The sequence below is a fragment of the Corvus kubaryi genome, unplaced genomic scaffold, assembly GCF_017639235.1.
Source record: "Corvus kubaryi isolate FWS band 111438036 unplaced genomic scaffold, C.kubaryi_AGA036_p1.0 66, whole genome shotgun sequence".
NCBI lineage: Eukaryota > Metazoa > Chordata > Aves > Passeriformes > Corvidae > Corvus > Corvus kubaryi.
In genome coordinates this window covers 1511839-1582712 of record NW_024582054.1, presented here as the reverse complement: position 1 = coordinate 1582712, position 70874 = coordinate 1511839, and the positions used below count along the sequence as shown (strand labels likewise).

The following is a 70874-nucleotide window of genomic DNA, read 5'->3' as shown; positions in this document are numbered from 1 at the left end:
GGCAGGGACGGACGCAAATCCCGGGTGGCAGGCGAGATGTATCCAGATGGGAGAACCCCACGGACGCCCAGGCAGGCAGGGCGAGCAGGGCTACAGCGTAGCGAAAGCTCGAAGCAGCAGCGGGGCAGGGCAGCCACAGCTCGGTCTCCAGCAGGGCAGGGAAAGCGGCTTTTGGGGTCCCGGCGTTGCTTCCAGCAGAAAGAAAGAACGGCCAAAAAGAAAGAAGCAGCAGCTCCTTTCTCTGCAGCTTCTCTCTCCGGACGCTCAGAGCGAACTGACCCCACACCCAGGTGTAGACAAAGGAGTAGCCAGGCCCGCCCCACTCCCCTTTTTGTCTTTCTTAAGTACAGCTATTTGTCCCCTAGCAACATGCATATGGGAGAAAATTCCTTTAACAGGAAAAAAAACTAAGACTAAACTAAAACCCCAACACCCTCTGACTACTGAATAAATTTCACAGTCTCTCGATATCATCTATTTATGGTGTCCCACTTACAGTCATGAACTTCCATTTGTTTCCTGTCTCTTGAGTACCAAAAAGGACACCAATTGGGTAACACTTTCTCTGCTTCAGATTGAAATGTTAAAAGAAGTATGGCAGTCTAAGAACCTTTCTGAGTTATCATCCTGTTCTAACATTTTATGAATACTTATGTGTTTCTCCTGTCTTCTAGGAGATAGACCTGGGATGCTGTGCAGTTTCAAGATATCCACTGCCTGGTCCTGTGCTTGGTGCCTCAATCCCCAAGCAGACAACTGCTTTAGCACAGGTGATCTATCTGCAAGGCTAGCAACCCTGTCTGTCTCAGTGGGAAAGACTTGCATTCATCTCCCAGCTGCTACTCAAATTACAGCTAAACCAACATCATCTGTCTTCCTTAGGCCTGACACGACGAGTTCTTGTGACCAATGTAGTGACAGGGCATCGGCAGACATTTGGAACCAGTAGTGATGTACTGGCACAGCAGTTTGCCACGCAGGTACAGAGAACCATACGCCACCGTATTGTCAGAGCACTGCCTCATTGGTGGGCTCTTTGTTCTGTTTGGGGCAGGACTCCGCATGCTGTACATGAGGTTGTGATGACAGCTGCTGTTGGATGGGTGTTCTACGGCAGAGCTGATGTGGTCTGATGCTTGCACACAATTGAACAGCAACAAAAAGATTAACTGATTTCAATCTGTGCCAACAGGGGCGAGTTTTGTTAATATTACAGAGGTTAAAAGACAAGGAAGTACAAAGAGCACAGTAATAGCATGTAAAATTGTTTTGGTTTTGGCAAATAACGTAATTTTCATAACACTCAGTGTATTGCCTCCACCAAGATGGAGAAAATCCCTATAAAATACTAATGGACTTGTTCACAAAGAACTAGAATGGTGAAATAGGAATTCCAGTTTCTGTTTCGCCATTATGTTAGACTGAGTTCCTGCTTACCTAGCCAAACTTTCCCAGCTAAATAGTTGAGGTTTGAATGGAACTCATGAGTTGGCTGAAAAATGTTGCAGTGTGTAATTAAAATTCTATTTCTTAATGCATGTGTTAAAATAATTTGACAACTACACCATAGAGCTCAAAAGCACGATACAGACTCTGTCTGTGTAAGTTGTAAGATCCTTGCAGATGTTACACAATGCGCTTCTTTCTCTGGGATTCTCCCAGACCCCAGTGCTGTACAATGGCTGCCGTTCGGGTGAGATTTTCAGCATTGATGTGCGCCAACGTAACCGAAAGGGGCAGAGCTGGAAAGCAACTCGTCTCTTCCACGGCTCAGCAGTTACATCTATTCACCTTATGGAGGCTGAACATTATCTTATGGCAGCAGATATGGCTGGAAAGGTATGGTTTTGTTGTGTTAGGATATTCTGTTCCTTTTAGTATCTGGGCATTTACAGGTACTTATCCCACTCCCAAGGGCAGATGCCTGCTCTTAGTATGTAGTACAGAACTGGGTGGCAGTTCCATTTATGGGTCTTCTTCCAGAGCCAGTTATTTTTCACAGAATGGTTTGGGTTGGAAGGAAACTTAAAGGTGGTTCCAGCTCCCCTGCCATGGGCAGGGACACCTTCCACTAGAACAGCTTGCTCAAAGCTTCAGCCACCCTGGCCTTGAACACTTTCAAGGATGGAGCATCCACAACTTCTCTGGGCAACCTGTTCTAGTCACTCACCACCTTCACATTGAAGAGCTTTCTAATATTTAATTTGAATCTACGCTTCTCAGTTTAAAGCCATTCCCCCTTGTCCTATCACTACATACCCTTAAACATTGACCCTCTCCAGCTCTCTTGTAGCCTCTTTAAGGTACTGGAAGGCTGCTTCTGGAGGCTGAATTCTCTCAGCCTGTCTCCATAGGAGAGATCCTCTTACTCTCTGACCATCTTCTTGGCCCTCCTCTGGATGTGCTCTCTGCTTTAATACAGCCTCTCTCAAACAATTCCTTCAACTTGCAGATAAAACTGTGGGACCTGAGAACAGCAAAGTGTGTGAAACAGTACAAAGGTCACCACAATGAATATGCTCTTCTCCCTTTGCATGTAAATGAGGAGGAAGGACTTCTTATAGCAGGTGGGTTGACTTTTCCCCCCTCTACTTGTAGAGTGTATGGTAGTGATTTTCTTATGCCTGAGGGGTGTTTCTTAGATACAGCTGTTAGAAGCTGTAAAGCTGTTAATTCTTTAAAATTCAGAAGAAATTTAGCCTTAGACATACTGTAATATACTATGAAAATGAAGAAATTATGTTATGGATGCACAGCTACTGTAATCACTTCCATGAGGCACTTAACAGCTTTATCTGCTGTGTCCTGCAAAAGTTGCATTATCCTTTCCACAATATGTCTCAAGAGTAGAGCAGAAAACACTTGATTTTGAAATTGAAGGAAACAACACGTAAACAGGAGATTTGGTAATAACTTTATATAGAGACTGTGTATATGTTTAGTTGGTGCTTAAGTGGATAATGTGGTGATGGACTGAAGCACTGGCATGTGGGCCTGACTCCTTATAAACTGTCTATACCACTCAGGTTCATTTTGAATACTCCCAGGTACACTCAGCTTTTTGTATTGTTGTATTTGGGGTGGGGAGAGGAAAAGTAGCAACAGATGAAGCAAAATCCTTGTAGTGTAGCCAGGCTTCATAAAGTTACTGTAAAGACAGTGACCTCCTTTCCTTGGATTTGTCAGTAAGTGATGGAATAGTAAGAAGAACTTTTAATTTGACTGAATTTTTCTCCCCTTTTCTTTAGCTTAGGAGCTTGATAAAGAGAAAAGCACTCTTAAGTACTGATTTATCATACTTTTAATTACCTAATAGGAAAGGCACATTTTTCCCACTTTTGTATTATTCAGTGTAAAATTTTGGTTTCGTAAAGTATGGATAAGCACTTTGCCTCTTGTGGGTGTAGAAATAGTCGAGTTGTTTTCCCCATAGACCTTCTGCGGTGATAATCTTGCAGAACCATGTAAAATCCTTTTTGTGTAATGTTGAATTTTGCTGTCCTTTCCTTCCAGTTGGTCAGGATTGCTACACCAGAATTTGGAGTCTCCAAGATGCTCATCTGCTTAGAACCATCCCTTCTCCCCACCCATCATCCAAAGATGCCATTCCTAGTGTGGTGTTTTCTTCAAGACTTGGGGGCAGCCGAGGAGTTCCTGGTTTACTCATGGCTGTCAAACAGGATCTCTACCACTTCTCCTATAACTGACATTTTATTCTCCTCAGACGTGGTGTACAAAGCTGCCAAGCAAAATGTGACTTCAGAATCTTTACACCAGTCACCCAGCTGTTGAGTCATTATGTGCTGCTGTTGCATCTGTTCTGCCCATCTAATTGTGAACCTCCTTCAGCAGTTCAGCAAATCTTGCTGTATACATCTCAGAGTGCTTGTAAATAAAAGCTGAACACTGATGAACTGTAGGCAAGATTCAGCCTCTCTGAAACCTAGCTGTAAGCCCGTCAAGCTGGTAACTCTGTTGTGCTAGCTGAATTTGCTGTCAGAAGGCTGCTCTAACTTAATCCTAGTTTGGTCACATGACCTCTTAGCTGTGGTCACATCTGCCTCAAGAAGTAGGCTGGCCCAGCAGAGTGAAGCAGCTGCTGTTGAGACGCTGAACACTGTAAGTGTTCTGGGGCTTTGTTTGGAGTAGCTTTGGTTGGGGTTCCTGCTTCAACTGCCACTGCTTCATGCTCCATGGTGGAAGCAGTTCAAGGAACAGCCGCTTTCCTCACCCACAGTCAGTCCTTTTTGCTGGCTCATACTAAACTTTGTCCCTTTCAGATGATGGTAGTGTGCAACTGCCCTTCCACCATCCCCTGTAAAAAGCAACAGACATGGAGCAAAGCCCTTTTTCTGGTCCAGTAGGGAAGCTGAATGCCCCTGTTAGTTTATCATAGTGTTTCCAAACCAAGTCCACACCCCTAACATGGAGTTTGGTTAGCAGTCTGGAAGGGCAGGCTTGCTCATGCAGCTGTAGCAGGACACAAGCCCAGTTGTACAGACCACATCTTTGGGATTTGGGATCACCTGTGCAAAGTCACACCTTCTGCATACAGAGGTACAATTGGGCCCTCACCTTCACAGTTGTAGTACCAGCTCACAGTAACTGGATGATACCGCATCTGTATTTGAGAACAGTTACTATCCCATGGAGCCTCTTCACCTCCTGCCTGGTAACCAGTCTGGGTTGGGCAAGACCATCCTGCTCTCAGTTATCTGTAGGAAGCACTGACTAGATCAGGAACCTATGAGAGGGTAAAGGCCCATGAACTAGGATGGGCTTTACAGGAAAGACACACTGCACTCAAGTCTTCCAAAATTCTTACTAAAGCAGTGCCAGAACCATCTTTTCATCCCGGCATCTGCTTGGAGCATTCACGTGTAGTTGTGAGATCAGAGATGCCACTTCCCCTGGGGTCCTGCTAGCTCAGTGGCTGAGTGTCCAAATGGGTTCTAATGACAGCCATGCTGCACAGCACGTTAGGAGGGCTCAGTGAGATGGCCCTGTCAGAGAACAAGGCTGGGATTCCACATTCTGAGTGCCTTGTGCCAGTGGCATGGGCTGCACGTGCACACAGAGATGAGTGCTGCTGCTGTCTGCAGGTGTGGCCTTTCTCAGTTCCTAGGGCAGCACTCTAACCTGGGCCTGTGTCTTCTCTGGAATGGGCTGCCACCCTAGAAAGTCCCTTCCTTCCAAGTCCCACACTAAGCAATCCTCTTTCTGCCTTCAGAGTAAACTACCACCAGCACCCTCTAGGCATTGTCACAAAGGTTTCTAGCTATCTTGTTTCTTAACAGACATCATTACTCTTTTGCACCTAAAGCTTTTGGCCAGAGCAACCTATTTATGGGGGGATTGTACCCTGCCACCTTCATCCTGATGGGCCATCAGCTTTGTTTAACCTCACTGCACACTGCATGTGCAGGGAAAGCTCTTACTTTTTACTCCTCTTTATCAGGAGTATTTGTAGTTTAAAAAGTGGATTAGTAAAACTGTTCAACCAGTCACAAAATGTTTTTCCCAGAGGAGGAGAGAGTGAGCTGCAGCATGAGCACAGCGCTGTTAACAGGGATGAAGCACTCAGGGTTGTGGCATGAGCTCCCCAAGAGTTCATTGAAGACTTGGTGGTTCAGCCAATTCATCCCTTTGCATCCCTGCTACTGGCCTGAGCTCACTGAACAGACTTCATGAGGGTGTCTCTGGTTTCCAAAAGGAAGCCTCAGAAGTGCCCTGCAGTGCAAGGCACTGTGCAGGGAGATCCCCTCCACAAGCCCCATGAAAACCTGAACATAGCCTGTAGGCTTTTGTTTCTTTCCATTGCATTCCCTTTCCATTTTTCAAGTGACTTTGGATAAGAGGGAATTATTCAAATACAGGCACCTGGAAGGGTAGGCCCTGGTAAAAACCCTCTCTGATCTGCAGGGCTCCACACTCATTTCTCCTGTTGTCTCACAAGGTTCAGGCCTAAGCACTGTGCTGTTCCAAGAGACTGTGTTCTCAGGAGCTCTTCTTGCTCACCAACACTCCAGTGTTATGTGTGGTGACCTCCTAACCTTTCTTTGTATTTCATTTACCCATTAATCTATAGAGAAGACAATAGAGAAGGAAAATGCTCCTCATGGGGGCAATGTCACAACTTTACAGTGTCAATATATTCTGTAAGAAACAGCTGCTGCAAGGGTAATCAAGATGAACCCCAGCAAATACTCAAAACAGTTTCTTCCTTCTCTGAGTATACATTCAAAACCCCCAAATCTTTCTTCTATCCCATTAACAGCCAACTTCTGTTTCCCCATGGGCAGACTGAGCTGTTAATTCCTTACAACTATGGTTCCACTCATACCTCTGGCTTTAGTGTTCCTCTGCAGAGCCTTCTTTCTCACACAAAACAGAGTGGATGCTGCTCACAGCATACTCTGTGCTGCCCCTTCTTTCCACAGGACAGTGTTTGTGAGACCAGGGGATCTCCTGCTCTCCTAAATGGTAAGTCTTGCAGGCCGTTCCCATTGCCTCTACTACCCTTTGATAACAAAGGGACCTAATTCCCGATTGCTTTGCTTTTCAATTTGAGAAAATACTCCACAATTTGTCTTGATTGGTTATGTTGATTTTTGACATTTTCTGTTGCATCCACAATGATAAATGCACACAGCACAACTTTCAAAAGCATTTGCATTGCCTTAGTCAATAATGCATCTGTTCAGAAAACAGAAGTGTAGTTTACCCCATCTCACTGCAAAGTCCTAACATTACATCTGATAATCAACTCAGTTGCAACATACTTTATATTGATCTTCTTGCTAGTAAACATGTGTGGTTCAAACATTTTCAGGTAGCAACCTACAAAGATCATGAATTCCCTTAAAGCAGAATTAATTCCAAAATTTAAATCAGTTTAGACTCTTCAGTGCTTTTAACTCCAGTAATTCCCATTCTGCAAGAACAGACTGTGCAACAATTATGTCCCAGTTACCGTGGGAAACACAAACTAAGAATTGTGGCAGAAAGGCATCTTACATAACTGAAGATAGTTTCTTCTCTTTGTTCCTTTTAGGCAAAACTCATAAAACAAAAGAAAATAATTTCCTTTCTGTTGTTTCCAAGAACCCAATGCATACACATGCGCCTGCAAACCCATTCACCCAACTAGTGCTTTTGCTGCCAACACTTAAAATTAAGCCTGCAAAAGCTCTAAAAAAGGAGAGGGGGAAGCAGGGCAAGAAGAGAGGCAATTTGGCTTCAGTGACAAATAGCAAGCAGTTTACAGGCAGCAGCTAAAGTATATTAAATTATCTCTTTCATTATGCAGCAACAGCAGGACCCTAAGGCAGTTAAAGAGGAACTGCAACACTCTTCCAGTCTGCTACAGTATCAAAACACAGTATTTGTTTCAGCTTCTCAGCAAGCACTAAACTAGTGGGAAACTTGAGAAAGGCCAGCCCTGTGTTCCAAGATAGGTTGCAGCATCCCTCACCCAGCAGACACCATTTCCTTGGTCCTTTTGGTTCCCTGGAGCATGGCACAGCACAGCCCACCCAGCTTTCCTCACTGGCCAAACTGCCAGTGCCTCCCATCAACACCACTCTCTCATAAGAGTCTGAGAGTCTCAGTCACAGCCTTGCTCTGTCCCGTGTCCCCTGCTGCTATCGATCATCTCTCAACCCTGATTAATAAAGCTCTTTACACATAAACCCCTTTAGGTCACAAAAGGTTCTTAGACATAACAGGTAGAAAAACTTCAATTTTAACTTGACATTTCTAAAGCAGGGAGGAGAATTGCTTCTGGGTCTTTTGTGGTGGTGTTGGTCATGTTTGTCTGTTGGTCCCAATTTACTGCAGTACATGGATTCATGGTCTATTCTCCTCTATCATCCTGATGAATAGTGAAACTAAGAGGTTAAAAAAAATCAACTTACTAGTCACAAATTCACACTGGCATTTTTGCATTTTTGAGTTTAAGAGGGACCTATTCTAACAGGACTAGAAAATTAAGTATTTGGTGTGAGAAAGGGAGAATTCAAACCCAATTATGTACATAGTCTCAAGGTATCCCCTTACAGAAGCTGCTTTCAGAAAAGTTATAATCTAGCAGTGGAAAATTCAGCTTTGGTCCCCAAAGCTTCAGTCACTGGTGGCTGCTTGCACACACTATATATACTACATATACTGTGAGCTGAATCCAGCAGTCAACACCAACCCAAAGTACTTTCTAGACAGGGATTCTGCAGTAAGGGCCTGGGGGTTGAGAGATGCTTGACCCAACTGTTTAAAGCACTTTCCAAATCAGTTTAATGTTTCAAAAATGGAAGCCAAGGCACAAAATTGATAAACCTTTTTGGGTAATGTCTGAAAATATAATCAAGATCACCTGCCTTTTCTTGTTGAAACAACTTCTTTCCTATCTGCAGTTCTGTTGATACCACGGTGGTTGTGAAGCACTCTGATGCCTTCCTGACAAGTCATCATCTGCACATCACCATCATACATACGCTATTGCTTCTCTCCAGTGCTGCTGAAAAACTGCCTTTTAAGCAGAAACAGAAAGATTTAACCAGCTTTTCAAAATGTTAGAAATCACTGTGCTTCAGAATCTCCAGGCATTCTTGAAATTAGAATTTCTGTAATCCCACAATTACACCATCTCCTACATAAGGACTTTCACATATATATATAAATCACTGGTATGATTTTTTTCTGCTTGAGTTATATCCAACAAAAAGAAAGTTAAAAAGCTGAACGCATTTTAATTTTGGCTTGAGATAACTAGCTGCCATTCTACTTTAGCTTTGTTTTTGTCACGTTATACTGTTGATTTTGAAAGCCCTCATAGCAAACTTTTATTCATTTTGGCATTGACATGATTTCATTGTTGATGTACCTGCACTACAAACAAATACATTTTATGACACAATATATGTGCTGTGACTGACAGAATATATATGTCAGCATTGCTTTGCCATGAAAGAGTGCCCAGCTAAAGTAGGGGATGGGGATGAGACCTGGATGACAAAAAGCAGACAGTTCTATCACTTGTCCAAATCACTCTCTGTTCTCAAATTATTGGCAAGCAAAGACATATTTGTTGGTGCCAAATTATATTACAGCCATCAGTGATAATTAAATGCAAGGACAATGCCACAATATGTGGCATTACAGTGACTGACAATGTCAGTTGACAAATGAAAATGATGAGAGGCTGCCAAAATTGAATTATATTAGTATTTAAACCTATTTGGGCTGGTTATGCTGAAAGCAAAAATATGGAGAACAAAGTCTGTATAACCAGGTGGGAAAAGCCAGAGTCCTGCAATGTTAAAGCCCAGGCTCCCAAAGCAACAGGGGCATTTGTGAATGTCTCAGCACAGTCACAGCAGACACCTGGCATAAATGCAAGGCTGATCTAACTTAATGATGGTGTTTATTTCCACAAATGAACTCTTGTTGATAGCAACAGCTAGCAAAGATTGTCTTGTTTTCCAGAACACAACCAAAGGTCCAATTCCTAAAGGGACACAGATAGGAACATACAGGATAACTTGGCCAACTTCAGCCTGTGCAACTTCCCCTGCAAGGCACTGGGCAGGAGAATGAATGAACAGGAAAACCATTGCAGGGGGTGGAAGTGCAGGAGGGCAGGGAATGAAGGACAAAGCAGTTTTTCTTGTGCAAGTAACTCCACCTTAGAGGCTGCTCCTACCCTGACAATAGCTACACGTTGCAGCCATGCTGTTCCGCCATCTGTCCCCTGGCTGCAAGTCCCAGGTATACATTTCAGCCAAGAATGGCCTACAGGGTTTGGATAGGGAGTCTAAGTAAAAGTGTCCCCATCTATAAAAAGCTCACATATATCTGCTTCACAGAATGACAGGGAAACCCACATCACCTATGTGAAGATGAATCTTCATGTTGAATTGGCATATATACCCACAATGGAAATAAATCCATCAGAACAGAGCAATCAACAAGTCTAGGCTTGTTTTGTGGTGCTTTGGGTAAGGAATTAAGTTTTTCATGGGGGCACACATCTTTGCACATTGGTCAGTTCATACGGTTCTTATTTTACTCAATGTTTTCCATAGCATTTCCTAATGAGAAGAGGTGCAGATGCTGCTCGATCTGTCAATAATCAATCTGACATAATTTTTCTGGCAAGAGATTTGCATCAAACAGTCAACTTGAATCTAACTCAGAACATGCTTTTATCGTGTCACATCTCAGACCAACTGAATTCATTATCCTATCAAGTGTGGCAATTTTAACTGCTAAGATATTAACATTACAGTAAACTTCAGTTGACCCAAGGGACACATTAGCATCTTGACCAACTGCAACTTCATGGTAATTTCTCTTCAGTGGAACACACATAGTGATGATTTCCTAGAAATTTCCTGAAAAACAGTCTCCTTCTCTCTTTGCCCTTGTCAATACAGAAGACTTTTTCACACAGGAGCTGTATTAGTGTTGGACCTGTCTCATACTGCCATTATGAAACTCACAGTTTGTGCTTTTGCATAGCTCCAGCAATGCTGCTGTTAACTTTTGACAGGTTTTCCAAAAACTCACTCTTGTTAGGTGCTACCCATAACACAAAGCATCTCTCCTAATAGTTCATGAATAGAACTCTCACAGGTTTCTACTGACAGTCCCACCCCAAGCACAACATGCTCCCATGTTGCTTTAGGGTTTTTTTTCCCCAGGATTTCCATTTCTTTCATTTAAATTTTCCGTAGAACTTTCTGTCCACAGACATCCTTTAGGGCTCTTTTGTTTATTGAATCCTAATGCATTAACACTGAATAGCATTGGACTCTGCCAACATCTATTCCCTATAAGTAGCTAAGCCATTTAACAACCCTATTCTATTCTGTTGTACTCACAGCACCAAATAGTATCAGAAAAAATAAAAGCTATTAAAAATAAAAGCTATTCTGTACAGGAAACAGCAGGGAACTTAAGCCTTAGATCTTTTTTTTTTTCATTTTGAAAAACAAAGAACCCAAATACACCTCTCAGCATTCTCCAGAAGGGGTAACACCAAGTCTGCTGCAGTTTAAGCACCACATAAGACTTTGCTCTGTAGAGAAACATCATAGAAGATTCAGCTCCAGGATAATCAATCAAGAATGGACTCTGATACTGACAGGTTGCTAAGTTACTAAGACCACATATATATTAAAAATGTTTAGACAACATTTTCTTTTTGATTGAGTAGTAGCTCTTGCTTTGACAAGAAAAAAAAAAATCAGACAAGTTGAAACAGATGCCAAAGATTTTATACAAGGAATGTCATGGCTGCTTTCTCTTTGTGCATTAACATGGTAGTAAAGCTACATGCATAAACAGCACACAAGGCACAGCCTACAAACCAAGAACACACTGCTCACCCATTAAAAAAATAAAGAATACTTTGAAGCACAGAATTATGCCAGATGTACAGAATGTCTTTTAAGAGAGGATTTCTACCTACTCATGCCCTTACTTGGACAACTGTCAGTTTATGGCAGGCTTTTGCTTACAAAAACATAAGACCATCCGCAGTAAACTTGGCCAGTACCAAAGGTGTCCTGGCTCATCTTCTAAGTCTACTTCCTTGTGTAGACTGGATGTAGCTGTGAAGGGACAATCACTTTGTGAGCATGTTCTTTCAGAGACAAAGTGAGAACCGCTTGTTACAAGGAAAGTCAGTACGCTTGTTCAGAAGATAAAGTTCTTTATAGCAGTTAATTTAATAATACAGTCTTAAAACAGGGTGTTGGGCACTCATCTACACAAGAGCACATTTAATAAGCTGGGAAAAAATACCACAGTTCCAGGACACTGCATTAAACTCCAGCCACCCCAAGAGGAGGCAACTCTCATGTGGTGAAAGAATTCTTGTCTATGTAAGCCAAGAAGGGAGAATTTTAGGCAGTTTAATCCACAATGGTCTCTTACTTCTTTTAAGTGGAACCACAAATCCACAGTACATGACAATATAAGTTAGGTTAAGTGGTGCTTTTCATAATAAAATCAGTGAATTCATTGCAGTGCTTTCATAAAAGGATGAAGTCCACTGAGTGCCAGTTGCTAGGAGCAAAGAAGAAAGGTTCCCATTTTCCAGGTTGATTTGTAAGTTCATATTATTAGAAGAAAGTAAGTCAAATCTGTGCAGTTTCTATGCAACCATATCTGAGAACACAGAGGCTTCAGAGACTACAGGATCACTTAAAAAGTGGGGGAAAAGGAAAGTCATCACAACCCAAACAACTCAAACTTCGTATTTCAGAGTTGCCTACAAAACTTGTTCTTTTGTTCTGCTCTGGACAAAACTTTTAACTGTAATGATCTTGCAGAGAAACTTGAAGAAAACCTGAGTACATGAAAATATTGTCAGGGAGAGCAAGACCCTGCTACCTTTTGATCTGGTATTGAAGTTGAAATGGCAAAATCAGAATGCTTTGCCTCGTGCCATAGGATTTGCTTTACCTTTCAGAGCTCTACCGGTCTCTGCCAGGGAGTCTGTGTTAACTTGATACCTCTTGCACTGCAAGACCATTGCTCATATCACAGTTCAAACAAACTTGCTAATTAAACTAGGTTTAATCTTCCATGGCCAGAAGGGCAGCACCTCCAGATGTAGAGTTGGTTGAATTACCAGGTGTAATTCACATATCAACATTGGAGATTCCTGGCAGCACAGAGTCCAAACCTTCCTCACAGGACATCACGATCAGCAAGACATTCCAAAAGAAGAATTAGAAGGCCATAATTCTGATCCAATACAGTAAGGAACAACACCATCCATCATTTGAACTAGGAATACTCAAAGCTTCATTATTCAACCATATTCTTAATATACTAAATTATACATAGTTGAGATATATATTTTTTTTTTTTTTTTTTTTACTGGAATAAAATACACGGGATTTTGGTTTGCTCATTTACAAGGGAGCTCCCTCCCTTTCCCAGTTAATTTGAAATTAAAACCTAGAGGCTGAATGTAAGCTCATTCCCAGTGTTCCAAGATGGATATAACATGAGAGGAGGCCAGAAACTGGAAACATGCACTCTGGCTGCAACAGGTTAGAAGGTGAAAGGGAGACCAGATATTTTCATTTGTAACCCTGAGAACATAAGGAATTGCGAAGATCTGGAGAGCAGCCTGGGGTTAAAGGTCACCAGGCTTTTTATTGCAGTTAAAGCAAACTCGGACTGGGTGATCCCATCCACGAGAGGGAACCGCTCTGCGGTCGTGTGAGCACTCATCACAGAATCCCTGGCCACAGGCCCGACAGTGGTGTTTGGAAAGTTTGATACTGAATTCCTTCCGGCAATTGTGGCAGTGCAGGATTTCATGATCTGGTACCCAGTACGCAGGTCGGGCAGCATCTTTTACCAGACCTAAGGAGGAAGTGAAGTGGGGGGATGAGAAAGAGGGAGAACAAAATAATCCATGAACGTGAGCATGTCAGGAATGTTCTCCAGTGGAGGCACTCACACATTGCAAGTCATACCACTGCCATTAAGGGAGAGCTGACCTACTGACAGAATCCAAAGCAACGAGTAGCCATTTAGGGCATTCTACCATTCTCCCACATTCTGCCTCTTTTCAAAGGTAAACTCTTTAATAGTGGCATCTTGCCTTACTCAGACTCTTCTAGAGGTTAAGACACTTGCTTTTCCCTACCTTTAGTTTCAGCTGTGGCCAAAAAAACTACCAAGTCACCAAACCAAATAATCAGAAATCCATGTACTGTCTGAACTGAGAAAGGGATTTATTCTGCCTTTCATTGAGTTGGAGAGAAACACCCGCACAGGTGATGGCCAGACATGCTGTAGGCAATGTGCGCAATGAGTAGGAAGTCACGTCCAACAACAGAAAATTCAAATGTGAAATGTTTGCTGACATACCTGAACTGCCACCCAGCACATGAAAGAGCAGCAGAGGTTCCCTGTACTAAGCTCACCCTTAAAGATCACACTACTGAGTACCTCCCCATCATTACCAACCTGGACAGCTTCAAATTCTCAGCCCTCCCCTCAGAAGTACCAAGTGCCAGCAGTATCCATGAATACACTTAAAAGGCACTCAGCATCTCTGGAAGAAAACCAAACCTGATAAAATGCTTTCTTAATTTGGCCAATCTTTATGGAACTCCAAATGGCAGGTCACTGCAGTGAATGCATCAGGAGAGCGTGAATTACTCACAGCTTGGTGCAGTTTTGCATAATAGGGTGAAAAGAGAAAGTGTGATCTGCAAAAACAACATGCTGAAAACCAAGAAGAAACATCAAGCAGAAGAGGTCCAGAGGGCTGTAGAACTCTCAACCAACAGTAGTATCATAGCAGAGGTGCCAGCCTGTGACACAAACTCTTGAAGTTTAGTAACAAGTTTTGCTCTTTGAAAACAAAAATGCGTTTAGACAAAAAAAATCCATCAGAAGAGAACAGAACTCACCTAAGGGAATGTCCATGGCTGTCACCACCGCTCCAAGTGTGTTTTGCACAGCTTCCCCCACCTTCCTGGCAATAAGTGTCCCCCCTTCCTCATCTGAAGGCAGCTCAGCCACATCTGCATGACACAAGAGTGAAGGGGTCAACACCTAAGTCCACCACCATTTCAGCCTGTAACTGAAAGTTTCAGTTAATTTACATTAACAAAACCAGCAGCAAACCCAAAAGGCAGGTTGGAATCTCTCCTCAGCCTTTATGTCCCCCATCCACAATCTCGGATTGCAGGGTGTTCATTTTATCAATAATTGACAAAATATATAGTCTGCTGTAACATAAGCATCCCTTCTCTGATGTTAGCACCAGACCATCAGCAGTTGCTAGGAAAACAAAATAAAGATACAATTAGAAAATAATTTTGTCAGCAGGTCAGGTATCTAGTAGGGTCATCTTTCCAAAAGGTATTGAGCTCTTCAGCTTCCTTACCAAAATTTTATGGAAGCCCAGCATGTCTACACCCATTGGGAATGGTTGTGATCCAGAAATCAGGGACAAAGACTTCAGGCTATTTCCCAGGGATAGTTCTGTCACAATCAACTCAAGATTACCTAACTGGATGCCCCTGTTGTCATAGCAGTTATCACACACGCGCACTGGTGCTGGTCCCCAGCCTCGCTCAGGCACTGGACGGGTCTTGGAAGAACAGCCATCACAGAAGCCCTCTCCACAGGCCCGGCAGTGATGCTTTGTGTCGTTATCTTTGAAAGGTGTGTTGCACTTCTTACAGCTCTAATCAGAACAACACAGAAAGAAGAACTGTTAGTTTGATCTTCCTTAAGTGAAAAATAGAGAGCAGAAGCCCAGCGTGGCAAGTCTCAGACTGAAATTGTGAAAAATGCAGTTACACACAAGACTTGGGTGCTATCAGCCCCACAACTTTACCCCAGGGAAGTGATTCAGAATGGTAGGTGTACAGTGGTTAAGCCAATATATTGCTATGATTCCTTCGTTCACAATCACAAACACAGGCACATCACACAGGACTGAATGATGGACATTTGACCTTTGTGTGGGGTAAGAATTCAGAAGGCAGTTTTCATTGAAGAAGAATCTGTTTCCGGCAAGACACAAGGAATCCTTTCCTAGTTGAACTAACTGTTTGGGCCAGCTTTTTGTATCTGGTATGAAACCAGAGTTTAATCTCTGCACCCATAAAAATAGTACTATCAACTGCAGTAGCCATATTTAAGATGTTGGTTCTTTGCTTTAAAAAACAAGTTCATGCAAGCCAAGATTTTCTCTGATATTGCAGGGAGAGTAGCTCACAAAGAGCAGGGAGAAACAGTCTCTTTATCAGGGCTGGGCCAAGTCTCTGTTCATACTTTCTCTGGCTAAGTCAAGAATGGGAAGAGGAGAAAGCACTTCAGTTTTCTCAAAGTTGTAGGAGTTGGGATTGCTGCAGTAAAAGAAGAAGCATTTGGAATCTGCAAAGTACTGTATTACTTAAAGAGTAAGGAAAAGGGGTTTTCGTTTTGCAAAGCCTTTCTCTGTAGCAGCTGCTATTTACCAGAATCTGAGAGTTGGGTCTCCAGTAAGATGGGGCAATCTGGTCTGTCAACCAGGAGGTCACAGCTTTTGTGGGTCCTAGGCTAAGTTCAGATACTGATTGAGCCATGAAATTCATGCCATCCAACAAACGCTGGGCTGCATTGTTGTTGTCTTTCAGGAATCCATCAGTCTGGAATGAAACAGATATTAATTTGAGAATAAAAAGAGGGAAACCACCTTTTTTTTTTTAAAGATGCAGATGGCTCTGCAACCCATTGCTCCTGTTAAACTGAAGGGCAAGCAGGAGAAAAAGATTCACCAGCCCTGCTTTGAAAGACAGAAGTAGGTTGGCAACTTAGCCATTTCAAGATAGCCAAAAGATGTCTGAAGGCCCTTGCAAAGGCTCTTTCGAACAGCAGGGACCAGCTTAATGAAAGGCAATCTATTTTCTCCATCAAAGTCCAGAACAACCAAATTAGCATGTGCATGGCTGCACACATACACAAGGACTATCCAGCAAGCAGACTTACCCCTGGCCAGACATGCTCAATTTCTGTCCTCACTACAGTGTTCACAGGATCTTGGTTGCCAAACCAGTACTGCCGGCTGCGATACACCACCCCGCAGTTGGGGCACTCGATCACGTACCTGCACAAGAGGAGGACAGGTTACCTCTCTGGCAAGTCCCAAGCACCAGGCAGTGCAGAGACCACAGAGAGCAGAGAGATCTCAGCTGCAGTACTCACCCTGACCAGGCATACTTGGCAAGGCCCAGCCAAGGGGAATCTGTGGAAGCAGAGGTTTTTGGCACCACGCTGACCTCCATCCCTCGTTCATAACAGGCCTACAACATAAAGACTCAATGTAGTGGGTTGAACCCACATTCTTGGGAATCCAAATCTACATCTGGCTGCTGTTTGTCCACGTAAAGCATATAATTAGCATACAGAGGTCCACAGCAAAGGAGCACTCATCAGAACTCATTTAAAAACAAAGCAAAATCAAACCCACTATCAATGATGGACATCAGGGAAGTATTTCTACATCAATAAAGACCATGATGGTAGCCAAAAATCTTCCTGTCTCCTGCAGACATCCTTCAGAAACATTGGCTAATACCAAGCACTGGGCATAAGCAAGTAAGAACAGTAACCATGTCAAATATATAAAAGGTCAGCATTACCCAGGTTAAGAGCATCAAGCTTCACAATTTAGCTAGAAAATGACACATAGCACACAGAGGTGATGAACTTTCCAAGCAAACATACAAGTCAAATAAGGATCAATTTTTCTTGTCAAGGCTATGAGCACCTCTGACATTAAAAAAAAAAAAAAAAAGGATTAAAACAGGCACATGCCTGTCATTTACTGGGTCATCCTTTCCTTTATCATTCTTCAGACCTTGTCCTTGTATCGCTACTCACCTTGCAAGTGTAGACTCTGTTATCATACTGGTGAGAATATCTGCATCGACTTTTGGATTCATGAGGGACTCCTTCCTTTGCATGGTTCATGCTCTTCTTACAGCCACACCTGAGTATTCAAGAGCAAACCATGAGTTGCTGCTGTTAGACACAGGACAGATGTCAGCAAGATTTCATTTTTACTGCTATCTTGTATTTTTATAGATGTTGGCCCTCAAACCATCTTCACAACTGTACATATGGCAATGACATAATTTATTATTGAAAGGCAGGCTCTTCAGAAGGAACTGTAGCAACTGTTTCACATACAAAGCAGCACCACACAACAGTTCACTGCAGAAAATGCTCGGCATCAGAAAAGAAGCATAACCAGCTAAAACATCATGCTGCTATACAGCTCCCAGATTCAGAGCACTGACTGCCATCTACTGCCCTTCCAGGCTCAATCTTTGGGCTCTTTCCAGAGAGCTACCAGCCAAGATCTAATCAAATATGGAACTCCACTTAGACCTACTCACTGAATACAGCCCCACTCCAAGATGTATGCTTTAGGACTGTTTATACTGTTTAGGCAATAAATATGTCAAGAGAAAAACACGGTAGGAAACGTCAGGGGATTTATTTAGACACTCCTTTCTTCCTGCCCTGCTTGCATTTGGGAAAATATATGGGCAGCACAGGTTTGTAGCCATGCACAAAAACAGAGTGGGCAAAAACCATGCATCCAGCTGGGATGTGGCAATAGTGGTTGTCCAATTCACATAAGAGTTGGATTTCAAGCTAATTCTTCCTGGAAGTACTAGCTGAGGATAGCTGATATCAGGTGTCAAGATGTCACAGAAACTTTACGTTCTGTGGCTGCAGGTTGAGGCAGCACTATCCCCTAAAAGGATGGAGAAGCATTTCTCATCTACTTACCCACAGCTGAGGCACACAGAGGAGCATGTGAAATATTCATCTGGAAAGAAAGAGCTGTGAGCCATCTGGTCATCGGGGATCTCCCCACTGAACCGGTCACTTAGAGCCTATGAAACAAAAAAGAATGAACTGGAAAGGAATTAAGGGCAATGAAGATATTTTGCAAGAAAAAGCATGAGTTCCTCTACTGGAGGGAGAGGCAGAGAGAGTACACAGCTAACAAATAGTGTCTTACTAGCCTGGAAACCAAAACAAGGATTGGAAACCAACCAAGAAGGCAATCTTGCACTTGTATGGAAGTGACCTGAACACTTGTAAGATACTCTTTTTCTCTGCTTTCCTGTCCTCCTGTCCCTACTTTGAAGTTTGTAGTAGAAATGGGTGGTAGAAGATTGCACCTGGATCACTGTGGATCCAATCCCTGCTCAAAATAGCAGGGTTCTTGCTAAAAGGGCTTTGCATTCTGAAAACCTCTGAAAAGAAACTCAGAGGATCATTTCTCATAGTTCATGAGAACACATTTTTTTGCCCCTTGGCTCAGAAAGTGCTGCCCTGAGCTTTCCTCCAGCCACTAGAACAACTGCTCTTCTCTGGTGAAATGGCAAAACTGAGACAAAGGGATTTGTACCCTTTCCTAGGAACATCCATTCTCAGATTAAATCAGTCCTTAGCCTTGGCACATTTAACTTTTTACGTTCTTTCAGGTGTTATGCTAAGGGAGAAAAAAAAAAGCACTGGAACAAAGCAAATGATTACAGCTTTTCTTGATGGAGATCTCTGAAGGCATGAGATCTAGCTGAAACTCTTCCTACAGCTGAGGTTAATATAGTGGCTGCCTGCCTTTCTCTTCCTCCCTCTCCCCTCGAAGGGTTGGGGTGGGTGGAGTGGGTGCATCTGTGCTGTTTAACAAGGGTTGACTGCACATACACACAGACATGTGTATACCTCTTTCAACACAGCTTCCCTCAGATAAGTCCTCTAAACATTTTATTTCACATAATTTCAAAGAAATTTGCTTTACATTCTCCTGAAAGCTTGACTGATACTGGCCAATGAATTCAAAAGTTAGAGGAAGTGGAGATCTCTAGCAAGTCTTGTGTCCTCAGCAAGTGAAGCAAAAGAAGTTAGTAGTGAAATTTGTAGTTAGTAGTGATCTGAACACAGCAAACACTCTACTGGACATGAATTTAAGTACACCAGCAGCTATATCTGAAACCAGGTTACTTGATTATTGCAATAAAGTCCTAGAAATTAAACTAAAATTAATGATTCCAACTGGTTTTCCTCTTGCTGCCTGTCTGCTCCCTAATGCAAAGAATTGTGTACAGTACATGTCAACCTGACACTTCCCTCTGTGCTTCAGCTACCACTAATGCAGAGCAGCCAGAATTATCTGTTCCAACAGCTGTGACTAACACCAGAAAAGACTGCTAACACTACCTTCTTCTGCAGATATGCCCCAGCTCTGCCTGCCCCTCCCCAGTGACAGCTGTGCTCTTTGGGCCAAAGAAAATATGTTGTTAATCAGGTAGTGGTATGTGGAAGCTTGTAGGAAGGACTGCAAATTTAAAGACCCAAAAATCCCTCTGACATCCTAGCAAAGTGAACCATCTGAGAAAATCACTCACTCTGAAGTAATACATCATTTGGCTTGATCCCATCCCTAGCTACAGCACAATTCCTTCCTCCTTTTTGCCTCCTAGCCCTTGGGTTACACTGTGCAGTGCTAGGTCTTGCCAGCTATTAACTCCCTTCAAGTCTCTTGCATTTTCTCCTCTTGTGCTGAGGCCATCTTTAGGAATTTTATAAAAAACACCTTCTAAGGTCTCTCTTTGTAAATCACTGTCATTAAGTGCTTGTCACTCACAGCATCAGTTACTTTTTTCTTCCCAGCTCAGTTTTGTGATTTTGCTCAGTTTGGCTCTTTAACTTTTCTTGACCTTCCACGGTCTTTACCAAAGTGTTTGTTTTAAAGTAAAAAAAACCACCCAGCCTCCCCAGCTGTTAAGACAAAATTATCACTTTCATGGAAGACCTGCATACAAGTCTGCATCACTGGCTCAGGTGCTCTGCCGTTATGAGCTGCAGCTGAGTTACTAGCAACAGTGGTACAAATAAAGACTGTGACAAACTCTTCTGCACTTACTTTCAGTGCTTTGTAGATAACTCCGGGCTGTCTAGGTGACCGAGTAGTATTGTTCTCCAGCTGCTGCTCCACAGCTCGCCTAAGCCCAGAGAAATCTGTTGGAGGATTGTATGTCCTTGTTCCCTTGTAGTGAATTGAGCTGAAAGCCTCAGGAAAACAGCTTAGCTTCCGAAACCGATCCTGAATGAGCTTCTCAGGAACCTCCGAAGGATGATCTATATATAAGAGTATCAGCAAGTTCATAAACAACTGATTGTTTAAAACAGGACTTTATTGCATAGTACTTTCATATGCAATATAGTTCTAGTTTTCTTAATTAAGTCTTCTAATACATCTGGAATGCAGTTATCATTATATTTTAAGACAAGGAAAAGAAACAAACTTTCCAAAAGCAGCCTCTCTTTTGTGATAAACACCTTTAAATTCTAAGACCAAGTTTCTCAGGTAAAACCAGGCACATCTAGATTTCGAAACACAGATATCCAGATTAAGGAGCAAATTAGGACATAATACAAGGAAACACAATATCAGCACATTTGTTAGTTCTTCTCACCAGACCATAACTTGGTATAGCTATTCCTAGCACCTGATAACTGGAGGGCATGAACCTTACATGGGCTGCCTGTTCTCCATGCCAGCCCTGTAGCAAGGAAGACCAAGCCTTTATCAACAACTTCTACATGGCAAAGCACTTCAGAACTGGCCACATCAGGTCAGACTCCACAGCGCCAACCACATTCTCCTGCCTGCTTCCAAATACCTGCTGTACATTTCAGAATAAGGCAGGCCCCATCTTCCCTGTCCTAAAACTACATAAACACACTTATCTCAACTATCCATTGAGACAGATGGTTACAGCTTTCTGCATATCCATATGCTAAGAGGTTTCTTTCCTATTCCTATTGTGATGAGAAGTGACCATAAAAATATATTTTTTTTATGACCCTGACTTTGCATACAGGTGCAAAGTGTCCTCATGAGTCACTAAAGGCTGAACTGATGAAACAGTGTATGTCAACAACTTTATGAAAGGCTGAATTGCTAATCAGCAAATTGGCATATAAGAAAAGGAACTGCCTTACAGGTAAGGTAAAGGGTATAAAGAAGTTACTCTGATAATAACCAGAAAGAACGTCAAGTTCTTCTACTGGTTTAAAACCTCACTGTTTAGAGAAGCCAAAATGAGAATGTGGGCCAGCAGGACTGCTGAGGTATTTATTACACAAGAGATGACTCCTAGATGCTCACAAACAGCAGGACTGAGCCTCAGCCACTGCAGGCCAATTCATTACGGCTCTTCCTTATCAAAACACCAGATCAAATCAAGAAAGGTTTCACCACGCCTTTTGAAATACACAAAAAATGAGAAGAAACTGTACAGTCAAAATAAAAACAATTCTCTTCCATAAGACAGTGTATTTCACTCAGATATACAAATAAAATACACCATTTAAATATGAATAATCCAATATCACATAAGCTAAGTTAAAACTACTGTGAAGAACACTGAAAGTGGTGGGAATAATAGTCTGCAAGTCTGCTCCTTTGGTCTTATCAGATACTTGCACAGAGAAACGTAGCATCAAATCAAGTCATCAGCTCCGTGCCACCACAACCTCAGTCCCAACCTCACATAAGCCTCAGAATGATTTTGGTTCACAGAATTTAAAAAAGTAGAGTGACGTTCATCAACGTCATAATTCTTGCTCCTCCTAGCTTCTACACAGAATTTTATCTTGGTTTTTTTTGTAACAGCATTCTACATATCCCTGCCAAAATCCCAGGGTATGTCAGTTGTGTTGGGTTTGCATGGCCAGGTTTTGGCAGTGGGGGAGCTACAGGGGTGATTTCCGTGCGATGTTGCTGGAAGCTTCCCCCATGTCTGGCAGAGCCAATGACAGCCAGCTCCAGGATGGATGTGCCACTGGTCAAGGCTGAGCCCATCAGGAATGATAGTAATGCCTCTGTGATAATATATTTAAGAAGGTAAAAAAAAAAATGATGTTCAGATGTAATTGTTGCCAGAGAAAAGTGGGTGTGAGAATACGTGAGAGGAACACCAAGGTCTGTGGAGAAGGAGGAGGAGGAGGAGTTGTTCCAGGTGCTGGAGCTGAGGTTCCCCGGTAGACCATGGTGAAGTGAAGCAGGCTGTCCCCCTGCAGCCCATGGAGGAGCCCACACCAGAACAGATGGATGTCTGAAACAGGGCTGAGAACCCGTAGGAAGCCTGTGCTAGAGCAGCTTCCTGGTAGGGACCTGCGGACCCACAAAGAGAAGGCTTCCTAGTAGGACTTGTGACCCCATAGGGGACCCATGCTGGAGCAGGCTGTGCCTGAAGGGCTGCACCCCATGGAAGAGTGACCCATGTTGCAGCAGTTTATGGAGAACTGTTGCCCGTGAGATAGATTCATGTTGGAGAAGTCCATGGAGAAGTGTCTCCCATGGGAGGGACCCCATACCAGACCAGGGGAAGGACTCCTCTCCCTGAGCAGCAGCAGGAACAACGTGTGATGAACTACCACAACCCCCATTCCCTGTCTCCCTGTGTGGCTGGTGGGGGAGGAGGTAAAGCTGTGAAGGAGAGAGGGATGAGAAAAAGGTGTTTCTAAGATTTATTTTACTTCTCATTACCCTGCTCTGATTTTATCAGTAAAAAAATTCAATTAATATCCCCAAGTCAAGCCAGTTTTGCTCGTGATGGTATTTGATGAGTGATCTCTCCCAGACCTCATCTCAACTGATGAAACTTTCATTATATTTTCTCTCTCCTGTCCACTTGTGGGGGGGAGTGATAGAGCAGCTTTGGTGGGTGCCTGGCATCCAGCCAGGGTCAACTCACCACATCAGTTTTCACCTTCATCTGCCATATCACCCATACTTGTGAACTTGTATGATAAACCCTCCTCTGTTCTGCCCTCTGTGCTGGCAGAACTCATGACTATTCAGTGCTGATGTTCAGCTGGCTAAGAGGATTATTCTAGCTGATTTGGAATAGTCAGATCACCATAAGGGAATGCTCTTCTAGTTCCACAGCCTGGTTCACAGACTGAAACCAGTGAGAGCAAAACCCAAATCATGTTTTTACATGGTAGTAAAGAATGCTGAATATTCAATGCAACCTGATAATTTACAGACAGTGTTTAGCACATTGTTATTCAGTTTCTTATTGCCTACTCACCAGAGCCCAGTAGCTTGGTGTACACAGTCTCATGAAAGATGATGACACCTGGACCCAAAGTTGACAGAGGAACATCTAGGCCACAGCGGGCTGTGGTAGCTTTCAGCTCCTTGGTGAAGTGTTTTAAATAAGCCTCCGAGGCATCACCGAGGAATTTGAAGAGGTCATTGTGGAGCCTGTCAGCACGAGTACGGTAGATGACAAGGTCAGAGATGGCCAGGACCTTCAGCAGCAGCCGTGTTCTCTGGCTCAGGTTCACAGTGGCCCCCAGGAGACCCTCTGTATCGATTACCACCACTTTGCGGACAGGGTCATAGGCTGCCCAGACTCCAACTGTGCATGACTCCTGGGCAGGAGATGTCTTGAAGACTTCCCGGCCATAGAAGAAAGTGTGGTTAAGGGTGTGAGACTTGCCATCCCCTGTGTTCCCAAAGATGGACACTACCTTTAGATGTTGATCAGGACTGCAGTCCAGTTTCTTAATAAAGTCTTCTTCATTTCTTACCTTCCAAAACAAAAAGAGAAAAATATTGTAACTATGTAATTGGAGTAGACAACACCGAAAACACAGCTGTTTCAGGATTCATAAGATTAGAAATCTTCAGATTTCATCATTAAGTTTCTGAAGCACCAAGAAGTACAAAACAAAATACTAGAATGCAGTTTTGTAAAATGTACATATTGATGGATTTATATTGTTCCATCATGTAGCTGTTTTGGAAGTGATGCCTCACTGTGATTACTTGTCTAGTCAACTCTAATACCTCACCCCATTCTCTGAGGCAGTCCTTTCAGAGAAGGGGGTACAACACTACTTCCAAGTCTGACAGAACAGCTACCTGGAGCACAGCAGACTTTCTCAGTAGCAACAGTCTCCTGGCAAGCATCCAAATTCAAGCATGAAAGAGGGGATTGCTTTTGCCACTTTAACTTGACTCATCCACAGAGGCTGAGCACCTGTTTGGGTAGAAGAATGTCTGCCATGCACTTGGGCTGCATCTATCCACAGCCAGGGGCTCACAGACACAGACTGTCCTATTCCCACTGCTCTCCAGCTGATCAATCTTTCAGCTGGAAAGGGGGAGCAGAGAAGAAGCAGCAAAGTTGTGCACTGAAGTCAGGTGCTTGAAGCAGGTCAAACTGGCTCTCACAGAAGTGCTACAACTACCTCAATGATCCATTTTGTAATTTACTGTATTAAACTTTCATTTTAAAAATAAAACAAAAGAACACACATACAAAACCAAGAAGTAGTGCAGGTAGCTTCTCTTTGGCTTTACAGCTTAAGTGTCAAGCATCATGCTATCTAGGCTAAAGAACAGCACATTTTCTGTTCAGACACTGGAGTAACAGGAGCAGATAAAGTAGCAATGAAATGGGCTAGAGCTCTGTACAAGAGCCTGCCCTGGATTTGTTGCAGAATATGTTCACGGCTTTCACAGGTTTCACGCTTCATGCATTTGTTTCGGCCTTGCTTTTTCATCTTCCAACAGGTTTTATTCATATATTATATGATGGGGAAGAATATGACAGAAGGACTTTTTGAGAAAGATTAAATTCACTTCCTTCATCCCAATTCCCTTTTCAAGGAATCCCCATCAACTGAAAGGAGCAGGGCTTCCAGCCCCTCTCACCTGCCTCTTAACTTCTGGAAGCTCTTAGCTATTCTCCTCCTGCAACTACAGTTGGAAGATCTCACAAGCTATGATCCAGAGAGGCAATGAGGTAATAAATGGTTTCTTTGAACAAGTTTATTTTTAGATCAGCAAATTAGTTTAAGGCTCAGCCAGCCCCATTTGTTTTGGTCAAATCAATCAGCAGCATGTAGACTTTGAAGGAAAATAAAAATCAGCCAGTGTGCCAGATTGTGGTTGGGAACAGCATTCACAAAGAAAACCTGTGGGCTGTGAGCTTGCAGTAGCTTCTCACAGACTCAAACTATTCAAGTCAGCCTCATAGCGTAGAAGAAAACAGGAAACAAGAGACATCAAAATGATCTCAACAGAATCTTTCCTGGTGTCTGTGGGAGAACATCAAGATACACTCAAGTTACAGATACACAAGAAAGGGTCTGCTTTTTTGGTAGCTGTGATTACTAGCTTATCATCAGGAAGGTAGCTTAGATGATAGATGCAGTTTTGCTTAGTGTCTCTCAAGATGTCTCTGTGGATGAAAGGAAGTTACTGGTTCACGGAATAGCTCCTAAAAACATTCACAGATTTGACAATATGAAAATGTTATGTGTACATAAGCAAAAGGGAATATGATAATGTCTTCAAAATATTTTGTTTTTAACTCCCACCTCCCAAACTTCTCACTAAAAAGGTGACAGATCCTTTTTGCCAGAGTCAATGGTTATGTACTCCCTGGGCAACACAAAAAAATATCAGTTTTCAAACAGCTGCTAAAGTATTGGCAGGACAGCTAATGACTAAGGTATTTTAGCCAGCAGTAGTTATTACTTTGGTAGCAGTTTGGGAGAGCTTGTGGAAGGGGCTGAGTCAGTAATGTCAGAAGACACAAACGACACTCCCTTCTAAGTTATCCCCTTCTAGGCTCTTGCAGACAGAACTTTCAGTCCTTTCAGGACAGAACTCAGGAGTGATTCAGACAAGCAAGTTACCCAGGAGCACAAGAACACACCAAAGTCTAGCTAGTCCAATGTTGTCTCACAGGACTTGGTAATGAATGAGGAAGAACTTAAGACATGAAATGAGTACATGTTTCCTAGCACACTTTACCAGTGCTCAGAAGTCAGATGACCGAGAACTTCCTGAGCAGTGGTTGCACCTAGATGCTCATAGCTGGTAGAGAACCAGCAGACCTATCCTCCTTTTTAGAACCTAGTCATAATTTTGGATCCTGAAACAGCCTTACAACAAATTCCATGTAGGGGGAGAAGCGACAAAACCAAAAACAAGCCGAGATGACCAAAAGAAGCCCTTCCCTTTGAAACTGAATATGCCTGTAAGTCATAGGGTGCTCCTTGTTCTTGTGCGCTAGTAGACATTAACCAATGCTGAGTACAGGAATGATACTCTCTAAGAACCATCCGCAACAATCCCCATATCAGTAGTCAAATTTACTTCTCTTGAGCAAGTTCCTTCAAGACATTTGAAGTCAGAGTGGGTGCATTAAATGTCAAAGTACTAACCCCACTTCTTTGTTTTGCTTCTCATCTCTAAAGAAATTGATATGGTTCCACCTTCTGTTGCATGTGCAAAGGACTCATGTTTCCATACCATGTCCACTTCTGCATTGCCCAAGAGTTCCAGATCTCTGACATTCACAGCAGAGGGTAAATACAAAACCTTCCTTATGTTGCACAGCAATGCAAATTAAGAATGAAAACTGTATGTCTAACCCAAGACAAGAGTTGTATCTCTTGAGCGCCTTCTTAACTTTGCCATTTCTAGTATCAGAGACTCATTTACACTTTTGTTATAGCTCTTAGGAGACTCTCTTCTACAAAGAACAGTTTTTACTCCATCATATGTTAGAATCCTGGTTAGCTTTCTTTTAAAGTTTTAACTAGGTTGCTCTTAGCAGCTGTCATCCAGCTCCCCATGCAGTCCCTTCACCCAAGTTCAGCTGAACTGGAGGTGAAGGTCTTCAGTGGGAAAAAACAGAGAACTTGACAGCTAAGTCTTCTATAAGGCAGGCACAAAAACGTATACATACTGCGGTGGAGCACATTTGGAACTGAAGTCTCTTTATCACCTATACTTGGAAATCCATTGTACCTAACATAAGTTTTCTAAATCTGACCCCTAAGTAGAATTGTTTAGAAACAGAACTCCTAAAATGAAACAAGAACTGCTAAACAAGAGAACTCTTCTTAGGAATGGCTAAAATTACATTCCTACCTATGAACCTCTTGGTAACAATGTTATTTAAAAAGTGTTAGAAAGCTACAAAAGTTACAAAAATCTGTAAAATAGAACAGAGTTTCAAATGACCTGTTACTCATATAACTTTAAATCTGCCTCCAGCAAAACAAACACATTAAGAGAATCAGACATTTTTACCAGAGTTTTCTCCTTTTAAGACTCTTTACGAATCCTTTAGGGGTTGCTAATATTCATGGAAGTGGTGCACAAAGCCAGAGCTGTGCCACAACGCACAATAGCTCAAAACAAGAATCAAGAATGCTTGGCATAGTATTCATCAGAGCGTCTTCATTTGCTAGTCTTACACTGTCATTTTGACTTATGTTGGTACTTTTGTTGTTGTGTTTTGAAGTCTTACCCGTTGCTTGACCTGGTTTTAAAGAGTATATTTAATAACAAAAATATATTTTCTGCAATTAAGAAAGAGACCATCATATAAATAATTAAATTTCTGAGTCAAGGGTTATCAGGCATAGGAACAGGCAGCCCAGTGAAGTGATGGAGTTACCATCCCTGAAGGTATTTAAAAGACATGTAGGTGTGGTGCTTAGGGACACAGTTTAGTGGTTGACTTGGCAGTGCTGAGTTAACAGTTGGACTTGATGATCTCAAAGTTCTTTTCCAATTTAAATGAGTCTATGATTAGACAACCAGCACAAGACAGTATCCTCTGACACACAACAACTAAGTCAATAAAAATGATATAAATTTAACACCCTTCTCAACGAATGGAAATGTAAGGTACAAGATTCCTAACAGCACATCCAAATGTATACCAGCATAAAATTACAAACATCTGAGACAAATCAGTACAAGCAGTCAAAGCAATCAAGTGGAAAAAAAAAAATATTTACCTTAAAGCATTTCTTAACACTGGCAATACAAGTAATGCTGCTCACAGTTCAGAAAATATTTTAAAAAGATAATGCTTACAAGAATTCAAACACCTTAAATCAGAAGGAGAAATGACAAAGCAAGCTAAAAGAACATCTGCAGCCTTTTAAGCAGTCCTGAACTTCTAAAACAAAACAGACAATATTAGGTAATTGATCTTAAGGACAGAGTATCACATCAATCCCTAAACCAGGAAACAGAACAGATCTGTCAGATCTGCCCAATGCAGACCAGTTCTTTAAAACACTGCTTCTAAATCTGTGTTTTAACTCTGAAAAACTGAGCTCTTATCCAGAGATAGATTCAGAAAAAAGTGATTGGGTGCATGTCTAAAGCCCCAGCTCCTACCTTTAGGTCATTAAATCACAATTTCAGTGTACATTGAAAATAAGAGAGAAATCTATAAAGCAGATTTCTTCCTTTAACCACAGCCAGTTAAACTAATATGAGAAGAATAAGCTCTACCACAGCACAGTGTCACCACCAAAATTCGCATCTCTGCAGGGCTCCTCACAATCACTCCTGAAAAGGCAATGCATGAATGCAAAGAAGCATAACTGGCTTACCCCCGCAACTCAAGTGCAACAGGCTACTAAAAATGCAACTGGAAATTACCTGCTTTTGCCCCAAAAGAAATTTTTGTTGATATCAACACTTGATAACAAGTGTTTCTTGTTATCAAGTGACAAAAAAGATAGCTCCCTCTGAGGAAGAGAAACTCTGCTGTGAAACACGTGACATCAACAGAGCTGTGAGACAGGCTCTAAACCACAGTAATTCAAACCTTGTTTCCTCTAAGATCTTAGGCTAATACAGGTTGAAAGTGACCTCAGGAGGTCATTACTTCCTCTGACTTTTAGAGTCTTCCAAACAAGAGAGAAGATTTTGATCATAAGCAGGTGCTCAAGAAGAATCAAGGCTGACTTTTAAGTACAAGCATCTCTAGTTTTCTACCTTAGGTTGTCTCCTATACCTTTTCTTCTGCATGACTTTCCATGGAAAATATAATTTATGCCGTTACTCAAGTCTTCCACATATAACTTAAAATTCATAATCTAATTACACCAATTTGATACAGAAATAAGAGCCTCTAAAAGATAAATTTCCTAAAAGTTTGATGAAAATAGACAACAGAGTAGAAAAGAAAGACTCTAATAACCTTACTGAGGAAAGAGCATGTCTCATGTCTACTCCCTGGAGCCTCCAAGACAGCAGTAAGCTGAGCAGTCATACCCATACGTGCTAGCCAGTAAGCATGCTGGCTGGTGCATGACAGCACACATACTGCTTCTTACTCAGAAGACAGAAAATGTGGACAAGCACTGGATAATGAGAAGAAGACATCTCAGAAATTAGACTTCATTAATTCTATTGGTTAAAGAGTTACTTGTTACTACGCAAATGTTTTACAGCAGCCTGAGAAAGTTTCTGCAAAGGGCTGTGTCAACAGATTAGTTTATAAAATTGTGTATGTCACACCAGTAGTTACAATCTGGCACTCAGAAGTAAGTTATTGATCCAGAGAATACTTAAATACATTAATCATTATTGTCCTCAGTGATCTCCTAGCCTTCAGCCAAGCTGACAGTGGACATCAGTATTTTCAGGACTGGAGTTCTACAAAGCCTCAAGACAAAATTGAAGGACCTGACACCAGATGCAGGGAGGGCAAAATAAAGGAGGGGACAGACATGTCTAAGGTTAGATTCTGACATTGCTCCTCAGCTTCAGCTGGTTTTGATCTTATTCCTCCTGGCTCAAGCAAATGAAAGCATTTGTATCAGGGGTGTTTCCTAACCTGAAGGGGTTTTTCCTATTTATTTGTCTCCAGTGCAGTACCACCTATGGGCTCTGTTGAGATCTGTTATTAGCCACAGTACATACCCATGGACAATACTGTCCCTGAACTGAGTATGTTTTTCAGACCAAAATTATCCTGTTCCTTTCTACAGCTCTGGCATAGGAATTCAGGTTCAATATTTCATGGGTTTGTATGGAGCTTAACAGCACGAGTCTCAATAGGACTTACACCATGTCTATCTATTACAGAACTCTTTCAGAGGCAAAGACAGAAGAGTTAAATCCTGCTTAACAACCCTACCCAAAGAGATCCTATTTCAAACGTTTTAAGACAGCGGTGGAAAAAAATTAAGGTGATTGGAAGTAATCCAACTTGACTGGACTCTCCCTAACCCAAGGGGGAACACTGACTGAAATATTGCTATTATCAATAGCAAGTTAACCTTGTAGACAAGTGAGTTAAGTTATATCAAATTTCTGAAAGCAGAAATAAGACTACGAAGTCCACTAAACTGTTAGCTTGCTGAAAAACTATTTTTGCAAGAACTGAAAACTGAAAAGTAGTAAAGACTTTGAAGTAAATGCAGCTGCTGAAAAAAAACACTAACGTAATAGTATCATCTAACTCTAAAAGAGAACAGTAAACAGTGATGCAGAAATCATGATTTTGTATCCTAAATAACTTTCAAGTTCCTGCAGATGTTAATTTGGCCACAGCACTACCAATTAACACCCCAAAGTCACGGCTATAGCAGCAGAGACCACATCCACGTGAAGAGACTTGCCCAGAAGACAGCAAGTCAAGGAGCAAGTTCACGCTGTCTTCCTAAATACTAAGAGTAACTAGATTACCTTTGTGGACACTACCTATACCACTGTCCTTGCTAAGAGGGGCATTTACAAATTTACTTGTACAACAGTTGCATTCTTCCTAGAAAACAATTACTCTGGTTATTTTCCCAATTCCAGGGTGTTTTGACAGGCAGGCCAAAGGACTCAATCTTCTGCCTTTATGTGATCCTACAGCAAAGGTTTAACAGCCCAGATAAAAAAGCCAAAAGCATGTGCTGCAGTGACATCTGCCTCCCAGTGACTGCTGCAGAAAAGAGAAAGTGGAGGCAATGGAAAGGACAAGAAGGACTAGAAGACAGCCAGCTGATTTTTCTTTCTTGAATGTACCCCAAAGCACTCACATCCCATTCCTACTGGCAGCATCCAAGAGACCAAAAAGATTCACTGGAAAAGTGCAAAGAGGGGTACAGCAGGGGAAGCACTAAAACACCCCATCTACCCCCACCCAAGACTATTTAGTTCAGAAACAGAACTAAGTTCAGGAAACTAAGTTCAGTTTCATTCATTTCTTGAATGAAAGTGTGGGTAATTCCAGAGTGGCCTGCTACCAGGCTCTCTCACCTGTGACATGCTCTCTTCTTTCCACACCTGCACTCATGTCAGCATATGGACAAAAGAGACAGGAAGGAAGCAAAATATTTGACTTTAATTAATGCCCAAGAGTACTGCATCATGAAGAAGGTGCAAGACTGGTTCCAGGGAAAAGCACTATTTATAAGTGGCTATGTTAAAAATTAGCTAAGAGTCAGCCTGAGACTGTCAAAGGATCTGTGTGTTTGTTAAATGGATGGCTCTCTCTCCTACCTTCTAAAAATACTCTTCAAAATACTGATATATGTCCAGCAGAAGAAGGAACACTCCTAACCAGCAATTGCTAAGTAGTTTCTCTACTATGTTATTCCAAGGACAGAAAAACAGTGCACTTAAATGTAGGTGAACTGACAACAGACTGGGATGGGAGGAATACTGAAAAATAACAAAGTAATACGAGAAAAATTCCTAGAGTGTAGGACAGTAAACTCCCAAAAATACTTTGGCAAGAAAACCTCTCTAAAGCACAAAGGGGAGGAAAACTCATCTATAGCACATCAACAGTACCAAGGGACAGAAATTACACATCCTGATCCAACAGATCACATTAGCCTAGAAAACTCAGATCCTTCAACATTTTTCTTCCTCCTTTATATCCATGGCAAATATACTAGCTGTGACTCCTTACATTACAGGATATGGACTACATTTCCCAGAAATTTACAGCTGATTGTGCTACCCTAAAGCACAAAAAAACCCCCAAAAAAACCACAAACTACCAAAAGCACATTCCCCCAACAGCAAATCAAGCAAGAGTGTCACAAGAACTAGCACTATTTGCTAGACAAACGCAAGCAATCAGACTTAAGAGATCATGACTTTCTTTCATAAGAGAACATGTTAGCTCCCATTAACTGACAAAGAATACTTGACAAGAACAATCATTCCTAGAGACTCCATTCTGTCATCCCTAGACTTCATCCAGGCTCAAATCAGTAGATAATAAGGAAAAAATCACAGTACTTCCATCGGGTTTACAGCAGGAGTGAGAAAAGCAAAGCAGCTAGCAACCCTGCAGAGTTATCACTATATGTAAGTGTAACTTTTTAACAGGAGGGGATAGAGGAGGACACATAGATTATTATGCTCTTAGCAACAGCTTATTTAATGATTGTACAAAATGGTCTGCATTTAAATAAGGGCTATGGGTCCTTTTGCATTACCTTAACTGATTGCAAAGCAGTACATAGATCCTGTTCATATTTGCTGAGGGGAAGACCTTACTCCTTTAGGCGTCTAGACCTGCTAGAAGGAATAGAAAAAGCCTCAAGGAATGGGGCTATACTTAGAAAGTTGAGATATCTAATGGCACAACAAAAAGACACTGCAAACTGAAGAAAGGGAGCTCTTATGGGTATCTCAGGGGAGACATAGCAATGAATGTATGCTCCTTCTCCTTCATAAAATTACACAGCTGGGGAAATTATTTTTGTGACTAGCTAGAGGGAAATTTTTCTTCCCTTCTAGTCTCCTTAGTAAGTCAGGATACAACGTCAGTACCTTTTATTTTTCTTTGCAACCCACAGATTGGATAATGCCTTGTGACAGAGCTAGTTTCTGGTCAAAGATGAGTGAACTCTAAGGCAGATTATTAATAACCAAGTATGTCCTCTATCTTCTGGAGTCAATGAAAGACTGTTTCTACTTCTATTAAGCATATGTGCCAAGTCCTTAATTAGGGCTTTGGACAAAGTGTTATCATAGGAGCCATTAGTGACACTACAACCAAGTTCTGATCTTGTAAGAACTCCCAACATCTGTTCCCCAAGATAAAAATACCAAGCTGTTGTTATGCATTGTGAAGCGTTCAGCCCCGCCTCAGAAGTAGTAATAAAGCTCATTGTACAACAGATGCATAACTCTGCTTTATGCTAAAGAGCTCTTTTGCAAGCATGCATCATAAAGACAAAGCAAAAATGGAAACTGTTCCAGAAACTGCATAAATATAAGTACAAGATACAAAGACAGATCCAGGTGAGTTGAAAAGTTCATAGGACGGTAAGACAGCCTCAGGATTTGAAACAAGTATCACAACCTGAGTCATGTTTTTATTGTTGTATTTCACTGTGTTTTTCTTAATAGATACACAAATACCAGTTAAAAAAACCCAATTAATTGATTCTGTGACTTCTTATGGGAAGTGCCTCCTGTGTGCAAGGGGCAGCACTAGTGACAACACAATGATGCCTCTTTGAGAATCCAGGAAGTTAGAAGTAAGAAAGGAAAGCTGACATTTCAGCAGAGCAGATCAGGAGATTCAGTTGAGGGACTTACACATATAAAAAGAGAAGGCACACAGTTTGAGTCTAACAAGGCAAAGAGGAGATGTGGAAGATGTAAAGAGTGCAGTGACAAGACCACAGTGATTTACTGAGGAAGTAATCCCCACAATATCATTCTCAGATGAGCAAGGAAGATAGACTATGTAGGAGCCAATTAACAAACAGATGCTGCAGTTATCAAGAACAATTTGATGGAAGCCTCAGCTTTAGATATCCAATAGATAAGGCCAAAAGTTTAATACTGTGTAAAGAGAAACTGCATAACAGAGCTTGAGAAAGAGAGCCTAGAATGGGGTTTAAACTGCAGGTGATGCTAGTTTGTAAAATAGTCAAGGTTTGTTTACTGATAGAAGTCAGTAAGGTCTTATGAGATGCAACAAGTCCTGGAAAAACAAAAAAAAAAATTCATCATGTAGGTCAAGATGCCTGGGGACTAACTCACAAGAGATGCACAGCGTTGCACTGTGTGGTGTGAGACAGCTGGGGCTGGACTCCATGAGGAACAACCTCCCTCTCTGTTCATCCACAGACTTGCAGTGCAAACTTGGATTTACCCTTTAAGGACATTTTTTAACGTGAGATAGCCAATCTCTTTTTGAGGTGCTCAGATATAGTGCTGTTATGATGAGCATCACAGAGAAGCTTGTATTTCACAGATACAAACTTCAGCTACCATCAATTTTCTACAAACAAGCAGTGGTTTAAAATGGGACCTTTTCTGTCTATGTGGATTTGAACAAGCACAAGAAGTCCTCAGCTTTCTGAGCTTATGGTTATGCCTGCAAAGCACAAAAAGCTTTGAGCAGGCCAGCACATCTGTGCAACACGGCACAAAGACAATTATGCAGATCTCAGAATTATCACAGCTGTATCTGTGTAGTGCTGAGCCCAAACTGAGAATTTCCACCTCTCCCCTGAACCAATTTGCTCAGGCACAGCTCCTTAGGGATTAATCCACATTGCTTCTGGATCTAGAACGAGATCAGTCATTTGCTTACATACTATAAATGTTCTTCAGTTTTAGAGCTACCACTTCCAAGAAGCCAACAGGAACAGTGAGATGAAACATAACCACTTGAGGTTAACAACTCCAGGTTCCAAAAGAAACTAAAAACCAAATCTTTTGGCCCTGTGTCCCCATCTCATTGATCCACTTTCAAGTTAGATGTTTGTAAATAAATATACATCAGTGATTGCCTCGATCCATCATCTCCTGTTCAGCAGCATAAGTAGTTCCACCTAACTGCGGGGGGAATGGGGGGGGGGGGGAGGTGTAGCTTTTAACATTTGTAATTTTGTAGCTTTTAACATTGCTATGGCAGAATCTACCATTGATAGGAAATCAGCAGTGTCCTCTTATTTCCCAACTAATGCAACAATTTTCAAGTTCCAAAGGTCATTAAACAGTTAAAGATAGCTGAACTAGATAATTCCGTTAAATTCTTATCCTGTCTGCTCAAGCTTAAAAAGCCACACACCCTCAAACTCTGCACCTCCATATTTCAAGTTTTTGGCATTTTTGGACAAAAAGTTGGTTTAAATAAAGAATATTCTAATGATTACTTCTCAAGCAATGAAAAGCACAAAATAAAAAGCTGATGATCACTTTCCTAAAGCAAAATAGGCTCCTCAGTATTAACAAGAGCAGAAGATGACTACTTAGCTCTGAAGACATCCTCTGTGGCATCTAACAGGCCTTTCGAAATAAAGGTCCTCATGTCCACTAGCAGAATTATCACTATAATAGCAAGCACTCTTTAAATTCCAGCTGCCAGAAAATAATTTAATTGAAATCTCTCAGACTGCTTTGACACTGGCTGTGAGATGTCACATATATATTCAGCTGTGAGAGAGAGAATACCACTCCAGATGGAAGAACTCTGATTCAACATCTTGATAGTGAAATAAGATCATTTTTGGAGAGCTTTTTCAACCCAACCCTGTTCTGACCAATTTGCTATGATCTGATAAAGGACCACTGCTGCCTCAATAAGGAAGTTGGCTTTATGGCCCATGACATTTAAATAGCAAATGCACTTGGCTTGCAGGAGGCAGCCAAAGGTCTACCTCAATAAGGCTTACAGATTCATGAGTATAAATATAACTTAAACCAGTACAACCACACACAGACACAGTTCGTGAGCAGCTTTCCAGGACAGCCCTATTCCAAGGCATTTCAGAGCCTGCTCTAGTAGGTAAAGGATTATTGAAAAGTCTGTATCTTAAAGTAATAGCTGCATCTGTCACACACTACAAGGAAATGAGTGTGTGCTTAGAGCTTGAAGGCATACAACCTTAGGACTGCTACAACACCTGAAACTCAAGCACTCAGTTTACAGTCACTGCTGTCCTGCATAGTGTGCTCTCTATGTCAGTGCACCATAAGGACTGTCATCCTTTCCTCCCTTTCTCCTTCAAAAGCCATGAGACTTTAGCAATCAGTACACCTGAATTGACAAAAATATGACCCAAGCATTTTGAGACTATCCTATATTACAGTTTAATTACTGTGTACATACACATATACGTATGTACACACACTTCTATAGTATAGAATAGATATGAGATACTTAAGTCACATTTTCTTGTGATGCATGACAGGCACGTTGACTGTTACTATCATGGATACAAATAACTATCAAAAATAAAAATATCACCACAATTATTTTTAATGATGGTAGCATGAGTATGATAAATTAGAGCAACCAGATACTGAGTCTCAAGGTGACTACAAATTTTCTTTCAGTCTCCCGAACAAGGTTTAACAGCAAGGATGCAAACTAGAAGTCAAAAAACAAAGTTCAATTTTTAGTTGTGTAATTAATATGCTATGTGGCTTTCACACATTTTGCCTTGTACAGTGCTTACCAAATGTAAGGGCCAACAGAAGAGTTCTATAACTGCATATCTTGAATGCTAGACTTTCTAAAATAGGGCCTCCTGAGAGGCTATTCTTGTCAACTAGTTCCTGTCATTTTTATAAGCAGGCCTACCCCAGTGGCAATTCCCCCTCTTTCACCAAAAGGCTAACATCTAAAAATATTTGTGACAAGCAATATAGCTTAACCATGGTGTCTGCAGGACTTGGATGGAACACTTTGGACACTTATTTCTATTTTGTCCTACTCCTAAAAACCAGATGGATTTACTCATGCTAAATGGTAGCAATGGGCTGTAGTCTTGCATTAGCACTATTTGGTACAGTCAAATACCCTCTCCTAGTCATACAGCAGGAAACTGTCTGCCAGCACTCCCATTTGCAGGATACCTACTGCAATACAATGTATTCAATTTTGTTCAGGAACCTTGCTGGCTCACAACAAACCACAACAGTTCTTACCTGAATCTCCTCAGTTTCATCGACCAAGAGGAAACTCACAACCTTCTCTGTCATCTTCCTTCTCTTGGTCTCCTCATCCATCCCCTCCTCCTCTTCCTGTTCTTGGGCTTTGCCGGCATGGTACACAGTGACAGGGTGCTTCCTTCTGTTCCCCCCAGCATGTGTTCTCTTCTGACACTCCACACAGAGGTTGATTTTGCACACCTGGCACCTCACTGCTGCTATCTGCCTTGAGCCCGTCATACTGGCATGCATTATGTTCCCATTGGCACCTTTGCAGGAGTCACAGTACGGGACGTGGCCGGGTCTTATACGGGTCCGTTCATGATTCCGCAACCTTTCTGGCTGATGCAGCTCTTCTTCACAACGCTGGCACTGTAGGCTTCTGCACTCATCACACTCAAAGATTGCTTCATCTGTCCCACTGCAAACGTAGCTTTCCTGGCACAGGAGTGTTGTGTTCTGTCCTTTCTCCACAGTTTGCGTATGGGCACTCATCTTCAGATTTCTTTAAAGCAATGTTTTTCCTTCCTGTTTCTGTTTCAAACAATGAAGTGTATAGAAGTCAGTTGTAAATTTAGTATTTTCACAACAGAAAGAAACACAAGAGGAATGCTGTCTGTACTTGATTTAAAATAATTAATATATGTTTCTGTAAGATTCATACACTGACCTGCCTCACAAGAAGAGTGCTGTTAAGTGCTAATGAAGTTTTCTTTCTCCAAAATAAACTTAGACAACATGGCTGGTTTCATGTACTATTATACCCAAATGCTGGTATACATTCTTTCTCTCTTTAGCTGTTTAATGTACTTTCAGTGATGAGAAAAAAAACCCAGCCTGCTGTACTTCAGCAGATACAGCAAGTATTTCCCTGAAGATGAGAACGGAGACAGCTGGTGACACAGAGACAAAAAAGGCATCAGAAACGCACAAGTGCATATACATGTACACACACACACACAAAAGGACCGTGTCAAGACTAGAAAATTCTCTGCTTTCACTCCACAGCTAAGCTCCTCCTTCAGAGAGTTCACAATATTTATTTGCTGGGAATTTCCTGATGTGCTTCGCCAGATAAACAAAAATCCGCTCTCTTTGTACGCTCCTTCTAATAACACTGGAAGACGATCGCTACCGCGGTCAGGCTGACAGACGACGGGTTTTTTCCCTCTCCCTCTGCACCCCAAGTTGCCAGAGCAGAGCCCCAAGACCAGCGCCCGCTGAGGGCAGCCTGCGCACCCCGCCGCCGCCTTTGTTTCGACCGCTGCCTCCGGGCCGCCTCCCCTGCTCCCAGCCAGCGCTGAGACCCTCTCGCTCCAGGATGACCCTCGGCACCCCCTCTCCCCGCCAGTCCCGCGGCCCCGGGCGGGCGCTGCCCCGCAGCAGCCGCACTTGTGGCTCGGCCGCCCGCGGGGGCTGCAGGCGGACCCCGCGACCCGCCCGCGGTTACGTAACGGCGGTGCCGGCCGGCGCCTCCCCCCGCGCCCGCACCTACCTGGGGCTGTGCCCGCCGCTGCGCCGGCCGGGAAGGGGGAAGCCCCCGGGTTCCTCCCGCCGAGCGGCGGCAGCGGGCGGGAGCCGCGGCGGGGTCGGGAACAAAGGCGGCGCGGCACGGGGCGCCGCTAGCCAGGCTATTGTTTACAAACCGGCGGCCACCTTTCTTCCCCTTCCTCCCGCCGGCAGCCGGTGACTAAGGACTCGGGACCCGGCCGCGGCTTCCTCCTCCCCCCGGTCCCCTCCGCGCCTGGGGGGGGTGTCCCGGTTCTCCTCCCCCAGGGGCCGACCATGCAGTCGGGGCGCCCGGGGGAACTGAGTAAGGCAGGGCCGGCCAGGACCCGCGCCCCCTCCGCCCGCTCCCCTCGTTGTCAGCCGGGATCAGCTGATCGCGGGGAACTTCGGGGTTATTTTCTCACCGCGGAGACGGGAAGGCGGCGAACTGAAGGCGGGGTGGCGCTGGCACGCCGGGAGCTGTAGTCCGGGAGCTGCACCGCCCCGGGCTCGCCGCGGCGGACGGATCGTGCAGTGCCCGTGGTGGGTCGGCGCGGTGACCCCGAGGTTTCCTTCCCCTCTCGTTTTGTTTTCGCCCCACTGTCTCACACGTGCCTGGGTTCCCCGAGGAGCTGCGCCGGATGAGTGTAAATAGCCCCCAGCAGGGTTTAAAGGGGTGAAATTCGTAGCGAAACTCTTTCCTCCCACCGCCTGGACAACGACCAAGCGGCTGCTCCCAGGCTTCCAGGTCTGGCAAGTGAATGGTTCACGGTGTCCGGCTGAGGAGAGAGCACTTGGCACCCAGATCCCATGTGCTACTCGCGGGTTTAAACGAAGTCTCGACAAGGAGAGCCACTGGTCACTGTCATTGCAGCTTTTGGGGTTTTTTATCATGACTGTAGCTTCAACCTATGGGTGAACAGCCATCATTTATATAGCTGAAAGAGACTGCAGGTCCGAAATAGAGCCACACATCTGCCAAAAAATGGCAGATGCACTGTCACAAACTGGAGCTGTGGGAAGGGGAGGTGAACGGCAGACAGAGATGGTCAAAGAAACCACACGGTGAGGAAGTAACTTTGGCCAGTAGCGGCTCCAATGAGCTGTTGGCTCATGGGGTGCTACAAGAAAATAGTGAGTTATTTTTCATTGGCTGATTTAGATAATATGCAAAAATATTTTTGTTGTGGCATAGCCAGTGCACAGGCAACTTCTCTTCTGAAGTAACAAGAGTTTTCGGCTGGATGTTTGGATCAAATGCTAATGGTTACTTCACCAGAGGAAGGATATGCACTGTTTTCCTTCAGTGGATATTACATGTTGATAACCACTAACAGACAGCTATAAGGTGCCCCATCCTTTGGTCCCCTGCTAAAGTTTTAGACAAATAATTTCAAGAGGGAGCCAAATTACACAATTGGATATCCATGTGCAAGTTTACCTTTGAAGTGCCATCATTTCACAAAACGGAGTCAGCAGGTCCAATTACTGTGAAAATGAGGCATTGGTGAATTTTCTAACACCAGGAGTGACCAAGGCCCTCTCAGAGTTCAAGCGTATTGCTGAAGTACTTTTGTTATACTAGATTGTACTATCTATATATTTGTGTAGGCATATACACGATTTAATTATTACTCTTTTATGCAGCTTAGTGATGATGAATGACTGAAGACTGGCACAGTAACTCTCTTCCCTGTTCTCTTTCATGCTGTCACAATAGTGTATTTTCGTTTGGTATTTTGCATAAAAGATTAATTTAAGAGATTGACAAAACAGACTTGACATCTATAGGAACAAAGTTTTGGAAAACCAAATGTCTTCAGACTGAAAAAATCCCGAATAATGAATATAACTAATACATATGAGGTAGAAACTTTTAAATCTCACAGTGCTATTCAGAGGAGCCAAGGAATTAGATCAGTGAGTCTGGCATCTAAGGGAACTTCCTCTAAGTGGCTGTATTTAGACTGGTAATGTGATAGAGGGAGCAATTAAAGGATATGAGGAAGGGAAGACAAAACACGTATAAAATGTTTAAAATGCATAGTCTAGAAACAATGTGATCCCTATACCCTGAGGTGCTGCCTAACATATTTGGGATGATTTCTCATCCTTGAAATACAAGGCAAATTGGCAGACAAAAAAAGCACCTCTTTTAATTTTAACCTTAATATGCACTCTTCAGGACTGGCTTGAGCACGAAACTCTGGAGTTTGCAGGGAGAACTGAAGAAAGTGAACTGTGGACAGTATCTGGAAAGGGATCTCAGTTCCATAACTGAAATGCAGGAAGATAATATAGGCACTAGGGGTGGGTAATTCTAAAATCCCATAGCAGAAAGAGTAAAGATGGGGAAGCAACTACATTTACTGGATGCTGCTTCTGCTATTCTTCCTTGATTAAGAAGGATACAGGAGGCTACAGTTGATTTGTATAAGAATAATAAATGCAAAATAGCCTGTTTCTTTGGCTGAAAAAACAGATGAACCTGTACGTGAGCAAAGCCTTTGCAATGTTTCCTGTAAATAAAAAATTATTACAGCAGTACAAGTACAAACAAAGAGTTTGGGATTCACATTTCTTTTTCAAGCTGAGGTGTTGTTTTCTGAGACAACAACACAGAAAAAGATTCTGGAGATTTTTGTTATGCCCTTTCTCTTTTCCTTGGTTTTCCTAGGTATGCTTTTAAATTATTTTAAATGTTAACTGTAGTCAGTATTGCAGTTACTAAATTTGTATTAGTTAGAGGGACATATGCAGACTGCTTGGAATAAGCTGTAATTAATAGAAAGTAAAAATGCTGTTTCTGGTGGGGGGAAGGAATTTCATTCAAACTTAGAAGTATTTCTTAAATCTGCTACTGCTGAAATATTTACCCTTACACATCATCTTGTAAAGCAAGGTGATGAACAGGACCGTAGTTCCAATGCAGTTGTTGGCTGTTCAGTAGCAAGTATGACATCAGCCAGATAGTTTTAACCTGCTTTGTACTGAAGAAGTCAGTCTACTTCAAATGTTTTTCTTGCCATTACAGGTGGAGGAAATTTTGTCATTTGACTATTGTCTTTTGAGCGCTTTTCTTTAAATAATGGAAAATACAAATTCTTTTCCTTAGCTGAACATAAATAAAGTTTTAAACAGCTTTATGCACGTATGTTCATTTTGTGGTCTACCTCATAATAATCTGTAAGATCACGTTCCTTTCATTCATAGTCACCTCCTCTTTCAACCTGCAACTCCTTGCCATCAGTGGTGTAACTACAGCAATTACTGTCTTGCATGTCATGTTGAAAATTGTCTCTTAATGTAGTCTAAGTGCTGGAAGTAGGTCAGGGAAACTACCACTTGTAGACCACGGCTAGGCCCAACAGCACAGTGACATCTTTCTGATGAGCATACAGCTGCTTAAGACACTAATGTTCGCTCCTTTTGGTGTGTGAATCCTTAGGTCTTTTACAGTAGATAAAACCTTCCATGAAAGCCAGTTGTATCCTGGGCTACATCCCAAGCAACGTGAGCAGCAGGTCGAGGGAGGGGATTCTGTACAGCCCGACCATTGTCACGGGCGGGTCGCAGCTCAGCCTGGCCCGTCTGGCTGAGGGGGCCATGACGGCTGACAGACGGGCCAGGCTCCGTGGCACCCACAGCCGAAGCCTTTCCAGAGCCTCCAGCCGCCCCAGCACCGAGCGGCGGCGCTTGACCTCAACATGGCGCAGCTCCGGGCCAGGTGCCGGCCCCGCGCCGCCGGCCCGCACCAACGATGGCGGCAGCGCGCATGCCCTTTCGCTCACCCCGCCCTTCTACCCGCCGCCGCTCTATGGTCGCCCGCGTTACTGCCTGGGGGCGCTCTGGCACGGCCGCCTCTGTGGTGGCGCGGCGCGGTGCTTGCCGGGCCGCTGGCGGAAGGGGCGGGTCACATGACCCCGCGCGGCGCGGCGGCAGCGGCGCGGCGCGGTGTGTTCGCGGCCTAGCGGGGCCTCAGCCGGCCCAGCGCTTCCCCCGCGCCATCCCCCGCCCCGCTGCGCGGCCAAGGGGTGAGAATCGAGGGGCTGCGGGGGGAAGAGGGAGGCAGGGAGGGAGGGCACGCGGTGGTGGCGCCTCGGCCGCCCGCTGGGCGGAGGCACGGCCAGGGCCGGGCCGAGGCCACTGGGCCGCGGCGGGCGCTCGCTGGGGAGGTGGTTCGGGCCTGGACGGGGCGTGGAGCGGGCGAGCGGCCTCGGGGCGGTGCTCGTGAGGTCTGTTCGCTTCCTCTCCCGCTGGGGCGCCTGGAAGTCCATTCCGCCGACCCCGGCGTGAGGGACGGGAGCGGCCCCGCGGGAAGCGAGGGGAGCCGGTCGCACGCCCGGGACGAGAACCTGCGCGAAGCTTTGCTGGCGCCCCACGCTGCTCCCCGGGCCGAGCCGCCTCGGACTGCGGGTGGGATTTTTACTTTTCCATGTCGGGGAAAGCGATTACGCTAGGAAACGCGATGTATTGCGACAGGGAAGTTATTGTTCTTAGTGTGGATGGGGGTGGTCATCTTAAAACACGTGTTAGCAGGTCGTACGTAGAAGAATCAGGAGTGATTCATCCCTGTCAGTAGCCGTTGTGAGTGCACACTGCGTGTTTTTCTCATGATGTCTTTTTCCGTTGTAGAAAAAGACCTTTGTCTGGCTGAAGGAGAGTTTTTTGTTTAAACACAGGGAATATCTTGAACACAACTAACGTTTTTTGGTTTTTTTTAGTGGCTCTTAAACGGCCTTACAGAAAGTGAAATCTCAAACGTTTTATATTTCCTTAGTCCATTCAGACTAAAATACACCCACCCGGCATTTTAGTCTGTTTTTCTGTGTGTGGCAGGAAAGCATTGTTTCAGGTAATGTATCAGCATTTATGGAGAGGGCCCAGAGCAAATTAGATGGAAGAATAGGACAGTTTCTTACTTTCCCTCTAAAGGAGTGGCGTTGTACAGGGTGCTTTGCGTTTCTCTGCATCTCTGCCTCCAAGTGCCCATTCACATAAGTGTTGTAATGCCACAGCCATGTTTTTGTTTTGGGAGGAGTCAATAAAGTTAGAATGGAGAGTCACTTATTTCACTAACTGGGGCTTTATATGAGTGCAGAGGTACAGAATTAGGAATTAAATCAAATATCTTAAGGTTCTGATGACACGCTTAACAGAGCCCTACTTAAAGGGGTTTTGGACTGAGGCTTTGGTTTGGATAAACACGTCGCTTTTTGTGTTGCTTCATAATAACAGTGTGGGATGCAACTATTCCACAGCAGTTACTAAATGCTTTCTAGATCACCTCTGAAAAACAAGCTAGAGCAAATACTAGTCATTTTGTTCAGAAATATATATACTTAGAAAATCTGTAATATTTTTTATCTCTCCCCATGTTGGTTGTGTTTAACATTTAAACCTTGCTTAGCTTGCAGGCCATTTTGGAGAAAACTGTAGAGGTCTGAGAAAGTGGTCATTTTCACTGGGGAGACCAGTTGGCTTGGAATAGAAGATTTTTCTTTTAGGGAGCTTTTTTGGATGACAAGAAGTAATATAAACAGCACCTTTGTTGGGTGACAAACTAGGAGGTTGTTTTTGGCTTAAATATCCACACATCATGTAGAGACCAATGCACAAGCCTGTGTGATAGTACTGACTTTAACACACAGGTTTGCTGCATATATTTTCTTCAGCCTGCACAGCTGTTTTGTGCAGCTTACTCTAGACTAAGGGTACAGACTTTTTGTGGTGCAAAACAACTGTTTTGGGAAAATATTGAAGGGAAGTTAAAATCAGATAAAATCAAATCAAACTAGATCAGCCGTACTGTCACTGTTCCTATGACACTTCACATATGTATTCTTAAAACACATGAAGTTTGTTTGTGCATTAAGACTTGAGGGGTTTTGCAGTAAGTTTTAACTTTGTTTAGTGTAACAGTAGTAAGTATTGTAACTGTTTGCTTCATAGGGATCGTCACTGTTTTAGAAATGGTTATGATGCTTTGCAGGTTTTTAAATAAAATGTCTGGTATGTAAGCAGAGATACTAAGGATATTAATCCTGTGACACTGGTAGAATTATGATGCTGCCCTGAGTAGATGATGGAATTGTCAGTTTAAAACTCATCAGTTACCAGCAATTTTTATTACACTTACATTCTACTTACGATATATCCCTTCACCCCTTTATTTAAAAAAATGGGGTTAGTAAAACAGAAGGTTAAAAGAGTACTATGATTTAAAAAGAAATTACAGCATTAACGGACAGTACACTACAGGCAGGACAGTACAATCTCAGTCCTTATTGGGACTTTTAGGAGTCAGAGATGATAAAGAGCAGGGCAGCAATGTCTGGGTGATGGTGACCCTTGTTTCGTAGTAGTTGTGAGTTCTGTGTCATCTCAGGGCTGGAGTCAAGTGTCTAAGGCCATCTCTCTAGTTCTTTGCTTAGTTCTAAATCAGAGCCAGCGTGCTCCTGGTAGACAAAGCTCCATCCCAGCAGGGATCGCACCATGACAGGATTAATGAGTCTCAATGGATTTTACCAAACCTTAGAACCATACAGATATCCCTGTACTCTCTCCAAGTTTCAGAAGATCGGTACAGATGGCTCTGCATGTTGCTTGGTTCCACCAGGACTTAAGTCAGAAGTGCAGTGTAGAAAACAGCTGAGCTCCTTCTGGGCCAAAGTTGAACCTGGAATATTATAGCCGTGTTTATGTAGCGCTTGCCTTAGTTAGTAGCTCAGGCTGGTTTTGAGCTGGGTCTGCATAAACTTAGACGTTTTGCCATCCATCATACAATTAATCTGCAGCTTGGAGAAATGGCTCAAGGCTAATAAAGTGTGCACCTATGTTACTGTGTTAACTTGGATCAAGGGTGCGCTCTTGAAGGAAGTCTGACTGTCATCACCACTTGGGAAATTTATTTCCTGTTGGTTTGCGCTATTCCAGTGGATAAGCTGGATTCCTTTTGGATGAAAATATATTGAAAAATGCGCTCTTACCTACAAACTGGTAGTCGGTTTAGTGGGGCGGACATGAGGGTCTCATTAGTTTTGTTTAACAGACTTGTTCCTATTGTATTGCTTGCTGGCACAGACACAGTCTAAAATGACTGCACTTTGAGTCTGAGACCTGACATAAATGCATCATTTTGGGGGTTAAAGATGTCACTATTTCAGTATTTTGAGTGGCATCAGGCCAGCTGATCACTGCTCTTCTTTCTCCTGTATTTTTGTGACCACTGTAACATTCACAGAGATTAAACTTCTGCTTAAAGAGCTGCTGCTAGTTAAACTGCAGCTGTCAAGAATGCTGCTTACATTCACTTTCACTAGAGGTAATACTTCCACAAGTCAGCTGAGGCTTTAAAAATATGTCAGAACTGTTTACTTTCTTACTTAGACTTTTGAATAAATCGGGGGAGTTGGAACATCACCATACATATTACTGACACCACAGTAAATGTATCAGAAACTGATCACTGAACTGTACTGGCAGGATAGGAGGACAGTGTGCAGAGAAGTTCAAGGTGCTGTTCCTGAGATGTCTACAAGTGTGTTCTACATAGATCCAGCTTAGCATCTCCTAACTTCTCATACCTAAACTTACATTTGTAGTTGCTTAGAAATTTGATGCAGAGCCCCTTTTACTGTTGGAAGAGTATCTAGATTTCCGGTGTGTTCTCTAGTTCCTGACAGAAAAGAATGTGTTAGGCAGTTCCCTTCATTGTAGCATCTTGGATGCATCTTCCTCCCTTGTCCAGATCTCTCACTTCTCCAGTGAGCAGTTTCATTCCTGGTATCTGTTGATCCTCACAGCTTTCATAATGGAACAGAATTAAACTGTTCTCTCTGCTGGTTTCACATCAGTAGTTACACAGAGTAGCGAGAAAGAGACCAAGGCCTTAGTTGTAGTTTTGATCTTAAATGCCACAGGCAGCAGAGTTGCTAGGATGGATCCATGTAAGAATTAAGTCAGTAAGAGGGCAGCTTTCTAGCTGCTGTGCAAGTAATTGTACAAATATTGGGGGCGTGAGGGGAGAAAGAATGGAGTGCTTTGAAATGAACTGTAGAAGCCCTATGTATAACAGTGTTTCACATCATCTGCCCGGAACACTGAAAGACTAAGTTTGTTCTCTTCTTACTGCCTTTTTCCTTTTATGCAGTAACAGTTACTTTGTTGACTGCTAAATTTTTGCTTTTTAAATTTAAATTATAAAAAATACCCAACCAAACAATTGCTTCTCTGTGCATATGTAACATCCACTGGGTATGGTATGTTTTAGCATCTTTTAATTTAAAGAACTGTTGCACCTCTTAGTTCTGAGGCCTTTTTTGTTGGCATCTCCAAAATGGTGGCTCAGATAAAGTGCTTATCAGAGTGAGAGACGGGATTGCACCTACAGGCAGCCTGAAAAATTACTTCCCCAATTGTTCTTTTATGTTTTACTGACCATGCCTTAACATCTTGTGGACCTCTGATGGTGTAACTGTCATAGCCTGTTTAGAACCATTTCAGATGCAGTAGCTTATTGTTTGTACCATCTGCCCCAAAAGAGCTTTGAATTTTATCCATTTGTTTTACGATCTTGTAATATAGATAAGAACGGAGAGCCTTAAAGATCTTAATTTTGGGCTTTTTCTGTTGGTTTGTTGTTTTTTTGGTTTTTGTTTTTTGTTTTGTTTTGTTTGGTTTTTTTTTCATGTGAAAGTTTCAAGTAGTGATACCAAGGCAGATAAGGGAGTTCTGTTCCCTTCCATACCATACAAGTTCCGGATTCTAGATGAATATCAGCTGATGTGCACGTAGTCTGAAGAGACAATAAGCAACTTTTTAAAAAAGAAAATGGTGTACATCTTTGCTGCTTTTCTTTGCCTATACAGTTTTAAAAATTCAGGAATTACAGAAAGGAAATGTGTTCTTAGGCATATGAATTCTAAAAGGGAGGGGAAGTTTTGTGTTTATTATATTGCATTAAAACTTTTTGAACTGTGGAAAAAATGTTTGCATTTGTTCTCTTGTTTCTTCTGCCATCTTAGACCTTGTGTCACAGGAGTGTTCATTGTTTTGCCTGGCGAGATACTGATAAATGCCCTTTGGGGCCAATTAATGAATGCCCTCATCACATACCTTGTGTAATTGATGTAGTTGTAAATGTTTCCTTGAATTAATTATGTGATAGGGTTATATATGTGTTCTTAGACCAGAATAAATAAGTTCTGATGTTAGAAGGTATTACCAGGTACATTTGGGTTTCTCTTTAATCCTTTCCAGTCCATTATATACATTGATCTCTTATAGTTGTTTCCAGAGTGTGAGGGAACAAACGTTTTTTCTATGTGATTCTGTTACTATAATTTTTTAGATCTTTCAGATGTACCTACTATTATGGTAGAGTACTGATGCTATCTTTTAGTTCTAATGTTTAAGACTATCATTAGTGGCTTGCTCTTGAAGAAATCTGGGAGGCACATCTCTCTTCAGCAAAACTTGATTTCTGTTCTTTGTGGGTTCAGTGCCATTGTGTTCCTGGCTTGAAGAAAGCACATTATAATCTACAGTTCTGTTGTATGTATCAGAATTTTGCTTACCATAACTCTGTTTCTCGAGACAGCCTTGCTTCAATTTTGACTCCTAGCTGCCTGTTAGGAAAGCAGTTGCAGTGCGGATCTGATGCTGGAGGTTGTAAGGCAGCCTGTACAGTCCAATGAGAAACTCAAACGTTTCTGCCAGCAGCTAACTGGGTTCCTCTCACTTGTGATACTGTGTCTCTGTGATTCATATGCACATGATCCACTGTGTGTGAACTTCTCCAATGCTTCCTCAGTGCAGTGTGAATGTACGTACATGCTCGGCAGTAATATTGTGAGCAGTTTGGGGTTTTTTAGAACTGAGGGCCAACCTTCTGTGAAGACTTGACTATGTAAGGTTACTGAAATAATATTGGAAGCAAGAATGCATGCCTTAGTTGTATTAAGGGTGATATTGAGTGCTTTATGACTGGGTGGTGTCTGTTTCAGGGTCAGTAATATGCATATAAAATAATAACAATCTGAATAGAAAATGGTGTTTGAAATGATCTTTACTCTCCATGGGGGCATGTTGACACTCAGCTCATGGGCTAATGTCCAAGTTGTGCTCTAGGAGATTGGTGGACTGGTATGTTAAAAATAGATCACAGAACCCTCTTTCAAGCTTTTAACTCTCTCTCTGCTGGAATTTGAGGATGTCCCCAATGTCATCTTAAATACAACTCCTGTTAGTGCTGAGCAGTGCAATGGCCCAGTTCTTCCTGGCATCTTGTTCTACAGTTGTGTTGTGTGTGATCATTTCTTGTACAACAGAACTACTTGCTTTATTGAAATTGTATTACAAGATTACTTTTGCTTTTGTATACTGCAAACATAGCTTTATTTTAAAGAAACTGTACAAACTGTTCAATGCTATTTATTGGTATGAGGAGTCAGATATAGCTTTGTTTTTCACTTCATTCTGAAACACTTCCTTAGAAGTGCTGTTTTTAATTGAGAAAGAAGACTTCTACTACATCTGTAACTTAATGAATAGCTGGGGGAAAGAGAAGTTGAAAAATAGTTGTAGTTTGTAGTTGAATGTCCATATAAATATTTAAAATCATTATGGACACTTACCACTTTACTGCTTTTGTAATTCACATTTGAGAACTGACTAGTACAAGTTTCCTTTTCTGTCTTTTTGACAGACTGCGACTGCAAGAATGTCTTTTCCACCTCATTTGAATCGCCCTCCTATGGGAATCCCAACACTTCCCCCTGGGATCCCACCTCCACAGTTCCCTGGTTTTCCTCCACCTGTACCTCCTGGTAAGTTATCGTAATATACGGAAGTGTTGTAGAAATTAATTTCTTTATATTATTCTGAATTCCTTTAGAAGCCAGGAACTTTTGTAAATAATGTATCTCAGTAACTCTGATTTGTGTACATTGCAGTTGAGTTTCTAGTTTTCCCACAGATCATGTCATGTGAGCAAGCTCCTTTTGGTCTACCAAAAGCTGTTTACTTTTGACTAGAAATGAAATACTGGACTTTTCTTGAGCCTTTATTCAAGACTGAAGCTAAGTGGTGATTTCTGTTAATATTAGGTGTTCCAAAGCCACTGTTTTGACAGTAATCCATTGTAATAGCCTTTGGAAACCCTTGGGTATGCTGAGTATGTGTAATGTGAAAATAGAGGAGTAACTTTCAGAGAAGGTCCAACTTCTTGCATTGTTTTTCTGCATTTTTTATGTCCCACTTTCTTTTATTTTGCTTCTTATGTTCTTTCCTCCACACATCTTGCAAACTTACAGTTACCTTTATCATTCCTTCTAATCTTCCCAGAACTATTCCTACCTTTTTTCTTTGTTGATCTGTAAGATCAGCCTCTGCTTTTGAGTTGAGATTTTAACTTGTTGGTGTGGAACAACTTTCTTTCTGTACATTACGAGTATACGTAATGATGACTGGAGGCAGGAGACCATAGAGCAAGTGAGAGAGGGGAATACATCAGAGAATTACCTCTTTAGAATTCATCACAAGGGCTGCAGAAAATAATTCCTGTCTGTATTGTCTTAAACTGTGTTGTGCAGGAGTGTTTTGTAGACAATAGAGGCATTCAAAAAACAGATGGCTGAACTACAAAAAGATTTCTGCATATCATTTATCAGGCTAATCTTTACTTGCATTAATTTTTCTAAACATTTTTTCCTGAGAACCATGAGATGTTAGCTATTTCCTGCTAAAGGCAGAGTTCTTGTTTAGGTAGTATCCTGCCATCAAAAATGTCAGGTTGAATTGTAAAATCATACCTTTTATCTTTCCTAGCTCCAGTTTATGAATCCTAGTGTATAAAACACCAAATACTTAAAAAAATAACTTTCTGAAATAGATTTTTAAATGCCTGATACAATTTTCTGCTCTGAACATGTTGCTTCTTAGTATGTGTGACAAAGATCTTTTTGTTCTCTTGCTGTGTTTAAATAGTCTCATTTTAGTATTAGGAATCTGAAGGGTATGTAGAGTGGAGAAGCCTGGTCTTAGGTGAGAATAAAATTTTTCTCTGCCCAAGAGAAACATGATTTGCTTACCTGTGCAGAGAACATTTTGACGTGTAGAGTATATGGATCTTGCTTCTTAGCATAAGCACATCAGTAGAGCTGAAAATGCTACAGAGATTTTATGAAAGTCTGCTCTGAACTTAGTCCATATGTAAGATCACAATTTTAGTGGCTTACAGTTTTATCTTTAGCTAACTGTTTGGTCAAAATTTCACGTCTTAGTTACCTCAGCCTGTAATTTTTTGAAATGTTTCAGCTGGAGTAGTTTGTTTGCATAATAATGAAGTTAGGAAAGGTGTTTTGTTTTGCTTAAAAATACAGTTGTTAAAAACAGGAAGTTCTAGTATTTCCCAATATTAGTGTGGAAGATTTGATAAGGAGGTGATTCTGATAAATCTCTAAAGATTATTGGATACCACTGAGATGTAAAAATCTTCATTTTGCATGCCAGAAATGCTGTAGTAGGTCAGACCTGCAGTCCATATAGGCTGATGCATTGTGTGGGCAGTGGGACTAGAAGGCGGTATGTAGGATGGGCATGTATCCCTGTCTGCTTTCTGAGTCTGTTGCCTCATATAACTGTAGTGTTAGGGATTTTGGAGTATGATCTTTCGTTTGTTCTTCATCTTTTTCTGGACCTGTAATGAACGTTTTGGTATTTTTTGGCTCTTGATTGATATTGTCCATCTCCACTGTCACCTCTTAGACCAAATTTGAGCAGTTCATTAACTGCTGTGGAAAGTGCTGCTTTCTTACTCTTAAATCTGCCTTTAAACTCATTGCCTACTCAGTGTCCCCCTCCTGCCCCAGTTCTGATGTGGGAGTTGGGCAAGTTGTGTTTTGTGGTTTTGTACACCTCAGCCATGTTCCATGCCTTGCAAACCTCCACACTTGAAGAGTCTCAGAATGTACAGCCTTTCCTCATAAAGCAGCTGCTTCACCAGTGAAGTCATCATTCTCTGAGGCTGTTCTCTGAGGCTGGGCAGTCTTGCGTTGCAGAGACCCGGTCTGTAGGCTGTAGTCAAAAGTGAAGGTGCACTAAGCTTTTGTGTAGCAGCTAAATGATGCCTGTGGTCATTATGTTTCCTGATGATGCCCAATATTTCAGTGGATTTTTGTGGCTTCTGCTGAACGTTGGGCAGATAGTTTCATAGAATTATCCATGATAACACAAGTGTGTTTACTGAGTTGTAACTTTAAAAGCCACTGTGATAATTATAATAATTACAGGGCTGTACAACTGGAGTCTCGTCAGGGAGTAGTTGCTACAGTCTTTGGGATGCCATGGTGTATTAAAACTGAAAACATGGGAGAGCAATACACTTGATTGTCTGAATGGCCTGGAGGGACAAGAGGTAGTATGACCTTAATATGAAGGGACTGAGGAAGAAGATTGAGTGCTGGAGAAAATAAAAAATAACATAAATAAAGCAAAACCAGAGTGGATGAGTAAAAAACTGGAGAGGGTGTCTGAGGAGAAGTGTTTTTAGGACTAAACACTAGAGAGCGTGGGGGAACAAGTCCAGGAACAGTAGATTGCAGAAGTTTGTTTAGTATTTTAGGAATACAGCAGTAAGAGAGATGGAGAAGGAGACGATTGAGAGGGAAAAATGATGGAAGTTTTTTGTAGAATGAAAAGAAAAGGAGATGTAGGATCCCTCTGAAGAACGTGAGACTGACTTCGTTATTCTCAAGTCTCAGTGTGTCTGCTGACCAACCAGTAGTTTTGATGAAATCCCTTCACGTAATGTATTTAACCTCTAGCAGCTGGCAAGGGAGGACAAAGAGCCCTTCTTATGATCAAATATTGGCTCATGATAGTACTTAAAGCTGCCAGTGAATTTGGTAGTGTAAAAGAGGTATCACATGGTTTAATCTGATTAAATATTAATGTAAATTATTATTATTTCTTATTAATTAATGATTATGATTTAAATTAAATATTGTTCTAAATTAGGTGTTGGAGACTCCCAAGTGAAGTATTCAGTAGCTTCTCGATAGAGATTTTTTATGCTGCCTTTATTAAGCTGTTCCATAAATAGGGGCATGAAGCCTGGTACCATGCTCTACAGGACCTCATCCCTAAGCCACATGCAGAAACGATTGTGCTGTGGGAATTGTGTAAGCTGGGAACGAGATCATCTGTAGGACATCAGCTGCCTTTGCTCTCAGGAATTCCCTGCCTCATTCATCACACCACTGTCTTCTAGAACAATATTGTGGCTTGAATATGGTCTGAAAATAGATTTGTGTGTGACAAAGTTGAGATGGAAATAGGAGAAAGTGACCAGGATGCCTATGGTATGTTAGTGTACTTAGGCTTTGTTTGGATGCTTAAGGAATTACTGGTTATCGTTACTGTGAAATTCTTATTTGACCAAAATTGCTGTCTAGTTTGAAAATCATGTCTGCAATCATTTCATTTGTATTCATCAGTTCTCAACAGGGCAGACTAATGTTAATGTGTTGTCTTTCTCAGGGACCCCTATGATTCCTGTACCAATGGGCATTATGGCTCCTGCTCCAACTGTAAGTATTACAGTAGGGATGAGATTATAGCCAAATAAAATGGAGAGTAAAATGTAGTAGATGTCAACAGTGTTATTGTTTTGCTCTATTCCCTCAGAATTCTACTATGAAAGAAAATGCTTAATTTTAAGTGCAACTATAATGCAAATGTTATGCTAATTTCTGACCTAGACAAAATTTGAAGTAATGTCTGGAGCTACCAGCTGCAGAGGTGAAGCAATTATTGTTCTTACAAGAAGACATACTTCTCTCAAATACAGTGGTTTGAGCTTTGCCTTTGGATCATTTGTGCTTTTCCTGTGCAGTACAGTTAGATCAGGGAGATTCCAGGTCTTTTGCTCTGGAGTTTGTAGCCCTGACATAGTACTGTGGAGGCATTACCTCATCCAGGTTTATGAGGCTATCATGCAGCACTGCTGGGTTGTCCAAAAACACATGCTTTGACAGGCTTACAGATAAGCTTGCTGTCTACATGATGCAGGAAAAGGAATAGTTGCATGTAATATCCATCTATGGAAGAGCAAATGAAAAGTTTCTTTGTCTATCTTACTAATTTCTAGTTGGAAGGGAAGTTTATGATTTTGGGGTCAATAAAAGTGTGCCTTAAAATATAAAGGTTACTTCTTGACTTAAAGGTGAATTACCAATTGTGTGATTATGCAGAAGTGAAATCTCCCCAAAATACAGAATTTTTGGATAGCTTGTATTATCTCCTAAAGGAGGTTCATGGTAACCAGTGTGTTTAAGACAAATATACTGAAACAAATTTATTATTCATGTGTTTATTCATTCAAATTAAGTATTTTAAAATAGTTTTTAGTAAGTGACACTTCTAGAAAGGTGTTCTGAGAAGAGAGACTGTGCATAAGGACTGTTAAATCTTAGGTGAAAGAAGTGCAGCAAAGTGGAGCAGATGATCATGCCTATCTTTGTACAGTTAATTTGCAAATATTTGCTCCTTAACCTAAAGAGGCTTTGGGTTGTGTGTTGATTACGTAAAGCAGTACTGTTTATTCACTGCGTGGAAGCTTTAAGATCATGTGTCCATTGAAGCCTTTGAGACAGAGTTACTTTTCTATTCACAGCTTGGTTTTTACACTGTTAGGTAAGGTAATTCAACTTCCAACGACTCAAATGTTGCAAACTAGTTATTTGTAGGAGAAATAATACCTAACGTTACTGGATGCTCACCTTGAGTCTTCCAGTGGTTGTGTTCAGTTACACCTCTTGTTATCTTCCTTTGCCAGAAAATGGCCATTTTTTTTGTGTTGTAGCAAGTATTAAAGCCTGAACTGCTTATTGGTGTCTTACTCCACAAGCCTAACTAAGGTTTGTATGAAAATTCAAATTTGAAATAAATGTGCATCCCTAAGTCTTTTGTCTTACGTATTTAAATGAAAATAAAGCATTGGATTGGTTTGGTTTTTAAACTTCTCCTCCTCTTTATAGGTATTAGTTCCTACCACAGTGTCTATGGTTGGAAAACATTTGGGAGTCAGAAAAGACCATCCTGGCTTAAAGAACAAAGAAAATGATGAAAATTGTGGTCCCACTACAACTGTTTTTGTAGGCAACATTTCGGAGAAGGCCTCAGACATGCTCATACGGCAGCTTCTAGCAGTAAGTACAGCAGACTGCTTGTTAAATTTCATCCCTGGCTGATGAATAAAGTAATGACCCACAAGCAGTGTATTGAAACTAAAAGCAGAACTATTCCCACTCACTGGAATAGCAGCCCGCTATGCCTGAATTCAGTACGTGAAGAGTACAGCTTTTTTACACTATAGATGCCTGTGAATATATAGACCTATTTTATTCTTAGTAGTGTTTACCCTTTCTTAATTTGATAATCTGCAAAAAGTGGTTAAGTTTTTGTAATGTTTTGAATATAAAATGAAAATTAATGATATTTCTCTGAATTGCAGAAATGTGGCTTGGTTTTGAGTTGGAAGAGAGTGCAAGGGGCATCTGGAAAACTTCAAGGTAACTGTTCATGCTTTTCAAAATCTCTAGACATACTCTTGTTTTTATTACCTGGCATCTGTTTTAATATCTTGACACATTGCTATTCTTAATCATTTTGTATTTTAAGATACTGTAATATGATAGCTGCTAAATACTTTCTAGTAAAGGGCTAGCATTTTCTGGAATTGAGACAGAATAAAATAATAAAATTGAAAAAGTTTAAATGAAAAATGTCTTGGGAGCTCTAGGTTTGCTTACCTTTCTTTTCTGAAACGGAATGATTTTATAGACTATTCCTGAGAAAGGTTCACTGGTTTGGACTTAGTCCCCAAAGGAAGATACTGTTCTAACACTGTTACAAGTCACTTCCAATAATATGTGTTGTCCTTCTCTACGAAGGAGGTTTTCCTGATGTAAAATTTACCTTCCTTATTGTCAAGTTGAAATGATTCATTTTTTGTGACCCTTCTCCAGTGATTGCAGGAAACAGTTTTGGTTACTGGTTTTTTTGTTGTGTTTTCATATCTTGCCAGGCTTGTGGGTTTTTTTTTTCTTTTTAAGGATGTAATTTAGTTCCTTCAGCTTTATGTATCACACATTTTTATTTTGCTGTCATAAAATGTTTTTCTCGTTTAAAACTTCATGTAACTGTTTTGAAGACCCTGGTTTGAAATACCCTTCCCTCTAGGTTAACAGTGAGCTGTTGATTGATGCCCCCTTGGCTGTCAGACAATTGCAAATCCACCTGAGATGTCATCATATAGACTACATTTCTTAGTTAAGACAGATATGTCAAAAGCTTTACAAACATAGAATTGTTTCAGTTGGAAGGGACCTTTTTAAGTTCATCTAGTCCAACCCCCTTTAAAGAGCAGGAACATCTTCAACTACATCAGGTTGCTCAGAGCCTCATCTAACCTGACTGTGAAAGTTTCCAGGGATGGGACATCTACAATGTGTGTACTGGTTCCATCTGATTTACTGGACTGTTAATTATATCAAAGATGAGTTCAGTGAGTGAACTTTTGAGTTTCTATGATATGTACTCCTGGCTTTTAAAAAAATAAGTGCCTATGTTCCAAGGTTATTGATTCAAAGTAAGTTAATTGATTCAAAAAGTAATTACCTGAAGAGCTTTAATGATTTTACTTCTCATTTCAATCATCCGTTTCAGCCTTTGGATTTTGTGAGTACAAAGAACCAGATTCCACACTACGAGCACTGAGACTACTCCATGACCTCCAGATTGGAGAGAAGAAGCTGCTGGTCAAAGTTGATGCAAAGACAAAGGCTCAGCTAGATGAATGGAAAGCAAAGAAAAAGGCATCTAATGGGGTATGTATATAATGTGTGATTTGCATCCTTTTGGTAGGATGTCAGTGTAATGTACTTGCTAGATCAGACTGTGAGCATGTCTCAGTTTCTACTCCTTTCTGTGTCTTTAATTCCTTTTAGGATTTTGTCAGAATCACATTAATGAGCCTGAAGATATGTTGAAAGGCAGAGAAGTGTAAGCTCTTAATTCCGTAGTGTTTGAATTTATCTGCAAGCTACAACGACATCTCTAGAATCAATTCTGTAATTCATTATAAAATATAGTAATAGGTGCTATGTATTTTGATTCTCTTGCATCATTTTTGTTTAGAAACTCTTGAAAGTACTTAAACCCTAGAAGAAGTTACTCTGTCAGTCTGTAAATTGGCTGTCTGAAAGGAATTGAGGTTTCTTTCCCCTCCACTGATGATCTTCTGGAACAAATCAATGAAAAGGAAAGAAGTAGATGATTCAGTAGAAGAGACAGTTACCAGGCAGTGGGCAGCTTCCAGATATTTAATAGATCGGAAAATTAGTTTTGTATTATTCCTTTCTAAAGCTAAGGATCTGTTCTGGTATAATTGCAGATAATTTGGTATGTTGGATTCTTGTTGAGATTCAAAGATACTTAATTGACAAGTTTACATTGAAATTGATTGTGTCCGTTTCTTTGCTGAAATAGTGTATTTCAACCCCAATCAAGTTGGGCTTTGTCTCTAACTCCTAAAGTTTTTCATGTGCCTTAATATATCACTTAAAATTTTTTTCTGTAAAGTCAAAGTGAGAAGAGCTCTTGTTCAGAAAACTAAAAATGCTAATCACACTGTAGCAGGTAAATTTTTAAAATTCCAGTTTGGAATTTTCTTAAATGTATGTAGACTATAGTGGAAACACAGATACTTCTATTTCATTTTACCTAACCAGAAGTAGAGGCATAATGATGACATGAAGTACTTGACGTGTCTTTGCATACCCCGTGCATGGGATTGAATGCAATGGCTTAGTAAAACAGAGTGCTTTACTGCTTTACTTTGCGATGTTTGAGTGGAGTACTGTACCAGCTCCTTGCCTAGGTAAGGGCTTGATTTGACTGCCTTTTCATTCTGTACTTCCTTGTTTCATGTTGGCGTCACCTGTGATACTGTACTTCACAGCTGATGTTATAAACAAGCTTAAAGTATTTCTGGAGTTCTTGTACATCTCTCAGGAATTTTGTTTTCTGTGAGCCCCTGTGAGTTACAGTCAGTCTGAGGGGATTGATTGTAATAGAGCAGCGGGTACTGTTTGTGGCTTAGGTGAAGGCAACTGTATGAGCCCATTCTCTTGAACTGTAGAATGAGATTAACTCCATGTTTTTTGTTGGGTTTTGCTGGATTTGGTAGGGTTTTTGCTCTTTTTTTTTGTTGTTGTTGTGGTGCAGAGAAAGGATGTGAATTGCTGAGGAGTATTGACGAAGTGCATTGTAATCAAACTGCTTGTGACTCCTTTCATGCCATCATTGGTGTGCTGGTGCCACTTGGATCCAAAAGTTGCAAATTTTTGTGAATATTTTCAATTAAGAAATCAAACATGTATACTACAACACAATTTCATATAGAGACACACCAAGCAAACCTTCATCTAATTAGCTCCTCTCCCTGATCACTTCTCCCTGGATCTCTTCAATTCCACCCCCTGTCACTACCTTCTAGCTCTTTTCAGCCTGCTCCTCCTTGGCCTGGCAGCTTCTTCAGCTCCAACTGAATCCTCCCTTCCCCCTCATTCTTAGCTGCTGCTCCATCAGACCCTTCCCTCCCCCTCACTCCACCCACCAACTTACCGCTTGACGGGATACCCAGCTGGATTCTCAGGTGAGATTCCATTTTTCTAAAAGATTCAGGGGATCAAGAGGTGGGCTACCTTGCTCAGTGTGCAGATCATCATTCTACCCTTTCATGTTATATTTAGTGAAAGGTACTTCTTTGTGTTCCTTTTCCTCCCTACAAGGTTGAAAGGGGCAAAAAGATGAGGAACTGCGAAGTACTTGATCAACAATAATTAAAAGTATAAAAAAGTTTGTCGTGCAAGGAATGTTTTCCCTAATGATGTTTCTTTAATATAGTTCTCCCATTTGAAGTTGCAGCTTGGAAATTTTAGGTAGGCATTTATATTGCATGGCACTTTAGAAGGCTTTGAGGAACTGCTGTTGAAGTGACTTGAAGTTCTGGAACATAGAACACAAAACTTTTGACCAAGAGCTGCACTATAGTGATTGCCTTTCTGGGAGCGTGTGGGTGCGCTCTCTTTTCCTGTCTAGTGCCTTAATCACTATTTTTCTGTTCTGTTTTATTATGTTATTATGCAATCCTATACTTGCTCTCTGCAGCCATTCCATAAAACTGTGCAGTAAACTGTGGTATTGCCAGTGCGAAAAGATCTGACTAATATAATGCAATTGATAATTACTTGTAGGTGGTTTGGTTTTCATGTGGTGAGTTGTTTTCTTTTGTATGGGTTTGTTAATCTTTTTTTTTGTTTGGGGTTTTGCTTTTTTATAGTAAATACTGTAGGGGCATGAATGTGATAATGAAAGGTGAACTTCTGATAAAGCCATTATTATTCTCAATTTGTTGAGTCCTGTTACTTTGCCATTTTTCCGTAGAACTCCAGACCAGAGACAACAAATGATGATGATGAAGCACTGGATGAGGAAACGAAGAGAAGAGATCAGATAATTAAAGGGGCCATTGAAGTCTTAATACGAGAATATTCCAGCGAGCTCAATGCCCCCTCCCAGGAATCTGACTCTCACCCCAGGAAGAAGAAAAAGGAAAAGAAGGAGGACGTATGTGTTTTGATTTTGGACAAAACAGATTTTTTTTTCTTCAACTCACCTTTATATAATGGCCAAACCTTGTGCAAATACTTTAAACCTAAACTTCTGATGAGAAAACAAATCAACAAGCATTGATGTCAGCAGCAGTTTCCTTTTTTTTTTTTTTTTTTTTTTTTTTTTTTGAGCTGAAAGCTAGTCAGTTATAGACACCATCCCTTCAGGATGGTTTAGGCATTTAAGCACCTAAACTTCTTGGAACAACAGGTTTGAATCTGGGCAGGACTGTGAATCGACCTTTCATCCCTCTGAAGGTGGAAATACTGAATTTAGTGCAGTTTAATCTGTATGTGCATGTAGGGTTTTTCAGATAAGAACTTAAAAAACAACTGTAAAGAGTTCCTGCATAACATCCACTTCCAGTGAAAGGTGCCAGGGCACTATTGTAATGCCACGAATTCGGTAGTTTTTGACAAAATTCTCTCTGCTTGTAGTATGAATTCTTGTAGTGTGCCTTGATCCAACTGGTTGCAGCTGTCTACCCATATGTGGAAGCACTTCATTAGTTGTGAATGTCCTTGAAGGGATCCTTCAGGGATGAAAGGCATATTGTAATCTTCCTGCCGTACAAAATCACTTTTATACACGTCTCAATTTGGCTGGATTTGGTCAGCCAGCTTTCCTATCTTGTGCAATGCAAAAAAACCCACATTAAGTAGGAATGAATGTTCTGGTTTAGACCTGCTTCTGTGAATGACCTTTTTATGGACTAAAACAAAATGGAGAAGGGGGAACAAGGATAAGCAAACTCAGGCTTAGCTTTTCCAGCGAAGTTTCTAACCATGGGAAAAAAGGCTTTCCCACCTACCATTCTGCACCTTATATGAAAGAGATTGGAAAATTGTTTGACCAAGATTTTTACCTACTTAAGTCTTCTGCAAAGTACCTGTTCCAAGGCAATGATGCAGTTTCAAATGCTTATGGAGTTTGTGTGGTGCAAGAAACATCTCCCTCAGGGAGCAAGTCTGTCTTACCACAACATTGTTAGTCATGGCCGACCTGAGGTATAAAAGTGCTGAGCTGAGAATTTGTTTTTCTTTCCTCTCCCTCCCTTTGGGAGAAGATGTTTTCTTCAATGACAATTTGAAAATGAGTCACTGTCTAATGCTGTCAGCTGTATTTTTTTGTTACAAGCACTGTTACAATGTGTATTGTCCTGTGGGTAAAAAATATATATATCTATATATATATGGCCATGAATAATGCCAGGTAGTTAAACATTGTAAGAGACCTTTGCAGTCGTGGAAGAGCTGGGTGCTATGTCCCTGTGACAGAGCATTATTTTCTTGGCTCTGTGTTGTGTAGAACTTTACTAATCTGAGCTAGTCAAGTAGCCAAATAAGCTCTTTTAAAATACACAGCAATTGTGAAATTGCACCCCATCATCCTTCCCATACTGGGAAGGAAGACAAGAAACTTGGAAGTTGCCATCTTTGGCCTGTGTGGATAGAGGTGGGAGTGAAGAGATGGTACTAGCTTGTTCTCTTGTCCATAAAAGAGAGGGGAGAGAAAGACTGTTGAGGGTGGGGGGAAAGGGAAGGTGGATGCAGATATTGTGGGGGTGGTGAGGGGGGTGTGGAAACTCACCAGCTTTGGGGCTGTTGTCCCCTGAAGAGTGAAGATGACTCCCGCTGGTGTTAGCAGCAGAGGCTGTTAGTTCTTCTGGGTGAAGGCATGACTGCTGTGGGGGAGTTGAAAATGTGTGCGGGGAACTGAGAGTGAGTGGAATCTGGTTTTCTTTTTCAAGCACGGGGGAACCTCGCTAATTCGCGCTAAATATAAGAGCAGGTGCAGTCTACCAAATTCTGCGAATTAGCGAGTGAGTAAAATCAAGACATACCCACTGCAAATACACTTATTTATTTTGGCAAGTGTAGCTTAGCCTTGTTTCTGATGCTACCATAGCGTACTAATATCCTGTAGTACACTTGTAATTCAGTGAAGTCTTACTAACATGAGACATCACTATGTGTTTTAAGTAGTGTTCAGCAAAGGGAGAATTAGCGAGGTTCTTCTGTAACTTTGTTGAATCAAAGAAATGAGATCACAGCAATACAATATTGCTTTGTAGTACAAACATACAAAACATTGTTTTTCAGAGTAGTGTGCAATCTATTTTTAAAAAAAAAAATCTCCGTGGATTTTTCCGCAGATTTTCCGCAGATTTCCAGTGGCCCCACTGATACCTTATCCACTCATCACCAAGGTTCGTTTACATTGTAGGCTTTGACAATGACTATGTTTACTGCTAGTTGCCAGATTTGTGACTTTTGTCCATCTGATTTTTTTTTTTTTCCACTCATTAACATCAGACTGTCAGGTTTGGTACTGCAGAAGGACTTTATTTATCTCTTGCAAGACTGGTTGAAAACTTCTAACCTTCAGCTTTTCTCTTGTTCTCCTGTGTCTGTACAGATGGCTGTTAATGCTTTTACTCCTGTCCCCCTTGTTTTTTAGGAGGATATAAATGCTATAGAAATGGAGGAAGACAAAAGAGACCTGATATCAAGAGAGATCAGTAAATTCAGAGACACACACAAGGTAGTATTCTTGTTTTTGCACTTGATACAATTAGGCTTTTTCAAAATCCAAAAAACCACTATTATAAAATTTAGCAGTACATTGCAATATCACTTAAAATGATGTTTATATTAGGTTTAATATACATGTAGTTCTTTACAAGTCAGAAAAAGACAGTTGCCACGTTAAAGTGGCCCGTGACATCTTTATGCTAAGACATTGATTGCTACTGAGTATTTTTCAGTCTTCTCACTTCAGCATGAAAAAAGGCAGCTTAAGTTGCTACACATACATTAAGTCAAGATATTTATAAGTGAAGGCTAAATGGGGCTGCAGTATAAGACATACACTTGAGTGTGTTTCTCTAGGTAGATTTGTAACATTATCCAAGATTTTTGAAGAGATGAAACGTGAATTAAATTAAAGTCTTTTCTTTAATAGTTCTAAGTTAAGAGTGGGGGAAGATTAAAACTAGGTCAGTGGTTACCAGACTTACCAAACTTTAGATGCATGGAAGAACTGTAAATTCCCATAAAGCTAATCTATTCATTGACCCCCACCATTATGATAGAGATCATATGGTGACTAATGCAAGATGAAACTCACAGCTTGGAAAGTAACATGGAATAGGATGTAAGTATGAGTTTCTGTTTTTTATTATACTTATGGATGCCCCCTCAGAAAAATATGCAAAGGGGTAACTGGCTTGGAAATATTTGTGCACATCAAGTCCCACCCCAGGGTCCCCACTTACAGAAGTTTCCACTAATGCTAGTGCATCTGTGAATGTTTCTGCTTTGGAAAGTGATACTTGCGGATCGGAGAGCACAACTATGCATGTGATGTTCTTATTTCAATGCTTAGCTTTAAGTTGGTATTAATTTTTCCCCAACAAGATTGGACTGGTCCTTGGTCTAGGAAAGTATCAACAAGCTGCTCTTTTGAGCACACACTTTTCTTTCAAAGTACCCCCAAATCAACATTAAAGAAAATGTTGAGGATACAGCAAGGTGAAGTGTGCCTGTGTTGTTTGGCTTTACCACTTGCAGTCACTGGGGATGGTACCATGTTTTCATGCAACCGTATCAGTATAAACACAGGTGACTACACGTTATTGTATGTACATGTATTCAGTTTTTCTCTTGACTGAAGTTGTTCAAGATACAAACCTGGGGGGAAAGAAATCTAGAAAAAGTTATCTGGAGAAGCTCAGCAATTGAATGTGAAACTGGTTAGTGGTGAAACTTCAGTAGAATTACGTTCAATTCCGAGCCCCGAGTTGTCGCTGATACTAAGATGCAAAAAAGTAATACTTCTTTTAAAATTGCAAACAAAATAAACAAAAACCAAGCTTCATTGTTTCAGAAGCTGTTGGGCATTTCATTGCCTTTGATTCGTATTATTGGGGGACTATTTTGGGTTTCTTAACATCAAAAATCAACTGGAAGTAGTCATTGTGTGTATTGGATATGTTTAAAAGGGGCTGTTGAATCCTTAGCAGCTGGCTAGTGAGCCCAGTGAACCTTTGCATGTTTTTGGTATGAGTTTATAAACAATAACGACAGACTGTCAGGGTATCAGCATTGCAGGGGGCGTCCATTTACAGCACGGACGAGTCTGAAGAGAGCTCAAGGTAAGATTTATAATTCTTCTACCTGTTCATTTCTGTTCATTGCTTCAGTTTATCTGATACTGTTCCCATCCCATTACCCTTTCAGATCCTTTTATTTAGGTTTACAGAAGTTGATTGAGGTCAGATTTTGATTACAAAACGGACCAGTTTATTTTTTCAATTGGATTTTAAGAAAGTGGACTTAGGAAATGGATTTTAATATACCAAAACTTGTGTGTGTGTATTTACACTTGTGTGAATATATTTTTAATAAAAGAAAGAAACCCACTCTTGAGAAATCTTACCACAAAGTTTTTGAGAGTGGCGAAAAATCAGGAGTTCAACTAAAGAAATTTCTATTGGAACATCTAAGATAACCTGTAAGTATCAACCACTTCAGTATGTAAACTTTCTTTAAAAGTATATGAAATTTGAGGTAAGTTGTTTTTAAAAGTTGACAACCTAGTTTAACCTTTGACCCTACTGAGGTTTTAACGCTGTAAAGCTCCTGGATAATACAGTCCTTAGAAATCAGTTTTTCAGCCCAGTGTATATTATAGGATCTAAGTTTTATTTTTTTCACATCAGTTTTCTACCAATTCCTACCATTTTTAGTCCCTTTTTCCTTTTGTGATTTCAATGTATCCAGCATGGGGTTGCCTGTATTGTGCTATCAATGCAGCATAGTTTCACTGGATACATTAATCACTAGTGAATTAGCTTTATTTCTGTAATCCTTTGTCGGTTCTCTGGTCCCTGTGCCTATGGCAGAAGAACACTAATCAGGTAAGATTGCTTTTTAAAGTTGTCTTAAATGCTTTGTTTAAAAGAAAAGAACAAAAAAACCACAAACCAGAGAAAATGCTGTTTCATTGTTCCAGTTTTTAATTTCATTTCAGTGATGGTAAACGTGGAGCCAAAGGGGATAAACCTGTTTATTCTGCTCAATATTTGTTCAAAAAGTGGTATTCTGGCATCCATCAGGTTGCAATTTGGTATATTTGGTTGTTATTTGGTATATTTGTGAACCGTGTACTTGCTCTTCCTCCCAGAAACATAGCTAATAGGCAAGGTTAATCCAGTGTTGGCGGTCCATGTCCTAGCACAGCATCTGTAAGTTAACACATAACAATTGCTTCCAAGGATGGATTTATCTATCATTCTGTTGATGTATTTTCTATTGTCTTATAGGAATTCTGGTCATAAGAACTGTTTCTAATTGAAAAAAGTGGCAATTTTGTACAATTTTTAGTAAAACTGTAGCAGGTAACCTTTAGTTTCTGTGTTTCAAAAGAGCTATTTCCAACCTTTTTTTAACTGTCTCCATCTTGCAGTCATGGAAGTAAAGATTCCATTCTGCAGAGTCCAGTTCTTACCAGTGAACACTTAGACCATTTTTAGGGAGGGAAAAGGGGAAAAGTGTCAGTTTTCTTCACTATTTAACCGCAGGCACTGTGTGTAAGTGGATATGTTTCTTTATCCGAGTTTTCATCTAGGATGGTTTTGGTGTGCCAAGACTTTTTGGGAAACAACTCACTGTCCCAGTAAGCATTCCACTGAAATAATACTTTCCTAATTGAACAGACTAATTTTGTCAGCTGGAAGTTCACTTTACTTGTACCCAACTGGCTTATAGGGCCAATGGAATTTGGGTCCCACCTGAATACTGACTGTAGTGCACTCTGAATGTGCAGTTTAGTCAGCTCATAATACAAGGCCAGCCCTACTCTGCTAAGGTTGGAGATTGCTGGTCTGTGTAGATCTATGCTTTTGCACGAAACTTAGTCTTGTGATTGCTGCATTTTTATTTCATACTTATGAGTTCCAAAAACACCCACCAAACCCTATTTAACATTTTTAAATTAGTGGCGGTTTTGGTATTTCCATTACCAGCCTTGTGTGTTGCGCCGGGAGTATCCACTTTGTGTAACTACAGAATTAACTATGAAAGTTCTCTTGTTGGTTTTTAGAAACTGGAGGAGGAAAAAGGCAAAAAGGAGAAAGAAAGACAGGAAATTGAAAAAGAACGCAGAGAAAGAGAAAGGGAACGGGAGCGTGAACGAGAAAGGAGGGAGCGTGAAAGAGAGAGGGAGCGTGAACGAGAGAAGGAGAAGGAACGGGAGCGTGAACGGGAGCGAGATAGGGATCGTGACCGAACTAAGGACCGAGACAGAGACCGCGAACGAGACAGAGACCGTGACAGAGATCGTGAAAGGAGTTCAGATCGCAACAAGGATCGGAGCAGATCAAGGTAAATGTACTTCAGTTACTCTTCATTTTGCTTTTTCTTAGTGCCGTTTACTAAAGCATATAGTCCAGTAGATCAGCTGCCATTCAAAAGAAAATGATCCTTGCGGAAGATCATAGTCAGCAGCAGGAAATCCAAACGGGAGAATGCATGGTTTCCCCCACAGCACAAGAATATAAAAACTGCAATATGCAGTAAGCAACTCTCCACTCATGATTTAAGCATACTGTTTTTATCTCAAATCTCTCCTATTTTTCATTATTAGCTTTATTCCTGTTTAGGCTTATCTTACATTTGTGGTATTTTTTAGCTTAAGCAGGTTTTACTATTTCCTTTGTTACATGGTTGGCTTCTTGGTTGGATTTTGGGGGTTTTTTTTCAGTTGGTTGGGTTTGGTTTTTTGTTTGGTTTGTGGGGTTTTTTTTAGTAAAAGCAAGGGGATTACTCTTTCAAGCGGTAATTAATCATATCGTATTCCAAGTGCTGCTTTCACGTTAAATCATCTTGTCAGAAGCGTTAAAATTGTCTCTAAGCCACATAAACATGAAAGATTTCTTAAGGATACCCTTTATTTGTGGTGGTTTTGGCTGTGGAGAACTGCTAACACAGTCTGATTAAGAAATTGCCACGTGCTTATGCTTTCTTTCTGTAGGTACTGCTATTTAATGGTTAGTGCTCAAACAACTACTTTTACATAAATGGGTTTTTGAATACCATTAGTAGGTGTTGATTTTATGCCCATTTCTATACCAGCTAATCATCTTCTGCAACTGCAGAACTAAAATAACCTCTAAGATGCTATTAATCATTTAACTGAATGGAGAGGAAGGGTCTGTACTGAACTCTGGGGTTTTTTCTTCCCGCAGAGAAAAGAGCAGAGACAGGGAAAGAGAACGAGAACGCGAGAGGGAAAGAGAACGAGAACGCGAGAGGGAACGGGAAAGAGAACGGGAACGGGAAAGAGAACGGGAAAGAGAGCGGGAAAAGGATAAGAAGAGAGACCGAGAAGAAGATGAAGAAGATGCCTACGAACGACGAAAACTAGAGAGGAAATTGCGTGAAAAGGAAGCGGCGTATCAAGAGGTAGGTTGGAATTTTTAAGGTTCTTGAAATAAAAAAATGTTTTTGAGAGTTGATAACAAGGCCTCTAGTATAAAATATATCATTCCTTCTCCTTTTCCTAAATATCTTTTAAATCATTTGAGTACATGATCTGGGGCAGAGTATGTAAGTCACTGTCAAAATAGACTTTTTATTCTGATGTTTTAAATTAAAATAATGCAGATTATTTATAATACAGTTGTTTTAAACAACAGTCCAAACTAACTTTAAAGTAGTATTGCTGTTCTTCATGTTCTTGAGGATTGGAGTGTATTTTTTTCTGTTGCAGCGTCTTAAAAACTGGGAAATCAGAGAACGAAAAAAAAGTCGAGAATATGAAAAAGAGGCTGAGAGGGAAGAAGAAAGAAGAAGGGAAATGGTAAGGCTTATAGTTCTACATGTAGTTTTCCCTGCCTTGTTCTCTTGGTCCCATTTAGAATGGAATATTCTACTGTTACGTTTATGGATAGTAATAGAGCTCTCATTTTGTATAAAAGGCTGTGGTTTTTACTACCAAAAAAATACTCAGTTAATAGACTTGAAACAGAAGATGTCTCGTAAGTGGGAGTACTATTTAGAGTCTGGGGGAAAAAAAGCCTAGTGGCTTGGTCTTGTGAAGGCAGAAGAGTGAGAAGTAGGCAGCTGCAAAATACTGTCGTCTGATCAGCATGCACTGTTACATCTGTAACTATTGTCAGACTTGTGACAAAGCCTACTGTGTGTTCTGTGTCATGCAGGTGGAACTAGACCTATTTTTTTAACTTCCAACCTGCTCATGTGCCCAAACCTTCTATGAGATATGATACAATATTCTTTAATGTATCTAAGCACTTTATAAACTCCTGTCTTTAGTTCACTAGTTGTGCAATTATCACAGTTATCAATGTAACACTTGGAAGTTTTGTTCAAAAAGACACCTTTGCAAGATAGATAATTCTGTAATCTCATAGTTCTGTGCTAAAGCATAAGGAAGTTATTTTAAGTTTTAGGGGTGTTATTTCACTTCATAGTTTCCCAAAGAAAGCGAGAAGATGTTGAGAGAGTAGACAATGGATTAGGAATTGCTTCAAAGCCATATATGCAAAGAAACACACGGGATTATAAAACACATTGTTTCATGTGGAATCCAAGTTTTCCCTCTAAATGCATGAGGGGAAAAAATGTTTGAAATGGACTCAAGGATATATTCCATTCCTAATCCTCCTGCATGCTGGCTTTGGATGGCAGTTATAGAAAGCAGTGTTAAATTTTGTGCTGAAATTACATCCATAATCATAATTTGTTTCTCAAAGTCATTAGCATAGAAGTATCTTACTGTTGGTTTAAGGATGTTGCTTAGATACAGGTTATAAGGTCCTAATTTAATTTTCCTTAAAGAACTGGGGGTTTTGCCTTTTTATTTTATCAGAGGGGGAGAGAGTCTCTCCTCTTTCTCCCTCACCCCCTACAGTGTTAGGCCTGTACATTAGTCCCACATGGTTTGTATCAGTACCACAACAGGAGAGTGCTTATCCTAGGAGCAGCCATCAGCTTTGTTTCTGTGCATGACTGTCTTAAAAAAGCCTCTTGTAACAAAGCAGTACTGATAAAATACACTTAGGCCACCATGTTGAAATACCCAGTGCTAGACTTAAAGGATTTGGAGAACAGGAACTTTTGATCCTCTTCATCTGTAATGTAAAACAAAAAAAACCCAAATAAATCCCGGGGGGGGGGAGGGGGGTGTATGTGTGTATATATATATATGCAAATCAGTGACACAATCCCAGTGGACCCTCTGGATGCAATACCAAAACTTTTCCATAATCTGTTTGGAAAACTCTGTATTTTTAGTTTGAAGCAGAGTAGATCTACAATTAATTTACTAATAGTACTAATAAATTTTAAACTCTTGGAAAGGAAACCAGAAATCATTATTTAAGTTTCAATTCCTTGCAGGCAAAAGAAGCCAAACGGTTGAAAGAATTCTTAGAAGATTATGATGATGACAGAGATGATCCAAAATACTACAGGTATGTCTTTGTATTCCTAACACCAAAATCTCCATTGTTCATTTTAACACAGTTGTGGGGTTTGTTGGCAGATGCTTATGGAGTTTATATTTAACTCGTAATGTAGCAATAAAAGGGTTATAATGACCTAAATTTTTTAAGTGTCACTTGATAAGTGACAGAGAGAGAAGGGAAGCTCCTTACTTCTACTTGTTAATGCTTGGGAGCAGCTGCTCATTCCTATCACTTTACTTTAGGGTGAGGCAGGGCAGAGGTCAGTGTAATGTCAAAATAAGGTGCTGAGAGCAGGGAGAAGGGAACAAACATGCCTCTAAATAATTCACTGCAAAGAAGCTGTAAATAGTATGAAGAACAAGCTTGTTAATGTAAATGATTGGGAGCATCCTTCAGCATGGGACTAGCTAACATTTGCATTAAACTAATTTAGCACAAATGGTTTTTGTCAAAACCTATAAAACTTGATTCTTTCTCTAGAGAGATCAACAACCACATTCTCTACTTATGATTAATGTGGTAGGGTAGATTCTGTACAGTAAGGTTGAGAACTGGTATCTTAGATTCTTCCGTTACAAAAACAGAGGATGCCAGATGCTCTTATGAATCTTACTTTCATTTAGTGTGAGATAAATCTGTATGGAGTTTTTCTTGTACTGTGGTACAAGCCTCTCATTGAAATGTTCTTTCAAGTACAAACTGTGTATCTTTTGTAGGGGTAGTGCTCTTCAGAAGAGGCTACGAGACAGGGAGAAAGAGATGGAAGCAGATGAACGAGATAGGAAAAGGGAAAAAGAAGAATTAGAAGAAATTAGGCAGCGTCTTCTGGCTGAAGGACATCCAGATCCAGATGCAGAACTCCAGAGGGTGAGTTGCTGTTGGTCTGACAGGAAGAAGAGAGTCCATTGTAATCTGGTTGTATTGAGCAAAATCGCGTAAGAGATCTGATATTTACTATTTTCTCTATTCACTTTTTCTTAAAAAGAAGTTCAGATAAACAGTAAGAACAATGGAAATGAAAAATAGCTTTCTAGATCAACATCCAGATTTGATGGAGTTTGAAACCAAATTTGAATTAATCAGTATTCCTTACAATAATGCCAGTAATTTCATGTGTTTTTCTTAACTAACAGTCTCCTAAAGAGGTGGATCTTTATATTCTTTTCAAACAGTATTGGTTTTGAGAGAGCTGCTGTTTTTGCTAATTGTCTCTCTCATTGTAGATGGAGCAGGAGGCTGAGCGGCGTAGGCAGCCACAAATAAAACAAGAGCCAGAATCTGAGGAGGAAGAGGAAGACAAGGTGGAAAAAGAAGAAAAAAGAGAAGAGCCAGAGGAAGAGGAGGAGGAGCCTGAACAAAAGCCCTGCCTTAAACCAACTTTACGACCCATCAGTTCTGCTCCATCTGTTTCTTCTGCTAGTGGAAATGCAACTCCTAACACACCTGGTGATGAATCTCCCTGTGGCATCATTATCCCTCATGAAAATTCACCTGAACAACAGCAACTGGAGGAGCATCGACCCAAAATAGGACTTAGCCTCAAATTGGGCAAGTTTACATTTTATTTCAATCTTTCCTATGGGATCAAAATGAGAATTGTCAAGCTGAGTAGCCACATGGTTTTCCAAATATGTCATGTGTTTTGATGTACTTATATCAAGTAGTTGTTATCCAGATGCTGTGCTTGAGTTGTCCTATCCAGAAGATACATTTTATAGAGCTCTCTTCATCCAAAACCTTGAGGGCAAAAAAGGAGGGAAGTTTATGAGCTAAGGAGGCGTGTTCAAGAGCTAATGTTTTTTAGGAATGTTCTGAGTTGGGATTGGTTACTTTCACAGGCTTTTTCACCTTAATGTATCT

At 41.2% G+C, this 70874-nt stretch overlaps 3 protein-coding genes across 14 annotated transcripts in view; 2 read left to right on the top strand and 1 right to left on the bottom strand.

Moving 5' to 3' along the window:
• The window catches only part of DCAF4 (DDB1 and CUL4 associated factor 4), a 14860-nt gene extending 10941 nt beyond the window's left edge, over positions 1-3919 (top strand). For all 7 annotated transcript variants that reach the window (XM_042048444.1, XM_042048440.1, XM_042048442.1 and 4 more), the window contains 5 exons: positions 675-770; positions 883-980; positions 1663-1839; positions 2453-2567; positions 3514-3919. In XM_042048444.1, coding sequence (XP_041904378.1) covers positions 675-770; positions 883-980; positions 1663-1839; positions 2453-2567; positions 3514-3707 — 680 coding nt within the window. In that variant the 3' untranslated portion in view covers positions 3708-3919. The remainder of the gene's footprint in view (positions 1-674; positions 771-882; positions 981-1662; positions 1840-2452; positions 2568-3513) is intronic.
• Positions 3920-11251: 7332 nt separating this feature from the next.
• Positions 11252-39189, bottom strand: ZFYVE1 (zinc finger FYVE-type containing 1). Of its 5 annotated transcripts, XR_006019498.1 has the most exons (14): positions 38793-39189; positions 37968-38190; positions 37295-37831; positions 23646-24150; positions 20468-20682; positions 18322-18428; positions 17404-17512; positions 16726-16823; positions 16510-16627; positions 15999-16169; positions 14918-15220; positions 14634-14811; positions 14439-14552; positions 13148-13380 (listed from the first exon to the last, which is right to left on the bottom strand). XR_006019498.1 is itself a non-coding variant. In XM_042048436.1 (13 exons), exons 3-13 carry the CDS (start codon positions 37790-37792, stop codon positions 13148-13150), a joined length of 2349 nt encoding a protein of 782 aa, XP_041904370.1. In that variant the 5' UTR covers positions 37793-37831; positions 37968-38190; positions 38793-39188; the 3' UTR covers positions 11252-13147. The 5 variants fall into 5 exon arrangements, 3 of the variants coding, with proteins under 3 accessions (XP_041904370.1, XP_041904371.1, XP_041904372.1); XM_042048436.1 differs by lacking the exon at positions 14634-14811 and having other exon boundaries at positions 11252-13380; positions 15040-15220; positions 38793-39188; XM_042048437.1 differs by lacking the exon at positions 14634-14811 and having other exon boundaries at positions 11252-13380; positions 15040-15220; positions 37968-38168; positions 38793-39188.
• Positions 39190-42710: 3521 nt separating this feature from the next.
• RBM25 (RNA binding motif protein 25) overlaps positions 42711-70874 on the top strand; it is a 33681-nt gene continuing 5517 nt past the window's right edge. The window contains exons 1-15 of one of the 2 annotated variants that reach the window (XM_042048036.1): positions 42711-42819; positions 49494-49614; positions 53327-53376; positions 54826-54996; positions 55302-55359; positions 56516-56676; positions 59297-59479; positions 61680-61733; positions 61985-62068; positions 65630-65910; positions 66774-66990; positions 67298-67387; positions 68947-69020; positions 69731-69881; positions 70238-70562. In XM_042048036.1, coding sequence (XP_041903970.1) covers positions 49509-49614; positions 53327-53376; positions 54826-54996; positions 55302-55359; positions 56516-56676; positions 59297-59479; positions 61680-61733; positions 61985-62068; positions 65630-65910; positions 66774-66990; positions 67298-67387; positions 68947-69020; positions 69731-69881; positions 70238-70562 — 2005 coding nt within the window. In that variant the 5' untranslated portion in view covers positions 42711-42819; positions 49494-49508. The remainder of the gene's footprint in view (positions 42820-49493; positions 49615-53326; positions 53377-54825; positions 54997-55301; positions 55360-56515; positions 56677-59296; positions 59480-61679; positions 61734-61984; positions 62069-65629; positions 65911-66773; positions 66991-67297; positions 67388-68946; positions 69021-69730; positions 69882-70237; positions 70563-70874) is intronic. The other variant, XM_042048037.1, reaches the window with a different exon arrangement.

Excerpts from the sequence above, each read along its gene's own strand:
- ZFYVE1 (XM_042048436.1), bottom strand. The coding sequence starts at position 37,792 with ATGAGTGCCCATACGCAAACTGTGGAGAAAGGACAGAACACAACACTC. Across the intron at positions 15,221-15,998 it reads GACCCAACTCTCAGATTCTG|AGCTGTAAGAAGTGCAACAC; the intron begins GTAAATAGCAGC and ends TGTTCTGATTAG. Across the intron at positions 13,381-14,438 it reads AGCCATGGACATTCCCTTAG|GTCTGGTAAAAGATGCTGCC; the intron begins GTGAGTTCTGTT and ends CTTCCTCCTTAG.